Genomic DNA, 72,089 nt, shown 5'->3' with positions numbered 1-72,089 from the left:
GCTCTCCCTGTCCTTTTGTACATCAGCTTCATCAGGCGGAGGTACAGTGGGACCGGAGCACGAGGGAGCTGCATCCCACATGGCCATGGAGGGCCACACCACGGACTCTGAATGCACCAGTGGGACGGAGGGCGAGGGGAGCTTCACGTCGGCCACCGGATCACCAAGCAGCGACACGGACTCGTTCGCCGTTGGGGGCTCCCTTGCCGTGGCGGCACCATCTGTGCGCCCCACTTCTACAGGTACAGCCACCACCTCCCCTACCAGCACCGCCCTCCCAGCAGCCCCTCAGCGTGCTCCCCGTTCACGCTCACCCAGGAGGGTGGGCATCACCTTCGCCCCAGGCACCTCAGGCCCTGCCCCAGTCACCCCTTCTGCCCTCAGTGAGGAGGCCATTGACCTCCTCAGGTCACTCACTGTTGGGCAGTCTACCATTGTGAATGCCATCCAGGGTGTAGAACGAGAGTTGCAACACGGTAATGCATTCCTGGAGGGCATTCATTCTGGTCAGGCTGTCCTTCAGCAAACCCTGCAATCTCTGGCCTCAGCACTGATGGCAGCCATTGTCCCTGTGTCTAGCCCCCCCCCCTTCAACCTCCTCCACCCAGACCCAAGCTCCTGTACCCCAGCCCATCCCAAGCACACCTACAGACCAGCATGCACACAAGTCAGCACACACAGGTAGCTCAAGCAAACATAGGCACCATACAACCCACAGGCACTCACGCAAGCCTCACCCACGTACAGACACAGCAACATCCACTGCCTCCACTGTGTCCCCCTCCTCCTCTTCTCCCTCCTCCCTCCCAGTCTCGTCTACACACACACCTGCATGCACCACATCTACAGGCACCATGAATCGCACAAGGAGACCCAGCACCACAAGCCGCTCACCTGCACTCACCACCTCCACTCCCATTTACATGTCCCCTGTGTCCTCTCCCAGTGTGTCTGTGACGCCCCCTCCCAAAGTACACAAACGCCGGCAATCACTCACCCAACATCCATCCACCTCACGACAGCCTCCAGTACCTGCACCTGCACCCAAAACACCTAAAGTGACTCCTCCGACAACCACCTCCTCTTCCTCCACTCCCAGGCCCCCTCCAACTACCCATCCCAGTGTTCGTCAGAAACTGTCCCTCTGTAAGGTTGACCTTTTTGCCCCACCCCCCCTCCAATTCATCAGTCCCGTCGTAGCGCCTCAGCCAAAAAGCCTCCAATACCAGTGGTGCCTGTTCAAGGTTTGTGGAGTGCACCGGCCACCAGGGCAGGCAGTGTGACCCGGAGCCAAGACACTGGCAGCCCACCCCCTGTAAAGGCTCTAAAATTGGAGAGTGGACGACGGGACCGTGTGAGGCCTCCTGGTGGGAAAACAACTCACATGGGTTCCCAGGGGATTGGAGAGTCAGCTCTGACTCCACCAAAGGTGGGGAAGGGCCAGAGGAAGTCTGCCCAGCCTGTTGTGAGTGTCACAGCGGAGAAGTGCGCCATCATTTCCGGCGGTCGAGACACAGCCGCCAGCACCGTCATCACTGGTCCGGAGACCACCGCCAGAGTCACAGCCCAGGAGGGCCCAAGTATCGTCACTGGTACGGAGACCACCGCCAGAATCATTGCCCAGGAGGGCCCAAGTATCGTCACTGGTCAGGAGACCACCGCCGGAGTCACAGCCCAGGAGGGCACAAGTATCGTCACTGGTCCAGAGACCACCGCCAGAGTCATTGCCCAGGAGGGCACAAGTATCGTCACTGGTCAGGAGACCACCGCCGGAGTCACAGCCCAGGAGGGCCCAAGTATCGTCACTGGTCCAGAGACCACCGCCAGAGTCATTGCCAGGAGGGCCCAAGTATCATCACTGGTCAGGAGACCACCGCCGGAGTCACAGCCCAGGAGGGCCCAAGTATCGTCACTGGTCCAGAGACCACCGCCAGAGTCATTGCCCAAGAGGGCCCAAGTATCGTCACTGATCCGGAGACCACCGCCGGAGTCACAGCCCAGGAGGGCCCAAGTATCGTCACTGGTCCAGAGACCACCGCCAGAGTCATTGCCCAGGAGGGCACAAGTATCGTCACTGGTCAGGAGACCACCGCCGGAGTCACAGCCCAGGAGGGCCCAAGTATCGTCACTGGTCCAGAGACCACCGCCAGAGTCATTTCCCAGGAGGGCCCAAGTATCGTAACTGGTCAGGAGACCACCGCCGGAGTCAGTGCCCAGGAGGGCCCCGGCTGCCACAGCCCAGGTGGGCTATGATGGAACGTCATGCCACACACCAATGCCCAGTGTAGGGAACGTCATGCCACACACCAATGCCCAGTGTAGGGAACGTCATGCCACACACCAATGTCCGTACCAGAACCGCCATGTCAAAGCACCGCTGAACAGGGCAAAGATCGCCATGTCAAAGCACCACTGAACAGGGCAAAGCCCGCCATTGCAAAGCACCGCTAAACAGTCCTGAACCGCCATGGCAAAGCACTGCTGAACAGGGCAAAGACAGCCATGGCAGAGCATTACTGAACAGTCCTGAACCGCCATGGCAAAGCACCGCTGAACAGGGCAAAGACCGCCATGGCAAAACACAGCTGAACAGTCCTGAACCGCCATGTCAAAGCACAGCTGAACAGGGCAAAGACCGCCATGTCAAAGCACCGCTGAACAGGGCAAAGACTGCCATGGCAAAGCACCGCTGAACAGGGCAAAGACCGCCATGGCAATACACCGCTGAACAGGGCAAGCACCGGGTAGGAATGAATAGACCGCCACATCAGGCATCCTTATCCCATGTGCAGCTGGGACAGTGACAGGACAGGAACTTTCACGGGGAGACTCATCCAGTCTGGGCAGCAGTCCCCCTCCAGAACCAGTGGAGATCTGCATCCACTCTGTCTGTCCTGCACAGGATGAAGCACTCTGGGCACCAGTCCCCCCCAGTACCAGTGGAGACCTGCATCTACTTGAGAGACTGTGGCTTTGCACTCCCCAGGATGACACGGTGGGCACCCCACCCACTGTAGAGACTTGAAAGACTGTGGCTTTGCACTCCCCAGGTTGGCATGGTGGGCACCCCACACACTGTTGAGACTTGAAAGACTGTGGCTTTGCACTCCCCAGGATACATCAATGGGCATGGAGCCCCATCGTGGATCTGGCTTTGCAGTCATCTGGCTGAGGTGCCCCCCCTTCCCTCCCCCCTCAGGTGCCTGTAGTATTTCTATCTGATGCACCGGCAGTGTTCTCTCCGATTGTGGTCAGGTATCCTTTGTGGGCCTCGCCCATGCATTTTTGGACTGTTGGTGCACGGACATTGTTATGTACATATCTGCACTACTTCTCGTAATGTATATAATTATGACTGATTTTCATATATATCTGTATATTTTTGTATGACGTATATTGCCACATTACAATGTTTGACCGAATTTCGCTTTGTCTTTTCATTCTTCCGGGGGGATTGTGGGTTGTTACTGTGATTTTGTGAATGCATTGGTGTGTATGTAGTATTATGCGAGGTTGGGGGTGGGGGTGTTTGGTGGGTGTCCCCCTAACTTTTGCCTCCCCCATGTCGTAGGTGCAGTACTCACCGTTGTCTTTGGCGCCTACGTTGATGTTGGTCGTAGAGGAGCAGAAACACAAGGGCAGGGAGTATTTGGAGTTCCGGGTCCATGGAGTCCTCGTTCCTCTTGGGATGTGTTCAGGTGAGCGTTTTCCCATTGCAAAAGCTGTTTCTGCCGTGTTTTATCCACGGTGAATCCGCCCCGGAAAAGGTGGTGGATTGGCGGGTTGTGATACTATGGGCGGTACATTGTCTCCCGCCTGTCTGTTGGCGGTGACCGCCGCGCTGCTTGTCTGTACCGCCGTGGCGGGCGGTGTGTTAAAGTGGCTGTCTTTGTTGGCGGTTTCCGCCAGGGTCATAATTCCCTTTTTTTGTCCGCAGGCCTGTTTGCTGTATTACCGCAGCTTTAACACCGTCCGCCAGGGTTGTAATGACCCCCATAGTGATACCTCGGTGTTGGATGACCCTCTGCTCGCTGTTCTCCTCCATAGGGCACGTCTGCTGGGGCAGGGGATGAGATGGCGGCATCCTCCGGTGTACAGAGACCTGGTGGACCTGTCGACAATGGAAGAGAGACACATCATAATCACATACAGACTTGATCATGTAACAATCATGGAACTGTGTGCCCAGTTGGAGCCAGACCTGATTTCAGCTATCCGCCATCCCACAGGAATCCCCCCTCTAGTGCAGGTTCTGTCTGTACTCCATTTCCTGGCCAGAGGGTCTTTTCAAACAACAGTGGCCATGGCATCTGGGATGTCCTAGCCAATGTTCTCTAACGTGTTGTCCAGAGTGTTGTCTGCCCTGCTGAAACACATGTGCAGCTACATCGTTTTCCCTAAGGTGGAGGTTTTGCCCACAGTGAAAGGTGACATCTATGCCCTGGGACATATCCCCAACATCACTGGTGCCATTGATGGTACATATGTGGCATTTGTCCCCCCCGCAGGAATGAACAGGTGTACAGAAACCGGAAAAGCTACCATTCGATGAATGTGCAGATGGTGTGTTTGGCAGACCAGTACATCCCCCATGTGAATGCCAAGTATCCTGGCTCTGTGCATGACGCATACATTATGAGGAATAGCAGCATCCCTTATGTGATGGGGCAACTCCAGAGGCACCGTGTGTGGCTAATAGGTGAGGCCAAGGTCCCAACACAGTTGACATAGGTGTCTGGGTGTGGGGTTATCCCTAAGGGTTAGTGTGTGTCTAACAGTTGTCCCTCGACATTTGCAGGTGACTCTGGTTACCCCAACCTGTCATGGCTACTGACACCAGTGAGGATTCCCAGGACAAGGGCAGAGGAACGCTACAATGAGGCACATAGGTGAACTAGGAGGATTATAGAAAGCACCTTCGGCCTCCTGCAGGTCAGATTCCGGTGCCTTCATCTGACAGGTGGCTCCCTAAACTACTCATCGAAGAAGGTGTGCCAGATAATCGTGGCCTGCTGTATGCTGCACAACCTGGCTTTGCGACGCCAGGTGCCTTTTCTGCAGGAGGATGGGCCAGATGGTGGTCTTGTGGCAGCTGTGGAGCCTGTGGACAGTGAAGAAGAGGAGGCAGAAGAAGAAGATGTCGACAACTGAAACAACATCATCATGCAATACTTCCAGTGAGACACAGGTAAGAAGATGTAACTGTTTCCCACATCTCATACTATTGTTGGAGCTAGCATAAGTCTGTCATTTTCACTCAGTGTTTGGATCCTGACTTGTTACTTTGCCTTTCCATTTCACAGATCTGGGTCCCACTTTGTGCCCTCTGCTATGTTTACTGCTGGCCTACAGCTGTGTTACATTTGTATGTGAACAAGTACATTGGCATTGCTATCTTCCAGATATTTTGCAATTACACATTTGTGAAAGCACAGACTGACTCCTGATTGTTTTGTGATTCAAGTGTGTTTATTTCTGTGCAAATAAGTGGAGGGGGTTGTAAAATGGGCTCGGGTGATGGTGAAGGAATGTCCATGGCAGAGTCCAGTCTATTTGTTTCTCAGGTGCATTGTCCAATGGGGCATAGAAAGTGGAGCAATGGCAGTTTAAGCTGAACAGAGTGTCAAATTGGGACAGAAGGGTGACATTCAGGGGGGTCTTATTTCCTGGCGGGGGTCTTGGCAATGTTCTCTGTCTTGTTCCTGGATCTCAGGGACCGTTTGCGGGGTGGTTCTCCATCTGCAGGGTGTGGGGTTCTGGCGGCCTGCTGTTCCTGTGGCGGTGCCTCCTGTCCACTAGTGTCGGCAGAGGTGGAGGGCTGTTCATCATCCAGGCTGGTGTCAGGGGCCCGTTGGTGTGCCACTGTGTCCCGCCTGGTGTTGAGAAGGTCTGCCAGCACCCCTGCAATGGTGACCAGGGTGGTGTTGATGGACTTCAAGTCCTCCCTGATCCCCAGGTAGTGTTCCTCCTGCAGCCGCTGGGTCTCCTGAAACTTGGCCAGTACCATGCCCATGGTCTCCTGGGAATGGTGGTAAGCTCCCATGATTTTGGAGAGTGCCTCGTGGAGTGTCGGTTCCATGGGCCTATCCTCCCCCTGTCGCACAGCAGTCCTCCCAGCTTCCCTGTTATATTGTGCCTCTGTCCCCTGAACCGTGTGCCCACTTCCACTGTCCCCAGGTCCCTGATTGTCCTGTGTTAGTGGGGTTGCCTGGGTTCCCTGTAGTGGTGGACACACTGCTCATTGACATGTCCTGGGGACAGAGGGATTGGCCCGCTGGGTGGGTGCTGTGCTGTGGCGGTGTTTCCTGAGGGGGAGGTTCAGTGGTGGTTTGTGACTGTGTCAGGGGAACCGACTGTCCTGAGGTCCCTGATGGGCCAGGCTGGTCATCTTGATCCAGGCGTGCAGAGCTGCTGTCGTCACTGTGGGCCCCTTCTGTGGGGGGACTGGATATGTCTGACACCTCCGGTCCGGTGACGTTGGGTAGGGGTCCTGTTGGGGTGTAAATGCATAGTTATCTGTGTGTGCCATCTTGTGCAATGGGTGAGTTACCCTCTACTCCTGTGCTTGCATTATTGGCTTGGCCCTTGTGTGACTGGTGATTTTGGGGCATGATTGAGTCTCTCTACTGGACATGCTTTGGTGATGGGTGTCCATGCATTGGTGTTACATGCAGGGCTTGGTTTTGGGATGTGTGGGTTGTGTTTGTGGGGTATCTGTGGGTTGTTGGGGTGATGGGTGTGAGGGTGAGGGTGGGAGTATGTGATGGCATGCAGGTGGGGTGGGGGGATAAAGTAGTAAAGATTTGCCTTACCAGAGTCTATTCCTCCTGCTACTCCTGCGCGTCCCTCAGGATGCATGATCGCCAAGACCTTCTCCTCCCATGTTGTTAGTTGTGGGGGAGAAAGTGGGGGTCCACCGCCAGTCCTCTGTACAGCAATCTGGTGTCTGGATATAACAGAACGTACCTTCCCCTGTAGACCGTTCCACCTCTTCCTGATGGCTTCCCGTGTTCTTGGATGCTGTCCCACTGCGTTGACCCTGTCGACAATTCTGCCCCATAGCTCCATCTTCCTTGCAATGGATGTCTGCTGCACCTGTGATCCGAATAGCTGTGGCTCTACCCGGACGATTTCCTCCACCATGACCCTGAGATTCTCCTCAGAGAACCTGGGGTGTCTTTGAGGTGCCATGATGTGGTGTGGGTGATGTGTGAGGTGCTGTCTGTTGTGATGTGTGAGGGGATGTGTTGGTGTGTGTTGTTTGAGGTGCGTGGATGTTGTATGAGTGATGGTGTTTTGTGTGTGTGGATGCTGGTGTTGTGTTAGGTAGTCTCTCGCTCTGGCCTTCTTTCAAATTTTTGGTTGTAACGGTTTGTGGGTGATGTGGGTGTGTGCTTTATGTTGGATTGGGTGTGTGGGTGTGGTGTGTTTATGTGTATCAGGTGTGTGTATTTTGATTTGTCCAATGTGGTTGTGTTTTGTTAGTGTGTGTGTATTTTGAGCGCAGCGGTGTGTACCTCCAATGGATTACCACAGTTGAAAGATCGCCGCGTTGATTCGTGGCTTGTGATACTGTGGGCGTATTTCTGTTGGTGTGACGGTGTAGGTTTTGCTATCGCCAGTTTATCACTGACCTTTGGTGTGGCGGACTTGTGTGGGTGTCTGTATTGTGGCGGATTCCGAGCTGTGGGTCGTAATACCTGTAGCGGAATTTCGCTGCTGCAACGGTATGCTGGCGGTCTTCTGCACGGCGGAAAGCGGGATTTACCGCCAGGGTTGTAATGAGGGCCATAGTGACCATTCACATCACCAGCAACATATAGACCATGTTGGGCTACTTCTAAAGTTGCGGCAAGCATGCATTCCTCTTCTTTAGGGCACCGTAACTGAAACAAAATCTGAAAAAAACATCTTCACTCAAATCAGTCAAGGGAAACTGAGTTGCCAAATGATTTTAATCTTCATTTGTGACTTGGTTTACGTTCTGTCAGGAAACATTTGACTGTTGTTGGGGCATGAGGCTTGTGGAATTTGCATCTGTTGTCTTTGAGACACATTTGAATTTTGAATTTGGCCTTTGGGGTCTCTGCACTCGCTGCTTTTGTACTTGATTGCTTTCCTGCATTTGTACAAGCCCATATTCAGTTCATATTCTGCAACTGATTATTATTCACATTAAAAGGACACTCCTTCTTCCAATTGCACAATTTGCTGCATATGTGACATGGGTTAGTTCCTGTAAAAGTCATCACATCCACAATTGCATTTGTATCTGAAGGAGCACCTGGTTGCTGAAATCCATTTCCTCCTTGCAAAACCTGAGCTCCCTGTTGATATACTCCCTGCGTTCTGCCAGCATTCCCTCCAAAACTGTGTATTCTTATTTCTCTGGTGTGCAGCCTTCAATTGCATCATTAACTTTTCCTTCAACTTTTTCTGCTTCAAATACAATTAATCGTTGCAATACTTTGTGAATCGCAGGATCTCATTAATAATTTTGTTCTGCCAATAAATCAAATGATGGAGAATCATTGTATTACCTTCTGGCTCAAATCTGAACACACATTGACAAATATCTTTTGCCTCTATGGTCTCTGTACATTGAAATGCTTGAAAGCCTGCAACGATCTCTCATAATAGTAATGTATCAACTCCTTAGACTCTCAAGTCGTTCTGTCAATTTGCAGGCAATCAATATCCTTATGGGGCACCTTTTCCTTCAGAAATGCAATCACCTTCTGATACTTTTTCATTACCTCTTCAGATGGTGCATTTGTCACTGGATCTCTTGGAGGTTATCTGTCTGGCCAATCAACAGCAATTTTACATTCAGTCTACAGGTCACTCTGGACCACAATATCAAACAATGTATTCAGATCTTCCCACAGACATTCTGAGAGCTTCACTAATCTTTCGGTCTGCCTATACTGTTCTGCTGGCTTTTCCCTCAATTTTGAGAAGTAATTTGTGAATGACAGAATATCATGTCTACTCCAAGGTATATGAACATATCCTCCGCCAGGAGCGTTCTTTCATGAGAAACATCTCTACTTTTCCTTCACTCTGACCTGCTCCAGCCAGAGGCAGGTCTGTTCTCACTTTCTTCTGATCTCCTTTGTTTGCCTATGATCTTTCCTAATGATCTAATGCACCCCATTTTTTTATGTAACCAATTAATTCTCAAATCTGTGATTTCATTCTGCTAGATCTCATGTTCATGATAGCCTTGTCACTGAATCCTAATTGATAATGCTTCTGTAAGACTTTTGATTTTTCTAAATCAGCATCATATCCCTGGTTAATTCAGTTAGTCGGTCATAAACTTGTCCTGCATGTTTTACAATGTCTTTGCATCCGGACTGCCGTTCTTCCTCTCTGTAAGTGTCTAACTGAGCTGTACAGTTGCTGATATCATCTCTTTTAACTCTGTTCTCTTTCTTTCTTGGGTTTGTACTGATCTTCCACTGCAGTTTGTATTTCCTGTTGCATTTGTAGCCCTCAAACTATTTACCCAATCATTTAATGCCTGATCATTGAAACCTCTCAAACTTATTGGAGATTCCAACAATGCTTCTTCTCTTGGAGGGCACAATTTAGCCTGGTCTGGGGTATTTGCAATAGACATGTTTTCTTCTGAAGTGTTTAAGGACAATCTCCTATTTGGGGTACTACAACCAATGTTCACTGCAGGTTCTGAACAGAGCACAAAGAATGGTGAAGATCTCTGAAGAAACCTAGCATCGGGAATAAATCCTGCTTGACTTGTAGGGGGATCTGAAATGGGTGTAGGGGTCAATAGTCTTGGAAGTGAAAGAACTTGGACTAACAAAGCTCTGTATCTTTGTCAATAAAGGAACAGTTGAGCAACTGGGGTATTTCGAACATTTGGGACATTCGAAACATTTGGAACATTTAATGCATGTACACTATTTCCTGTCATACCTGGACAATACAGAAGAACAACTGGACCCATTGTTCCCGAAACCGTTAGTGCATCTGGATTAGTGTAATTTGTTGAAATAGGTGGAATTGTCATCCCTAGACTCTGTCCCATTAAATACTTATAAAAAACTCATTCCGTCTGGATCGAAAGAAAACTGTGTACCATATGATTAAAATTTGGACTCTGTACTGAGTGACTAGGGATTTATTCAACGGGTGCAGTAGGTATATCAATAATCACATTTCTCTGTGGTGTGGCTTGACTGAACATAGTATGGCACACAGCTTTCATTGCTCCCCAACCACCCGGAGCCCCAATTCCTAATAAATATTTAATTGAGGAATCCAACCCAGATAGGTAGGGGATTCGCTCCCCAGGAAGTGCGCTGAAATGCACGAGATCTAGCGGGGCCAGGAAGCAACGAGAAAAGATGTTAGAGAGAAAATGAAGACTGTTGCTGGGTATGAAACCAAGATTGCATCAGCAGTCCTGCACGTAGGACCTATGATAGCACACAATGGGCTCCTTTTGATGCCCAGCTGCTGAAGGATGCACGGCGCTGTGGATGACGCCCCCAAGAAAACGTTGGTGGCATATTTGTGGAAAAGATTTGTCTCTCGCCTCCCCCACCCCAAAATACAAACTCTCCATGCGTGCTCACTCCTTGAGTGCACTGAGTTGGAGACAGAGTACCAGGGGAGATGGGGTCAGAATCACCTTAATGTACCTTTCTATTTCTTGGACGTTGGTGAGAGGTGCAGTGAGCTGTTTAAAGACTTACCACGAGAAAACTTCTGCAGATTTGGACACTGGACCAGCACTACCCCCAAGAGCAACTCTGTGCACGAGGAGACACACAGGTGATAAACACATCAGCTAACAGGATGGTACGGCCCCATACTGGAAGACGTACCCCCCTGGGTGGAGAGACGGGGGTACAGAGACAGATGGAACGGGAAAATGTGAAGATGCTAAATCTCTAGTGATGCATTCAATGACTATCCCACAAGCAATTAAGGACGCAAAGATGTCCTTAGAGACCCAAGTAGTGGCAGTGGTGAGCAAAGTGGGACTACTGAGAGACGATCACCGTAACTTAACAGACCGAGTAAAAGAGTTGGAGGATAAACTGGTTGCAACATAGCTTCAGGTCACAGAACTCACAAGGAAATGTGCTGAGCTAGAAAAAAGAATGCAGCAGTTGGCAGGCAGACTGGAAAGTGCGAAAGGATGGTTGAAACGCTACAATGTTAGATTAGTGAGAGTGCCCGAAAAATCGGAAGGACACAATGTCGAACTATTTGAGAGAAGTCTGGCTGCAATCACCGTTCTGAAGGGCCAGCCATCCAAATTCCTCACTGTGAAACATGCACACAGAATTCCATCTTATGCCTCACAACTGGGAGCCTATCCAAGGCAGATAATAATGAGGCTACTGAACTGTACAGAGAGAGGAGTTGTTCTCCAGACATCTAGAGAGCATATCCCGGGGTTCATTGGCAGTAATAAAGTGGATCTATATCTAGACTATACAAACTTAATACAATGTCAAGGGGGAGAGTTTGTGCCTGCAAAGAAAGTGTTAAGGCAACTCGATCTCAAATACTCACTTATCTAGCTGGCATTACTGTGGGTGGAACTGGAAGGAAAGGCACACTTCTTGCTCAACGTGCAGGATGCCTGGACGTGGTTGGAAAACAGAGGTCTGTGGTCGGGGCCTACACTGAAGGGGACACAGGAAGACTGATGGAAACCTGTACCCTTGAGCCAACGGAACAAAAAGTAGAAGAAAAGTGCTTCTTCCCCCACAAAGGCACAAATAAAATGGTGCAGGAACAGACCATTAAAGAGCTGAAACAGTACACGGACATCCTCACGGACAACAGGCGGCGGTCCCTGACCTCAGAAGGCGACAGGAGTGGCACGGAACGTGTGAATACGGAGTACGAAACAGAAGATGATCAGTTGCCAGTGGTAACACCAGCAACGTCTGAACATTTGGGGTAAGGAGAGGGTGAGACATGGACGTTGGACAGGAGTGAAATTAGCCTTGGGACTGCCCTGAAAAGAAGCTGTTTGTATGTAGAGACATGACCATGCTAGACTAAGCATGACGGGCATGTGACACCGGCAGCAACATCCAAATGACAATTGCATTAGATGTTTGTTACTATTTTGGTTTGGGATTTACACATACCATAAGTTTGGGGGGGGGGGGCAGTTAAGAAATCAACATAGGGTAAGCTAGGGAAAGGGCAAGTTTAGGGGGTTTTCAGTTCACCAAGACACATCGACAATTGGGATATATACCCAGAATGCTAAACAGGGGGTCATACAGCCGGATAGATACACATTGTGTATATCCACCATGACACACTCACAATCTCTAACAATGTTATCATAGAATGTCAAAGGCCTGGGTAAAAAGATGAAGTGAAGCCTAATTCAGAGTCCTCAATAGACTAAAACCAGATATAGGGGGTCATTCTGACCCTGGCGGTAAAAGGCTCTTACCGCCGGTCAGAAGACCGCCATCATACCGCCGCGGCCGCGGTAAACCGCCACGGTCATTCTGACCCACAACTGCCAAACCGCCAAAAACCCGACATCCACTGAAGCCCGCCTCATCAGCGGTCACCGATAAACTGGAGATGACCAAACCTCCACCGTCACGCCAACACAAACACGCCCATGCCATTACGACCCACGAATCCACGCGGAGGTCTTTCAACCGCGGTATTCCATTGGCGGTACACACCGCCGTGCTCAAAATACACCTTTACAAAACACAGCCACATTGGACAATTCGAAATACACACACCTGATACACATACAAACAACACACCCACACACCCATCACCATATAAAACACACACCCACATCACCCACAAACCCCCACAAATCGAAATTCAGAGACAAGGCGCAATACACAGAGAGAGAGCACAGGGAACGCAAAGCACAACACACACAGGAACCCAACATCATCACCCACACCACATCTACGCACAAAACACCATACACCACCACACTCATCACCACAAACACCACCCCACACCTCATCCACACCACCCCATGGCACCCCAAAGACACCCCAGGTTCTCGGACCAAGAACTCAGGGTCATGGTGGAGGAAATAATGAGGGTAGAGCCCCAGCTCTTCGGCACACAAGTGCAGCACACCACAATAGCCAGGAAGGCAGAGCTATGGCAAAGGATCGTCGACAGGGTCAACGCTGTGGGACAGCATCCCAGAAATCGAGAAGACATCCGAAAGCGCTGGAACGACCTACGGGGAAGGTGCGGTCGATGGTGTCAAGACACAACATCGCTGTGCAGAAGACTGGCGGCGGACCCCCACCCACTCCACCAGAATTCACATCATGGGAGCAAGAGGTCTTGAACATCCTGCATCCTGAGGGCCTCGCTGGAGTAGGCGGAGGAATGGACTCTGGTAAGTCTAATCTCAACTACTTCACCCCCCCAACCACCAGCATGCCAACCCACACCCCCACCCTCACCCCTAACCCCCCAGCACACATACTCCCTGTTAATGTCTCACCAGCACAACCCACCCAACCCCAACCCCTGAATGCCAACACAAACCATGGACACCCATCACCTAAGCATGACCACTGCACATACCCATCCCCCCCCACAAACCACCCTCACAACTCCTCCCACATGGGACTGCCAGCACTGGGGGACAAGGGCACCCACAAATCGCACGCCATGGCACACACAAAATCAATAACCATACTATTTTACCCCTGCAGGGCCCGAACACCAACACACCGGCCAGGAGGGTCCAGATTTGTCCATCCCACCCCCAGAACAGGCCCCCAGTGATGACAGCAGCTCTGTCGACCTAGAACCTGATGACCAGCCCGGACCATCGGGGACCTCTGGACAGTCGGTTACCCTCAGTCAGCCACAGGCCACAGCAGACCTACCCCCAACTGGAAACACCAGCACAGCACCCACTCAGCGGGCCCATGCTTCTGTCTCCAGGACAGGTCAAGCAGCGGTGTGTCTACCAGTACAGGGCACCCAGGGTAACCCACAACCCCAACAACAACAGGGACCTGGGGGCACTGGTAGTGGGCACACCGTCCAGGGGACAGAGGCCCAGGAACAAAGAGGAACTGGGAGGGCTGCTGTGCGACAGAGGGAGGACAGGCCTAGGGAACCCACTGTCCAAGAGGCCCTCACCACCATCATGGGAGCGTACCACCACTCCCAAGAGACGATGGAGACGGTCCTGGCCAGGTTGCAGGAGATCCTGCTTCTGCATGAGCAACAGAATATGGGGTTCCGGGAAGAACTGCGCAGCATCAGTTCCGCAATGGGTAGAATGGTGGTTGCATTCAACCAGATTGTCACCACTTTGCGGGACCATGTGGCCCCCCAAAAGGCCCCTACCACTAGCATGGAGGAAGAACAGCCCACCACCTCTGCCGGCGCTAGTGGTCAGGAGGCCCGACACAACAGCAACGGCCCTCCCGGACCCCACCCCCTGCAGAACAAGAACCACCCCGCAAGAAAGGCCTGAGATCTAGGAAGAAGACAGAGTAGGATGTCAAGACCCCCGCCATGCACGGAAACCACCGGATGTCATTCCACTGTCCCACTTGTTCACCCTGTCCAACCTTGAACTGCCCCTGCTCCACCTTCCACAGGCATATGGACAATGGACCTGTAGGAACGACAGTCTGGACACTGCCATGGACAGGCCTCCACCATCACCCACCACCCTTTTTGAACTATACACCTATTTGAAAACTTCAATAAACACAATTATTGCACAAAAACCAACTGGATTCTGCTATCTATTTATTTAAACCAAATGTATTCGATATAACCAACAAAACATTTCTATTTACATTGTGATGACAACATACCAGTGTCACACAGCGGTAGTCCATGGGGAAAAAAACCAGAGGGCACTCCGTGGGGATCAGATCACTGAAATAGGAAGTGATATACACAACTAAGTTACCATACATTGGGGTGAAAGGTCAGACAGTAGAGAGCCACTACAGTTACAGATATAATACAATGCAGGAGTAGATTATTACCTGTGTGTCACTGGAAATACTGCAGTATCACTCTGTCCCTGTTGTCTGTGTCGTCCTCTTCGTCTTCCTCCTCTTCACTCTCCGCAGGCTCCACAGCGGCCACAACACCACCATCTGGACCATCCTCCTGCAGGAAAGGCACCTGGCGTCGCAAAGCCAGGTTGTGAAGCATGCAGCAGGCCACGATGATATGACACACCTTCCTTGGTGAGTACATTAGGGATCCACCAGTCATATGCAGGCACCTAAACCTGGCCTTCAGGAGGCCGAAGGTCCGCTCAATCACCCTCCTGGTACGCCCATGGGCCTCATTGTACCGTTCCTCTGCCCTGGTCCTGGGATTCCTCACTGGGGTCAATAGCCAAGGCAGGTTTGGGTAACCAGAATCACCAATTAGCCACACACGGTGTCTCTGTAGCAGTTCCATCACATAAGGGATGCTGCTATTTCGCATGATGTACGCGTCATGCACTGACCCTGGGAACTTGGCATTTAAATGGGAGATGTACTGGTCAGCCAAACAGACCACCTGGACATTCATCGAATGATAACTTTTTCGGTTCCTGTACACCTGCTCATCGTCTTTTGGGGGGAACCAAAGCCACATGGGTACCATCAATGGCACCAATGATATTGGGAATGTGTCCAAGGGCATAGAAATCACCCTTCACTGTAGGCAAGTCACCCACCTCAGGGAAAATGATGTAGCTCCGCATGTATTTCATCAGGGCAGACAACACTCTGGACAACACCTTTGAAAACATAGGCTGAGACATCCCAGATGAAATGGCCACGGTAGTTTGAAATGACCCACTGGCAAAAAAATGCAGTACTGACAGCACCTGCACTAGAGGCGGAATCCCTGTGGGTTGGCGGATGGGTGACATCAGGTCTGGCTCCAGCTGAGCACACTGTTCCTGTATAGTGGCACGGTTGAGTCTGTAGGTGAGTATGACGTGTCTTTCTTCCATTGTCGACAGGTCCACCAGCGGTCTGTACATGGGAAGATTCCTCCGTCTCCTCGCAAGTCCCAGCGGACGATGCCTAGGAAGGACAACATGGAGCACAGAGTCAAGCAACCCACAGGTAAGTGCCCACAGCATGCACAGTACACGAATCTCTCGGGATTGAATGGCTAGTATGATTGTCGGTGCAAGGCCTAGCCATGTGTGACGCAGTAGGAATTAAGCCATGTGGGCCCTTGAAATGGCGGATGCCTGACCTGTGAAGTGTGACAATGTGAAGTGAGGTCATTGCGCAAGCGTGGCACACCGTGGCGGTAGGCGGTCGCAGTCCGCGGCGCAAAGCCGCATTGGACAACATTGAACCCTATGGGTTTCAGGAGCCAATGGCGGTGAGCGCCGGCCGTCGCGGTACGCACCGCCGCGGCCGTAACCGCCATTTTCTCTCTGCTTGATCACACGAGACCTGAGCATCCACAGGAGAGGACCTATACTGCAAGTGCTGCTGTGACCTCGGTCTGGAAGTGACAATGGCTGCTGCGACTGGGGAAAGGGCCCCCGCCTTCAGTTCCGAGGAGTTGGAGAAGCTCGTGGACGGGGTCCTCCCCCAGTATGCGCTACTCTACGGGCCTCCAGACCAACAGGTGAGTACACGGGAGGCAATGCATAGTGCCCAATGCCTGGGTTGAGTGGGGAGGATGTACGATGGAGGGGAGGGCAGCGAATGACGAATGCATGGCACGACAGATGAGAGCATGTGCCACATGGCAAGGTTGGGGAGGGGGGCCACTCACATCGAGCATGCAGAAAAGTGATGATGTTTCTCTTCCCCCCCTGTACATGTCACATAGGTCAGCGCCCATCAGAAGATTGACATTTGGCGTGCCATCGCCAAGGACATCCGGGCCCTGGGGGTCCACAACAGAAGGGGCACCCACTGCCGCAAGAGGTGGGAGGACATCCGCCGCAGGAGCAGGAAGACCGCGGAGGCTCTGCTGGGGATGGCCTCCCAACCTAGAAGGGGTGCCAGTCGTACCTTGACCCCCCTGATGTCCCGGATCCTGGCGGTGGCCTACCCCGATTTAGATGGGCGCTTGAGGACATCACAGCAGACACAAGGGGGTGAGTACCAGCACATTCAGCTATTTTGCGCGCAGTGGAGGTGCCTGGGTGGGGGAGGAGGGCTGTGGGTATCCCTAGGCCAAGGCGATTTCTGTAGGATAGGCCCGTCCGTGAGGTATGGTCCTGTGCCCCCGCCCCCCACCTCTGTAGGGTGCCTAGTAACGCGATTCATGGACCAGTGTATACTGTGTGGGCAGTTGTCGCCCATAGGCTTGTAGGGCATGTCCCAGTGAATGAGTAGTGTACCCCAAGTGCGCAGCGTAGTGCAGGGGGCTTCTGTGTCTGTCCTCTCCGCCAACGGTGTCCCCAATGCATGCACTCAACTTGTCTTTATGTTTTCCACCCCCCCCTATTTTCTTTGTTTTACTGTGAATGTGTGCATTAGCATCATCAGGCGGAGGAGAAGTGGTATCGGCGCAAGAGGGAGCTGCATCTCACATGGCCCCGGAGGGCCATGCAACGGACTCCGACATGACCAGTGAGACGGTGGGCGAGGGGGGCTCCACCACGGGGACCCGTGGAGACCTCAGCGACACCGACACGTCCTCGGAAGGGAGCTCCCTTGCGGTGGCAGCAACATCCGTGCCCACCGATCCTACAGGTACAGCCGCCACCCACCGCACCAGCTCCGCCCTCCCAGTAGCCCCTCAGCCTTCGGCCCGTGCCCGCAAGGCCAGGAAGCCGGCCATCTCCTTCGCCCCAGGCACCTCAGGCCCTGCCCCAGTCACCCCTGCTGCCCTCAGTGAGGAGGTCATTGACCCCCTGAGGACCATCATTGTTGGGCAGTCTACCCTTTGGAATGCCATCCAGGGTGTGGAGAGGGAGGTGCATCAAAGCAATTCATACCTGGAGGGCCTTCATTCGGGTCAGGCTGCCCATCAACGATCGTTCAACGCTCTGGCCTCAGCACTGACGGCAGCGATTGTCCCTGTCTCCAGCCTCCCTCTTCTGACTCCCTCCACCCAGTCCCACTCCCCTGTTCCTCTGCCTATCCCATCCACACCTACAGACCAGCCTGCACACACCTCAACACCCAAGGGCAGCTAATCCAGACATAAGCACCACAGGACACACAAGCATTCACCCAAGCAACATCCAGATGCAGACATGCCAACAGTCACTACCTCCTCTGTGTCCCCCACCTCCTCGTCTCCCTCCTCCCTCCCTGTGACGTCTCCACACACACCTGCAAGCACACCACCATCAGCCATTGCACCCATCACCAGCACACCCTCCAGACCAGTCCGCACACGTGCAGTCACCACCCCCACTGCCATGTACACGTCCCCTGTGTCCTCTCCCAGTGTGTCTGTCACCCCCGCTTCCCAACCACACAAACGCAGGCAGGCACCCAAACAACAGCCATCCACCTCACGTCAGCCTCCTGCCCAAGCACCTGCACCCAAAGACAGCACACTTGACTCTCCTACAACTACATCCTCTTCCTCCACTCCCATACCCACTCCAGCTACCCTTCCCATGGCTCCAAAGAAAATTTTCCTCTCTAAAGTGGACCTCTTTTCCTCACCTGACCCACCCCCTCCATCCCGTAAGAGTTCCACAAACACCTCAGCCACCACCAGTCCAGCAACTCCCAAGAACGTCGTGCCTGGTTTTTGGAGTCCGCCCTTTCCTTGGGCTGGGACATCATCCAGCAGCAAAGGCACAGCCAGCCCCCCCCCCCCCTTGGGAATAGGAGCAAAAAACTGAAGGGCAGGCGCGACAGGCCTGATACGCCTGCCCCCAAGGAGGGTAGCCTTGCACCGTCACTGCCACATCGGGTAAGGGAGCCAAGGGCCACGGACAGTCTGCCAAGGAGGGCAAGGGCAGCAAGGAGTAAAAGGCAGGGAGCAGCCGACCTGGCCATGAGGGCCCCACCAGCCCCATTCTGGGGGTATCGGAGGAGACCTAGGGCCCCAGGACTCCATCACAGGAGGGCCCCGCAACGGAAAGGTCCGATGCAGACTGAGCGGCAAGTATTGGCCAGGTGTGGTTCACTGGAAACACAAGACAGGCACCGCTGAACAGGGCTCCGCCGTCTCAAGCACCGCTGAACAGGGCCCCGCCGTGAGAAGCACCGCTGAACAGGGCCCTTCCTGTCAAGCACCGCTCCGCTGGGCCCTTCCTGTCAAGCACCGCTCCGCTGGGCCCTTCATCTCAAGCACCGCTCCGCTGGGCCCTTCCTGTCAAGCCCCGCTCCGCTGGGCCTTCCTGTCAAGCACCGCTCCGCTGGGCCTTCCTGTCAAGCACCGCTCCGCTGGGCACCGCCGTCTCAAGCACCGCTCCGCTGGGCCCTTCCTGTCAAGCACCGCTGAACAGGGCCCTTCCTGTCAAGCACTGCTCCGCTGGGCCCTTCCTGTCAAGCACCGCTCCTCTGGGCACCGCCGTCTCAAGCACCGCTCCGCTGGGCCCTTCCTGTCAAGCACCGCTCCGCTGGGCCCTTCCTATCAAGCACCGCTCCGCTGGGCCCTTCATCTCAAGCACCGCTCCGCTGGGCCCTTCATCTCAAGCACCGCTCCGCTGGGCACCGCCGTCTCAAGCACCGCTCCGCTGGGCCCTCACTGTCAAGCACCGCTCCGCTGGGCCCTTCCTGTCAAGCACCGCTCCGCTGGGCCCTTCATCTCAAGCACCGCTCCGCTGGGCCCTTCCTGTCAAGCACCGCTCCGCTGGGCCCTTCCTGTCAAGCACCGCTCCGCTGGGCACCGCCGTCTCAAGCACCGCTCCGCTGGGCCCTTCCTGTCAAGCACTGCTGAACAGGGCCCTTCCTGTCAAGCACCGTTCCGCTGGGCCCTTCCTGTCAAGCACCGCTCCGCTGGGCACCGCCGTCTCAAGCACCGCTCCGCTGGGCCCTTCCTGTCAAGCACCGCTCCGCTGCGCCCTTCCTGTCAAGCACCGCTGGCCCATTGGCAGTCCCGGTTCTGTGTCGGGCAGGCCTTCACGACGCACTCTGCCCACCATGCCTCCTCCATGACCAGTGGTCTCTGTAATCCACCTGATGGACTGTGACTTTGCACTCCCCAGGATGGCACAGTGGGCAATCCACCCACTGTAGAGACTTGAGAGACTGTGGCTTTGCACTCCCCAGGATGGCACAGTGGGCATGGAGGGCCTTCGTGGATCTGGCGTCGTGGACTCATGTGGCTGAGGTGCCCCCCCTTCCCTTCCCCCTGAGGTGCCTGTTTTTTATTTTAGTGATGCCCCAGCAGTGTTCTCTCCAATGGACTCGATCTCGTGTGTGGGCTGCACATTGGCCCACGGACATTTGGACTTTGAAAGACTGGGACGGACTTTTCCTACTTGTATGGATATAGTTCTAGATGTGTATTAATTCTTCATATATTGCTAAGGTCTCTATACTTTATTGTTGCAATAATATAGTTCTACTTTTACATTCATTGCCTTTTGTCTTTGTTTTTTTGGGAGGGGGGGTTGGGGGTGTCACTCTGACTTTTTTATCTGCATAGGTGTGTAGGTATTTCGGTGGGGGTGAGGGTGGGGGTGGGTGTGTGGCGTATGTGTGTGCCCGTAACCTTTCCTCCTCCCCCCTCCCCTGTGTCGTAGGTGCAGTACTCACCGTTGTCGTCTGCGGCGAGGTTCGTGATCCTGGAAGAAGAGCAGGAAGGCAATGGCTGGGAGGATGTGGAGTTCGGGTTCCATGCTGTTCCGATTCCGCATGGAGTGTGTCGAGGTAAGCGTTTTCTACTGGAGATGTCTGTTTCCGCCGTGTTTTTATCGGCGGGGCTTCCGCCCCGGAAAAGGTGGCGGATTGGTGAGTCGTGATAGGGTGGGCGGTACATTGTCTGCCACCTGCCTGTTGGCGGTGACCGCTGCGCTGTTTGTTTGTACCGCCGTGGCGGTCGGAGTGTTAATGCGGCGGCCTGTGTTGGCGGTTCCCGCCAGGGTCAGAATTCAATTTTTTGGGCCGCCAGCCTGTTGGCGGGTTGGCCGCCGCTTTAACACTGACCGCCAGGGTCAGAATGACCCCCATAGTGTATTTGCAAGAGACTCACCTGACCAGCAACACCGCAGCATGGGAAGAAGAAGATATAGATTAGGAGCCTGGGCGCAATTCACCTCAGTCTCATGTGGGGTAGCGATGTTGATCAGGAAATTTCGCCCTTTTCGTGATACACGCACCTGGACGGATATACAAGGATGGTACACAGCGATTTATTGGAGAACTAGAGGCGACAGGATGTACTGTTGGTCAAAGGGTATGCCCCCCCACAGCCACAGATGGGTGTGCTAAGGAAGATGAGCAAGATACTTGCAGAGGCCTCAGCTACGGTTGTGCTGGGAAGAGACTTTAACCTGGTATTAGATACAAGAGGCAGGATTAGCAACCGAGCAGAAGGAGATGCAACAAGGGGAAAGTTGGAAGGCTTCAAACTGGATTTATGCGATATATGGAGGAACCTCCATACTGACGATAGAAGCTTCTCATTTTACTCTGGGGCACACTCCATGCATTCTAGATTGGATGCATTTTTCATCACAGGTGACTCACTTCTGAGATTCACAGAGGCAACATATTTCTCTAGAGTACTCCGTGACCAATCTCCACTTTTACTAACGTTAATTCTTATAAGCCCCAAGACCTAGACAATCGTGGAGAATATAGACGTTGTGTCTTATCAACAAGCAAGAAATCAAGAGTTTAACTAAGACCTCTAAATACTTCTTTGCGGAAAATAGAAACACTGTACAGAGTCCTGTGACATTGTGAGAGGCAAACAAAGCAACATAACTTTCTTTTAAGACCAATGCTCCTGAACCATGGGAAAAGGACATGTGCTAAGGCAGTCTCATTGCTTTGGCTTGCACAGAGCCTTCAAAGCTGGCCAGGTTTGGAAGGTACACGAGAGTGGCTTGGACGAACCTGAATAAAGCCACCCAGCATCTGGACCCATAAATAATGTACAGAACCTGAAGAAGTCAATGGTGCTAATACATCAGTTAAAGAACAAGGACATATACCAGTAGTATGGAGCAAGTACTGGGGATCCTACCTTCACATGAGAAGCATTGCACTTTAAAAACTGCAAGAGCACCTTAATTGCCAGCCCCATATGATGAATGGTGGTAGACCTGTGGGATATAACTGCCCTACTATTTGCATACGCACTTTGTGTAAGAGCAATCAAAGAGAAGGAGTGGTCTACAGGGGCAAAATTGCTGTTTTTTGGCCCTGGCATGTATACTTCAGGAGGAAGAGCAACCTGAAATTGTGGTAAATAATTGATTCATATTTTTTAAAAGCATTTTAAGCAAGTGCACTAGTAAATATGTCTTAGGGGGAAAGGGTTGGATGCTATAATTTGGAATAGTACAAGCGCTTTATATGAATGGGTTAACTTGTGGGATATAATGAACCCAAACCTTACATAAGCACCTCTTAAGGCACAAGTCACAGCTGAGTAAAGACTGTAATGATCTTAATTATTATGAGGAAGGATGGATGGGTGCAATTGGAAACCGCACAAGCATCCTTATAAATGGTGTGAGGTTATGTTACATTATGACCTTTAGTTGTAAACAAGATATTTTGAGGTAGAGAATTTATTCATTCAGTCACAAAGCAACAATAAGGGTTGTTATCATTTCAGGGGAGATAAGCGATAAGAGACAAAGGGCCTCATTCTGACCCTGGCGGACGGCGGAGGCCGTCCGCCAGGGTACCGCCGCTGAATGACCGCACCGCGGTCAAAAGACCGCGGCGGCCATTCAGACATTTCCTCTGGGCCGGCGGGCGCTCTCCAAAAGAGCGCCCGCCGGCCCAGAGGAAATGCCCCTGCAACGAGGACGCCGGCTCAGAATTGAGCCGGCGTAGTTGCAGGGGTGCGACGGGTGCAGTTGGGGGATTCTAAGGGCAGCGGTAAACCGGCGGGAGATCGCCGGTTTGCCTCTTCTGACCGCAGCCGAACCGCCGCGGTCAGAATGCCCTGCGGGGTCAGAATGACCCCCAAAGATGCTTGACGCTGACCACATTAGAAGATGACTTGATACACCTGGAAGGGGAATATGCCACGAGTAGGACTCAGTCAGTAAAAGGGCAATAGATCTGAAGAGGGCTAAATGTCAGGAGCTAGCAAAACATGAGGCCATGACATCTTATTTGGTTAACCAGAAAAGAATATCTGAAGGGGGAAATAAAACGGGTAAACTACTGGCATGGTTGGGAAGTAAGGAGAGAGATAAAATGACAGTCAGCGAGATAAGGAGAGATTCCAGGAGTACGGTCTGGGCTTATGGTGAAAGAGCAGATGTATTTGCTAACCACCTAGAAATACTAGCCTTTATTAAAGACTGTCCTATAAGAAGACTTAAGGGGGGACCAAAGAACAGCGCTAGAAGCAGATGTTACGGAGGATGAGGTCTCAACTGCACTGGGACAGATGCAGACTGGGAAAGTATCCCGATCTAACTATTTAAAAGGCTGGGGAAGCAAACAGTGATCCCACTTTATCAGCATTTACCAAAACATACCAAGAGGAGGCGCTGTTAGATGACATGTGAACCGCAACAGTGGTGTTGATTCTGAAGGCAGGTAAGCCTCCAGATAGCTGCGATTCCTATAGGCCCATCTCACTGATTAATGTGGACATTAAAATACTTGCAAAGCTATTGACGAATAGACTGAAGAATGTAGTGACAGTACACCAGAATCAGAATGGATTCATGCCAGACCACTCGACCAGGCTGAACCTACGGCGCCTGCATAATAATTTAGTGTTAGCCCAGGAGTCACCAGATGGAAAAGTAATTGCCTCTCTGGATGCCAATAAAGCTTTTGATTCAGTGGAGTGGGTCTGCCTCTTTGGAATTTTGGAAGGGATCTGATTCAGACCCAAATATATTAGGAATGTCAGACTACTATGTGATTGTCCCAGAGTGAGGTTGAATGGCCATACCTCAAAGAAGTGTTTTATCAGGAGCTGTACAATGCAGAGCTGCCCACTCTCACCAATGCTGTTCATCCCAGGAGATCGAAGCACTGGTAGCATGGATCAGACTTGTGGCACAAGTATGGTGGTGGCCGGGAGGTGTGGGGGAAGAGAAATACCCTTAAAAGGCTCAGGATATTTGGTGAACATCCCGAATTTGCCATAAATTGGAATAAGTCGCTGTTGTTCCCAGTGGGAGACTGTTTTTTGGAAAAACAACCCACGCTGCCACTTCTGATTGAAAAGGTTAAATTCACATACTTAGGGATCTGGATAATCCACACTCCAGATGCATATAATGAGGCTAACCTGGAACCCCTTTTACACCGCTTGGAACTGGATGTGAGTCACTGGCAATCACTGCCACTCTTTTTGCTAGGGGAGGTGGCCATGTTCAAGATGGTGGCACTTCCCAGATTCCTCTACATACTCCAGAATACCCCATATAAAGTGCTGGAAAGTTTTTTCACTAAAGTGGATAATTCGACATTAGCATACAACATTGAACATATATTCTTGAAGAAATTCATTATCCTTTCAGAGAAACCTATTCCCTAGCAGCATAAGAAACAAATCAAACAAAATTATTTTTTTGTCCTCCTTTGCCTTATACACCTCCAAGCTGTATTCAAAGTTCTTCTACTAACGTTACCCAATGACCCGAGGAGATAGAGGGTTTCACAGCTGGGGAAAAAATGGGGCAGGCTTCCAGGGACCTTTTGCCCATCACCTTGTCAGGCCCCCAAGCGGCTGTAGATATTGGACCTTGTTTGATTTGTCCCATCTTCCTCTGCTAACCATCTTGTCATAGGAGCCCATAATTTCTCCACTTTTTTAGTATGGGATCAGCTTAAATCCTTCTTGCGCATGTAAATCACTGAGTTCAGCCTGTGGAATCGCATTTTACAGTTCTTAGGTATGCTATGCCTAGTGGCCCCTGTGATACACAATGACAATCTCTGCACAGGCCTATCATTAAGTAAAGAGGTCTACAAATGTAACTCGCTACTGCTAGGAACGCATTATGTTGCAAGGCTTGCTCTCTGAACAGCCATCATGAAATATCATCGTCATTGCATGCTAGCTGAAGCAATCTCCCTTCTGGAAAGTACCAGTCTGAGTACGTGATGTTCTCAAGTTCTGTCACAAGATGGACCATGTGATATTAGGCACGTAGGCCACCTGGTGTAAAATCCTTTTCTATGCTTTTTGTTACTATATATGGTATGATAGGAAAAACTACCTCAGCCATAATGGAGAAGTAGTCATACGTCAATCATACGTCAAAGCCAAAGAACCAATAAGACGTTGAATTATGTTTGTGGTTTAATACTATAAAAGATCGTGTATTACTTCCTTGTATTAGGCTGTTCGTGTACACTAGTACAGAGCATCCTCCATGTACATGTCTTTCTATTCTATCCCTAATAAATTCATTATGTTTATCTAGAAGAGCTGGCTAATGGTAGTTTGTATCCTGAATGGGTGCTGAATAATTAGGCTTCTACATTTGGTGGCAGAATTGCGGTCTCGTTCTGTGGATAGCTCCCTTCAGCCCAGCTCCTGTTTCGGTTGGGGCGACAGCTGACCCATTGGACAGGGCCCCTCCTGCGACGGAGGCTGGAGCTGTCGTGAGTATCTATTGCTGATTCGTGGTCCTGCTCTCGCTGTTTGCTCTACTGTATTTTCAGTGTAAATATTGCAAAACAGGGAGGTAACTGGGGTGTTTCGTTAATATGTTTCCTGCATAGAGTGGTTATGCATTTATGGTTAATATTTCTATTAGCCGTACCTCTTAGCCTGCTCCTTATAATTACATTTTTTTCTCTGTCTCCGGTGGCATGGCAAGGGCATTTCTTCCTCTGTTGTCCTCTGTTGCGGGCTCCGATAATGCACCTTGTGAAAACATTCAGATAGTTAACTATAGCGGTCCGCCGGCTGCTAGCATTCTGTGTTAATTTGGTCCTTCCATTGTATTACACCATTTCCTTCCTCCCTGCGCTGCAGCTGTATACTTAGAATAGCTTCCTGTATTTCATGTAGCTTGTTACTGTTAAAAAAAGAAGTCAGAGGAATAGAGGCAACTAGTGGTGTTGCTTCAGAACACAGCGCAAGTCGCTGTTTGCAGTCCCCAGCCGGAGGGGCAGGGGCGGATAACTCTGGCCAGAGAGGGTGTTGTAGGCGCCAAGCCAACCCCAGGTTAAAAGGCCGTTGCCCAGATGTGGAATGGAATGGTAGTGGTCCATTCCAGGGTCTATGTGTCCATTTAAGAGGAACTGGCAGGTGTTGTCAGCGTCCTTGTGTGTATAGGAGTGATAGTGGTTCATTCCAGTAACTGGATGATAGTTGTTCATTCCAGTGGAGCAGGCAGGCTCTGTTTTTCGTGTTAAACAATTATGTTATCTGTTTCCTGTGATATTGCAGCTCTTTGAACAATGCTTATGGCATATTGAACTATCGACTACTCATGTGAAATGGTGTAAACTATAGATGCTGGTTTGATTATGTGTGTGTGTGAAAGTGGTTTTTGAGCTATAGATACGTGTGTGTGTGAAAGTGGTTTTTGAGCTATAAATACGTTTGTGTGCGAAAGTGGTTTTTGATTCATGAAGGAAGGGTTCACCACAAGGTGGTGTACTGTGATTTATTTTGACTGCATGCATTTACGCTTTAGGATAAGAAATTTTAGAAAATTTAAGACTAGGTGGGTGGACTCCTGGGCGACATAATACAGATTTTTATGACAATTGACTGATTTAATCTGCAAACATCACACAGTACAAACACTGCCCTGCACTCACTACATATTTGATACAAGGGGTGGGAGTAGGATCACCCCACAGGGCTAGTTGTACTGTGACCCTTGTCTATGGTTCTGCCGTCACATGTAGTTGCCTGACTTGTTCACCGCTATTGCATTATCTGTGTGTCACTGGCCAAGGATCTGGTCCAGTTTCCAATATCATACAGCCGCACCCTGCCCCAGGGCAGGAAAGGATTTTCTTTTTTATCTTTCCCTCCTAACTATTCTGTCATCTCTTGATTCGCCCCAAAGGACGCCAGTGTGGACGCCGTCACTAGCACCTTGGGTACTGTCTGATTTCAAACTTTGTGTGAGCTAAGGTGGACATGGCTGGCTGAAATTGTGGCATGAATGCAGACCGGCTTGCTTCCTGCTTTTACTAATAAATATTTGCGGCTGGCAGAGAGAGGCTGCGTGCGTGAATGTACCCATTGTTATCTCTTCTGTGTCATGTGGTATGAGCGGTGTAAAAGAAATACACCGACATCCTACTGTTTTCTGGAACGATTGTATTTGTCTTCGTTTTATGTAACAAAAGGCTAGGGTAAGACAGTCACGAGGAACACTCTTAGTAAAGGCAAACTAGAGACAAATCAACATAGCCCCAAGGACAGTCCAGCATACCAAATAGCGGCAAAAGAAGGCCTATATGCACTACTGTACTTAGACTTTGACTTTGCAAGGAAACTGACAGTAGTGTTTCTGTGGCTTTGCGGACATGTGTGGTGCTTTACAATGCCGCCTACATACTAGTAGAATATGGGATGTCCCTTTAATGTAGGGCTGTCCTATATGTGGAGGATAAAAAAAAAAAAAAAAAAACTGAACTGAAGAATGGTTTCCTCCACATGGTGGGGGGGGCTGACAAGGGCAGGGGAGATTGGAGGACAAAAAAAAAAATAGAGATAATAGGGGCTTGTCCTCTCCTCCTGTGGCGAGTGCACAGTCACAGGAATAAAACATCGATTTTGTTTGAAGACATTTGGGAAATACACTACAGCCTGAGGGCACCACAACAGGGACCAAACACTCTGAGCTGCCTCTACAACAGCAGGCAGAGATGGAACGTGAAAGCCGCACCCTGGCATGGCGTTTGATGGATGAGGAAGTGAAAAATAAAAGCAAAACGTAAGAGACCTTGTGAAAGAATTAGACAGTTATTCCATAGCCAGGGTAAAGAGGAAGTGGCTAACGCAATTAGAAAACATGAACAGAAGTACGAACAGATATCAAATGAAATGGAAAGGTGTATTGGCAAGGGGCGAGAGGGATCACACAATTTACTATGGGATATGTCTATGTATGCACATCACACAATCCATAACATCAAGATGTGGAAGGAGGTGCTCAGCAATACAAACACACAGCTGGAGATCACAAGACACAGTCTCTCGACGTACATAAAAATGTACAGAGTTAAACAGAATAATAGCCATGGGAAGGGCTGCTTTGGAAGGATCTGGATACATTGTTTAGCATTATTGTACCATGAGATTTGTGGGAGGATTGTAAGAAGGCAATACACTGGCCTGAAATATGTGACCACTATTCCAATTACTACACTATCATTTGGCACTAGACTGAGTATGGGAAAGGTTTGCAAGTAGACAAGGGATGGCTGTAACATGCTTACACACTGTAGAAAATTGAAGTTTAATTGTTAAGTTATCACACGTAATAAAACACAAAATTCAGACTTTATTACTTGTTAATGGCTTTAAAAGCACTGCAAAGAGCATTGTACAGTGAAAATAAAAGTGTCAAGATAACTCCATTGATTAATGCACCTGCTGGGGAGGAATGAGAGTTTTGGACAGTGGCATTTTTGACTGAAAGGTAGTGCAGATGGTTAATATGCAGGCTGCAAAGGATGTGTATCATGAAAAGAACAGTATTTTATGTGGATGGCACAGTGGGTTACTGCTTTTGTCACAGAGATTCTTTAGTTACTGTACAGTTCATAATAGTAATCTAGCACAGTGAGCTATGAACTGCAATTAAGGAGCTGCATGCCAACTGCATAGCACAAATTAGAAAGCTGTTTTTTCCCAGTCTTTCATTTTCCTTATGCTGCTCAAAAGAAAAAAAAAAAAAAAAGGGTTTGCCTGTGTAGAAATACATTCTTATTATTAAAGACAACGCTAACGACTGTGTAGTGTTCTGAATGCTGAGTTTGTGCTTCTCCAGACCAAGCACTCTTAGAAAAATGCCTACCAGTGTGGATGCCATGTGAATCCTACACCTTGTACTCCCCTGTAAAGTGCTCCAACACCTACAATGGTATGAGAGATGCTATAATAAAAATTAATTACATTTGAAAAAAAGGATAGGGAGAGAAGAGAGGCACTTATGGTTTACTTCCTTTCCCCACCACATATTTATGTATAAAAGCTGTAAATCTGCACTAATGCAGGAACAGATACCATGGATGCACTTTGTGATTTTCTTTAAGAATTCTGCCATAAACTGGTTATCGCAGACCTTTTGTTATTTGAATTCTGTCTCTCTGTTTATTGACTGGCTTCAGTGGTAGTGACACCATTCTGCTCTTCCATACGAAGCATATTGGCACAAAGTAGTTTTGGCACAAAGTAGTTTTGTTCATGCCAGGAACTACTGTGGCAATGTGTAACTTTGATGAAAAGGTTACATTGATGTTTCCGTTATGAATATAAATTTTGGAAATACCACCATGCATCCGCACATTTTACTAAACGATGCTTCAAAGAAATGACACCTAAAATATCATGGTAGTTTAGCAGAATGTTTATTTCCTAGTTACATTGTTTGTGAAGATATTTTGAAAGCAAGGAATAACAAATTTTGCTTTCAAGCTTCTGCAGATATTTGCATCTGATGAGAGAGCATTCTGGAGGAATTGTGCTGGGCATTTGTTTACGATAATTCCATACCCCTGGTTGTGTATTTCTTCATTGCTCTATAGAGTACATACTAATATTTTCGTCATGTTCAATGACAAAAGAGATATAGAAAATAACAGAAGAGTTACAATGTGCTGAATTGTAAATAATATAAGGAATTAATAGATATATAAAAATGTGGGTTCTTGTTGGGGTGTAGAGCGAGTTAGTTATGTGATAACAAACATCTACTAAGGTGTATTGATATTTAAAATAAACATATTAGTGCAGTAATAATAATTACACATGACGTGTTAGTGACTGATCGATTTCACTTAATAAGAGGCTAAAAGAAAATAACACAAGTGGATGTTTAAACATCTGCAGTACATGTAGTATGTTGAAGTCATGTGAGTGCAACCAGGGTGTCAAAAGGGCAATGAATGGGTAAAAATGCAGCACATTTGTCACAAATGTGTTTTATTTTTATTGTATTTTATTTTATGCACTTATCTGCGAGGTCCCTGTATTAAATTGTAGCAGTTAAGATTACCTTCCCCATTTCTGAAAACCACAGACTCTGGGCATGACTCCAAGGGCAAAGCCACGGATTGTTGCGATATGTTACCATGACGAACCAAGTAGAATTGTAAAATAAATGTACAGCTGAATGTTACAGTTAATTTTAAAGTTTATAGGATTTTTTTTTATATACACCCTGGACGCAGGATGTATGTATCTACGTATATATATGTGCATATAATTGGCGGCAGGAGGAGTATTTTTCTATCCATGTTTTTTCTTAGGTTTCAGAACATGGACGAGAAGATGTGGTTTCTGTATCCGTCTGTCTATGTTACGTTTTATGTTTTCATAATTAATGGGAGTCTTCCGTGGTACATCTTAATGTGCGCAGTGACATGGATTGCCTTCATGTGTTGGTAGATTGCAACTAAATATTCTCCAAACTGGTTTTGGGTATCGAAAATACCTATATTAGGATAGAGTTATTACTACCTTAGGATGTGCTATGTAGTACTGCAATACAGCTATGAGTAATATACTTCTGATGATGAGGGTGCCAAATATAAATAAATAAAATAAATATAATATCTTAAGGGAACATCAGCATTTCAGAACATCACACTTGTACGAGAAAGGGGAAGTGACTTCTGATGGCGGTGATGCCTGCAAAGTCCCAACCCTTCCAGCATTGATGCAGATATTCAGGGTGTTGAAATAGAATAATAGGATACAATGCTATGTTAAAAATATATATTGGCTGTATACCAGTGTATCATGTGTTTTTTCCTGACCTTTGGATCACCATTTGTTTGGTGAAATAGTTTGTGTGAATATTCCACTGTTACTGAGTGTAATTGTTATTTATTTTTTGAGTGTTGATTTCAGTTTAAGAGTGTGCTAGTTACCCCATAAACCAGTCAGATATGTCCCTTTATAAGATTTTGTGCATCTGCTGAGCGGTTCTAGATTGATGCACTACCGCTTGCTTCATCGGTCAAGAAAGGCACACTTGACAAAGTTGTCAAAGAGAGCACCGACTGAGATACTGTTTGACTGGCCTATGAACATGTCTGGTGCTGAGAAGTTATTATCTGATAAGACATTTTGACAGCAGTTTGCCTTACCTTCAGCATTAGGTGCTGCAGGCCCTTCCTGGCTGGACAACACTACCTGGACCTGATTTCCAAGAGGGAGATTGGGCTTGGGTCACTTGAAAAGTAGGAGGGACTGACCTCCTGGATCCACAGCTATTACACCAAGAAGGTACACCACCGGAACACGACTGCATCCTGGAGACTGGGTGTGGGTAAAGGCCACACCAGACGTCACTGCCTTCAACCACGGTGGAGGGGACCACACCAAGTCCTGTTGACAACAGCCACAGCAGTCAAGTGTGAGGGCATCACATCCTGGGTCCATACCTCACACACCAAGAAGGCCGCTGGACCAAAGGACGACCAGCCGCCAACAAAGTTGCCGATGAGAGTAATGCCACCTTCACCACAGCGGTACAACCTTCGTTCAACAAGCGCCACCAGCCAACACTGACGGAACTGCTCGCGCTACACTCCCACAGGAGTCGGAGAGTGTAAGCGGGTTCCCCAGTACACCAGAGCATTGTTCTTGGACTGCTCGTGCTGCAACCCCACAGGAGTCAAAGGGTGCAAGCGGGTCCTTCAAGACACCAGGATACTCTTTCAGAACTGCTCGTGCTACTCTCCACAGGAGTCAGAGAGTCAAGCAAGGCCACTTAAGTATTAAAGACATCAGGATATAAATGAACAGAATACTAAAAGTCCGCTAGAAAAATTTGCGCCAAGAGGTACAGATCCCAGTCCTACTGAAGCGGCTGGTCACTAGGATTAGTGCGGCTTGTAGCCCCATTGGGAGGTGCCTCTTCCAATTAGGAATACAGCAAAAATAGGACAAAAGGGCCATCCCTCGGGTCAGTGGACTATCGCACCCAACTCCCTTAGAACTGGACATTGGGATTCATCCCTTTATACTCTGCATAACTACAAGTGTCAAATAGCATTCAACGTTGCCCCGAAAATATACAGAAGGAATAGACTACTCGTGTGGCACTCCTAAAGGAATAAGAAGGTACCAAAGGTTACATACCAATAGAACTGGTTTCAAGTGCTAGCCACATCCGACCACACCCTATAAGGCGACATGGATTTCAGATTACAACGTAAGAAAAAGAAGCAGAAGAAGTGGCCCGTGGTGGTCACAGCATTACTCACCCCGGTAGCAGCTATAGTACTAACAACAATCCTGACAGTATATAAAGACGACATACATATTCCATGGCTCGACCAGGAACACTACATCCCCAAAAGTGGCCAAGGTGAAGTAGCAACCGGTGCTGAGAACAACAATATCTCAAAACAACATGAGAGGGTGGAGGATAAAACAAAATGGGTGAAATATACAAAATGGAAAGAAGATGGAGAAGACTATAAGGACAATACATTTGTGCAAATGGTATCAATGTACAAAGAACTAGCAAATATGTCTGATTGTTATATATGTACCCACCTACCGACCACTAGCCAGGAGAAAAGAAATTACACTCAAATGCCCCTCACAGAATTCGTGGCATGTAAAATATTAGATAATATGTTAGGGGGAAATTTAAAAGGAATGAGAACAGGGAAAAGAAAAAAGGAGAGAATAAGAGAAAATATAAACAAAGGAGAAATGAGGAGAAAAAGGGATGACTATGGTTTGGAAGATAAACCTTATGTAGGTGATATGCAAGGAAAATTGGTAGAAAGAGTGTAAAATAAATTGAAGGAAGAAGATAGAAAGAGAAGAAAGAAGTGTAGGAGATTAGATCCGAAGAAAGAAGAAGAGAATTTATTGAATGCATTTACAACAGAAAGAGGGAAGGGTTACACTGAAAGGGATCATGTCTCAGAACAACGAATACCATGCCTGGCCATAGATACAGAAATAAAGGCACCATGGTGTTTCAAATACTCAAGAGGTAACGCAGACACTAGCAAAAACGGAATTGATGTGGGACATAGTATTTGCAATACAACATTGAGCCTGGACTACAAAAGAAATGACACAACAGGCCTGTCCATAGGCCTGACACCTCCCAAAGGAATATTTATTATATGTGGGACATCAGCATTTTTTTAATTGCCAGCAGGATGGCAAGGTACCTGCTACCTAGCATTCGTGCTACCAAAAATGGCCCATAGAACAGAATTACAGAAGGGGGAAAAGTGAACACTTGGCGGGGTGCGCAGGAAGAGGACACTAATGTGGGTGGATGAGGTAATAGTAATAGAGGGGATCATAGTGATGCGATTAGGGATAGCACACTCACAATATGAAATTCACAGACTGGCCGAATTAGTGGAAGGGCTAGCCAGCAACACCGCAGCAGCCTTAGGGAACAACACTGAGGAACTCAGAGACATGAGGGCACTTGTAATCCAGAATAGGCTTGCGCTAGACACCATCCTGGCAAAAGAGGGAGGGGTCGGTGCCGTGATCCATCAGGAATGCTACATGTATACACCGGATAACAATGGGAATATAAGAAAGGAAATAGAGGATATAAAAAAGGTAGAAGAAGGAGCTGGGAAAGTGGCAGATGGGACAGACGTCGGAGGAATGCTGGATCGAATAGCAGCATGGTTCAGGGGTTGGGGTACCTGGTTGGTAGAGGTACTAGCGATAGGGATCGTGGCACTGATAACGATATGTGTGCTCATACCAGTTTGTCCATCCTTCCTACTCTTGAAAAAAAAAAAAAACTGTCACCAGAAACACACACATTATCAAAGAAAAAGATATAAGGATGACAACAGGGACGAGCAAGAGGTATAAATGAGAGCAATACACCATGACCCTTAGATTTGTCATTGAGTATCAGAGGGCGGAATGTGGAATCGCATTTTACAGTTCTTAGGTATGCTATGCCTAGTGGCCCCTGTGATACACAATGACAATCTCTGCACAGGCCTATCATTAAGTAAAGAGGCCTACAAATGTAATTCGCTACTGCTAGGAACGCATTATGTTGCAAGGCTTGCTCTCTGAACAGCCATCATGAAATATCATCATCATTGCATGCTAGCTGAAGCAATCTCCCTTCTGGAAAGTACCAGTCTGAGTACGTGATGTTCTCAAGTTCTGTCACACGATGGACCATGTGATATTAGGCACATAGGCCACCTTGTGTAAAATCAGTTTCTATGCTTTTTGTTACTATATATGGTATGATAGGAAAAACGACCTCAGCCATAATGGAGAAGTAGTCATACGTCAATCATACGTCAAAGCCAAAGAACCAATAAGACGTTGAATGATGTTTGTGGTTTAATACTAGAAAAGATCGTGTATTACTTCCTTGTAATAGGCTGTTCGTGTACACTAGTACAGAGCATCCTCCATGTACATGTCTTTCTATTCTATCCCTAATAAATTCATTATGTTTATCTAGAAGAGCTGGCTAACGGTTGTTTGTATCCTGAATGGGTGCTGAATAATTAGGCTTCTACAAGCCGAGCTGCCTTTGAGGGATTGACAAGGGATAACCATTGTTTGCATATTTCTGTTCTACCCAATAAAACCAGCTAAAACAGCAAGTTTTTATCGCTCTCATAACAAACTCCAGCCTTCGGAGACCTCCCAAAAATGATTAACTCTGGGCTTACCTCTATATGAATGTAGAAAACATCATTTATCACTTTCCCAACCTCTCCCCAAAACTCCTGTATGCTGGGGCAGAGCACGAACATATGAAGATGGTCTTCCTTCGGTAAGCCACATTTCTTGCAGTTTATGTCCTCTCCTCCCTAAATTTTTGCCAACTTCTTTGGTTACCAAAAAACCCTGTGAAGGGAAAAAGGTGATTCCTCCTAAGATATGCCAGTTTTACCACCTTGTACAAAGTCAGGAAAGATTCTTGCAATATTTGCTCTATCTTTGTGTTTGAGATGGTGTTTCCCCATAAACCCACAGACAGATCAAACTCTCCATCTGCAATATCCATAGGAGCCCATACCAGACTGGCACTTCATTCTTCCGGTGTGGCCCCCTGCTCGGTGACTCTTCCAGTTTGTTTGTTTCAGTTTCTTTATCCCCCAACAAGTGCACCCAGCTTTGTAACTGATAACATTTAAATTTAGATACCTCACCCCATGTTAGCCTTTGAAAATCTTCCCAAGAACACAGTTTTCCATTCTTGAGAATCTGGCCCCATTCCGTAATACCTACCGGAGAGGTACCACCAATTTATCATTAAGACATTCTGGCGTACTGGGAGAATTTCACACCAGGGGGTAACTGCTGTAATAATATAGGTGGTCATTACAACTCTGGCGGACGGTGTTAAAGCGGCGGTAAAACCGCCAACAGGCCGGTGGTAAAAAAATTGCAATTACGACCGTGGCGGAAACCGCCAACAAAGACAGCCACTTTCACACTCCGACCGCCACGGCGGTACAAACAGCGCGGCGGACACCGCCAACAGACAGGCGGGAGACAATGTACCGCCCACACTATTATGACAGGCCAATCCGCCACCTTTTCCGTGGCGGATTCACCGTGGATGAAAACACAGCGGAAACAGGAATTTCGAAGGGAAAACGCTTACCTCTACACACTCCACGAGGAACGAAGACACCATGGACCCGGAACTCCAAATTCTACCTGCGATAGTCTTCCTGCTCCTCTACCAGGAGCACGAACGCCGGCGGCGAAGACCACTGTGAGTACTGCACCTACGACACAGGGGGGGGGAAGGGAAAAAACAGGGACACACACACGCAACACCCCCACCCTCACCCACTACAACACACACAAATGCATATCAATACATCACAGTAACACCCCCCAAACCCCAGAAGAATGCAAAGACCATAGAAAATTAGTGTAACCATTGTAATATATTAAAAAGAAGAAGGCAGAAATATATATATATACACCATGTACAAAATACATACCAAGCATAGTAGTCCAGGTAGTGCACGAAGATAGTCCGTGGAACACTGGGACCACACAGTATGGGCGAGGCCCACACAAGATCCCCGACCATCACGGAGAGAACACTACAGGGGCATCAGATACCAAAAAAACAGGCACCTCAGGGGGAGGGAAAGGGGGGCACCTCAGCCGCTTAAGTGCACGACTCCAAATCCTCGAGGGGGCCACATGCCCACTGTTACATCCTGGGGAGTGCAAAGCCACAGTCTCTCAAGTCTCTACAGTGGGTGGTCTGCCCACTGTTCAATCCTGGGGAGTGCAAAGCCACAGTCTCTCAAGTCTCTACAGTGGGTGGTCTGCCCACTGTTCAATCCTGGGGAGTGCAAAGCCACAGCCCCTCAAGTCTCTACAGTGGGTGGACTGCCCACTGTACAATCCTGGGGAGTGCAAAGCCACAGCCTCTCAAGTCTCTACAGTGGGTGGTCTGCCCACTGTTCAATCCTGGGGAGTGCAAAGCCACAGTCTCTCAAGTCTCTACAGTGGGTTGTCTGCCTACTGTTCAATCCTGAGGAGTGCCAATCCACAGTCTCACAAGTGGATGTCAGTCTCCACTGGTTCTGGAGGGGGCATGGTGCCCAGAGTGCTTCATCCTGTTAAGGACAGAGGTAGTGGATGTCAGTCTCCACTGGTTCTGGGGCATGGTGCCCAGAGTGCTTCATCCTGTTAAGGATAGAGGTAGTGGATGTCAGTCTCCACTGGTTCTGGAGGGGGCATGGTGCCCAGAGTGCTTCATCCTGTTAAGGACAGAGGTAATGGATGTCAGATTCCACTGGTTCTGGAGGGGACATGGTGCCCAGAGTGCTTCATCCTGTTAAGGACAGAGGTAGTGGATGTAAGTCTCCACTGGTTCTGGAGGGGGCATGGTGCCCAGAGTGCATCATTCACCCTGTGACGGACTCAGTTGCGTCAGTGCCCCTGCCGCTCATGGGCTAGCGGTGCTTGAGATGGCGGTGCCCTGTTCAGCGGTGCTTGAGATCGCGGTGCCCTGTTCAGCGGTGCTTGAGATGGTGGTGCCCTATTCAGTGGTGCTTCAGATGGTGGTCTCCATTGCAGGGTCTCAGCTGCTGGCGGTCCTTCATGGCCCAGCGGGGCTGGCGGTCCTTCATGGCCCAACGGGCCTTTTGCTGGCGGTCCTTCATGGCCCAGCAGGCCTTTTGCTGGCGGTCCTTCATGGCCCAGCTGGGCTGGTGCTGGCGGTGGCCTCCTGGGCAGCAGGGCTGGTGCTGGCCTCCTGGGCAGCTGGGCTGGTGCTGGCGGTGGCCTCCTGGGCAGCTGGGCTGGTGCTGCGGTGGCCTTCTGGGCAGCAGGGCTGGTACTGGCGGTGGCCTCCTGAGCAGCTGGGCTGGTGCTGGCGGTGGCCTCCTGGGCAGCTGGGCGAGTGCTGGCGGTGGCCTCCTGGGCAGCTGGGCTGGTGCTGGCGGTGGCCTCCTGGGCAGCTGGGTTGGTGCTGGCGGTGGCCTCCTGGGCAGCAGGGCTGGTGCTGGCCTCCTGGGCAGCTGGGAGGATGGCGGTCTTCTCCGCTGTGCAGCTCTTCCCAGACTTGCCGGGTTTCTTGTGGCCCTTCCCCACCTTGGAAGGTGTCACAGCTGACTCCACACTCCCAACGGGACCCCTGGGAGCGGCTTTGGTGGCTGGAGTCTTCACCCTCTCCCGCCGGGCACTGGCCAACTTCTTATGCTTCACAGGTGGGGGACTGTCTGTGCTGTGGCTCCTTGCCACACTGGCTGCCCTGGTGGCCGGTGCACTCCACATTCCGGTGACTACAGGCACCACTGGTCCCGGAGATGTTGTGGCTGAGGTGCTAGTTCGGGACCTATGAGATGGACGGGGTGGGGGAGGTGTGGGAAAGAGGTCAAGGTTGGACAGGAAAAGTTTTTTAGACACACTGGGACGGGTAGCTGGAGGGGGTTTGGGAGTGGAGGAAGAGGTGGTGGTTGTAGGAGGTGTACGTTTGGTGACTTTGGGTGAAGGTGCATGCGCTGGAGGCTGTCGTGAGGTGGATGGCTGTTGGGTGGGTGTGTGCCTGCGTTTGTGTATCTTGGGAGGGGGCATCACAGACACACTGGGAGAGGACATAGGGGATGTGTGAATGGTAGTGGGGGTGGTGACTGCACGTGAGCGGGGTGTGGTGGTGGGTGTGCTGGAGAGGTACGTAGTGGCTGTAGTGGTACTGCATGCAGGTGTGAGTGTAGATGAGACTAGGAGGGAGGAGGGAGACGAGGAGGAGGGGGACACAGTGGAGGCAGTGGATGTTGGTGTGTCTGCATGTGTGTGATGCTTGCGTGAGTGCCTGTGGGATGTGTGGTGCTTATGTTTGCCTGAGCTTCCCTTGTGTGTTGAGGTGTGTGCATGTTGGTCTGTAGGTGTGCTTGGAATAGGCTGAGGTACAGGGGATTGGGTCGGGGTTGAGGAAGTTGGAGGGGGGAGGCTAGAGACGGGGACAATGGCTGCCATCAGTGCTGAGGCCAGAGTCTGAAAAGCTCAGTGAAGGGCCACCTGACCAGAATGAATGCCCTCCAGGAACGTATTGGTTTGTTGCAACTGCCTCTATACACCTGGATGGCATTTAAAATGGTAGACTGCCCAACAGTGAGGGACCTGAGGAGGTCAATGGCCTCCTCACTGAGGGCAGCAGGGGTTGAGGTGCCTGGGGCGAAGGTGATGCCCACCCTCCTGGGTGAGCGGGCACGGGGCAAAGGCTGAGGGGCTGCTGGGAGGGTGGTGCTGGTAGGGGGGGTGGCGGCTGTACCTGTAGATGCGGGGGGCACAGATGTTGCCACCACCACAAGGGAGCTCCCATCAGAGGACGAGTCTGTGTCGCTGGTGTCAGCTCCTGTCCCCGCCGTGGAGCTCCCCTCGCCCTCCGTCCCACTGGTGAATTCAGACTCTGTAGTGTCGCCCTCCAGGGCCATGTGGGATGCAGCTCCCTCCTGCTCCGTTGCCACTGCTCCTCCGCCTGATGATGCTCATGCACACAAGAACAGGGAGACCACAAAAAGGGGGGGGGGGCAACGACAGAAGAAAGACATGTTGAGTGCATGCATTACCGCTACCGTTGGAGGACACGACAGACACAGAAGCCCCCTGCACTACGCCGCGCTCTTGGGCTCCACTGTTCAATTTCTGGGAAATGGCCTACAAGGCTATGGACGACATCTGCACATATAGATGACACAGGGGCATCACTAGCTGTACTTGGCACTCTACAGAGGTGGGCTGGGGTGCCACATGGCCTGACATACGGAGGGGCCTTGCCTACGGAACTCGCCCTGGCCTAGGGAAACCCACAGCCCTCCTCCCCCATCCAGACACCTCCACTGCGCGCAAAGTCAGCTGAATGAGAGTGTACTCACCCCCTTGTGGCTGCTGTGATGCCCTCAAGAGCCCATCCAACTCCGGCTACGCCACCGCCAGGATCCGGAACATCAGAGGGGTCATGGTGCGATGGGCACCCCTCCCACGTTGGGAGGCCATCCCCAGCTGGGCCTCTGCCGTCTTCGTGCTCCAGCGGCAAATGTCCTCCCATCTTTTACGGCAGTGGGTGCTCCATCTGTGGTGGACCCCCAGGGTCCGGACTTCCTTGGCGATGGCACGCCAAATATCCTTCTTCTGGTGGGCGCTGACCTAGAGGAATAGTACAGGGGAAAAGGAGAAAATATAACCGTCCGAACCGTCACAGTCATTGGCCCAGGTTCCCACCCTTGCCCTGACGCACATACACTCACCGTCTTTTCATGAACGCCTCATTCCCCCCTATCTCCCATCCACACCACTCCAAACAGGCATTGCCCATACCACATGCTCACAGTGTACTCACCTGTTTGTCTGGAGGACCGTAGAGTAGCGTGTACTGGGAGAGGACCCCATACACTAGTTTGTCCAACTCCTCCGAATTGAAGGCAGGGGCCCGTTCCCCAGACATTGTAGCCATTGTCGTTTCCAGACTGAGGTCATAGCAGCACTTGCAGTGTAGGTCCTCTCCTGTCGAAGATCAGGTATCAAGTGAGTGAACAGACAGAAAATAGCGGTCACGTCCGCGGCGGTGCATAACGTCAACGCCGGCGTACATCGTCATTGGCTCCTGGGACCCATAGGGTCCAATGTTAACCAATGCAGGATTGCGCCGCAGTCTTCGACCGCCTACTGCGACGGTGTACAACGCCAGCGCAGTTACCTCATATCCCATTGTCCCACCTTAAAGGTCAGGCAGCTGCCATTTCAGGGGGCCACATGGCATTAATTTTAAATGCATCACACATATATAGGCCTTGCATACACACTAAGACAGGCACATATCGGATTGACAAATGTGTGGAATAAAGTTGTGTTTTCGTACCTCAATGTTGGCTGACCCTCTGCTCGCTGTTCTCATCCATAGAGCACGTCCACTGGGGCAGGTGAGGAGATGGCGGCATCCTCCGGTGTACAGACTGCTGGTGGACGTGTCGACAATGGAAGAGCAACATGTAATTGTCACCTACAGACTTGACCGTGCCACAATCCATGAACTGTGTGCCCAGTTGGAGCCAGACCTGATGTCAGCTATCCGCCATCCCACAGGTATCCCCTCTCTAATGCAGGTCCTGCAGTACTCCATTTCCTGGCAAGTGGGTCTTTTCAAACGACAGTGGCCATAGCATCAGGGATGTCCCAGCCTATGTTCTCCAACGTGTTGTCCAGAGTGTTGTCTGCCCTGCTGAAACACATGTGCAGCTACATCGTTTTCCCTCAGGTGGAGGATTTGCCTACAGTGAAAGGTGACTTCTATGCTTTGGGACATATCCCCAAAATCATAGGTGCCATTGATGGGACACATGTGGCCCTGGTCCCTCCCACAGGAGTGAACAGGTGTACAGAAACCGGAAGAGTTACCATTCTATGAATGTGCAGATGGTGTGTTTGGCCAACCAGTACATCTCCCATGTGAATGTCAAGTTTCCTGGCTCAGTGCATGATGCTTACATTCTGAGGAATAGCAGCATTCCTTATGTGATGGGGCAGCTCCAGAGGCACTGTGTGTGGCTATTAGGTGAGGACATGGACCCTATACAGTGTGAATATTTGTCTGGGTCTGGGGTTGTCCCTAGGGATTAGTGTGTGACTAACACTTGTGCCACGACATTTGCAGGTGACTCTGGCTACCCCAACCTGTCATGGCTACTGACCCCAGTGAGGAATCCCAGGACAAGGGCAGAGGAACGCTACAATGAGGCACATGGGCGCACTAGGAGGGTTATAGAGAGGACCTTTGCCTCCTGAAGGCCAGGTTCAGGTGCCTCCATATGACAGGTGGTGTCTTATTCTACTCACCAAAGAAGGTGTGCCAGATCATCGTGGCCTGCTGTATGCTGCACAACTTGGCTTTGCGACAACAGGTGCCTTTTCTGCAGGAGGATGGTCCTGAAGGAGGTGTTGTGGCAGCTGTGGAGCCTGTGGACAGTGAAGAAGAGGAGGCAGAAGAAGAGGACATAGACAACAGAAACACCGTGATTCATCAATACTTCCAGTGAGACACAGGTAAGAAGACATCACTGCCTCCTACATCTGATACACTTGTTCTACCTCTCATTTGTCGGTCACTTTCACCCAGTGTATGGACCCTGATTCGTCACTTTCCCTTTCGATTTCACAGATGTGGGTCCCACTGTGTGACCTCTGCTATGTTTCCTCATGGACTAGAGCTGTGTGACATAGGTATGTTGAAAATACAATGTACATTGCTATTTCCCTCAGTTATTGCAAATACACATTTGTGAAAGCACAGACTGACTCCAGATTGTTTTGTGATTTAAGGGTGTTTATTTAGTGCTAAATAGTGGGGGGGGGGTTGTAAAATGGTCAAGGGTGATGGTGTTGGAATGTCCGTGGCAGAGTCCAGTCTATTAGTCTCACAGGTGCATTGTCCAAAGTGGCATAGGAAGTGGAGCTGGGCCAGTTTAAAGATGGACAGGGTGACAAAGTGGGACAGAAGGATGACAATCAGGGTGGTCTCATTTCTTGGCAGGGGTCTTGGAATTGTTCTCTGTCTTTGTCCTGGATCTCAGGAACCGCTTGCGGGTGGTTCTCCATCTGCAGGGGGTGGGGTGCTGGTGTTGTGGTCCTGTGGCGGTGCCTCCTGTCCGCTAGCACCGGCGGAGGTGGTGGGCAGTTCATCATCCAGGCAAGTGTCAGGGGCCCCTTGTTGTGCCACAGTGTCCCTCCTGGTGTTCACAAGTTCCTTCAGCACCCCTACAATGGTGCCCAGAGTGGTATTGATGGATTTAGGTTCCTCCCTGAAACCCAAATACTGTTTCTCCTGCAGCCGCTGGGACTCCTGAAACTTGGCCAGTACCGTTGCCATCGTCTCCTGGGAATAATGGTAGGCTCCCATGGTGTTGGAGAGGGCCTTGTGGAGAGTGGGTTCCCTGGGCCTGTCCTCCCCCTGTCGCACAGCAGCTCTCCCAGTTCCCCTGTGTTCCTGGGTCTCTGTCCCCTGAACCGTGTGCCCACTACCACTTCCCCCAGGTCCCTGCTGTTCTTGGGTTTGTGGGTTAGCCTGGGTTCCCTGTAGTGGTGGACACACTGCTGCTTGACGTCTCCTGGGGACAGACGTATGTGCCCGCTGGGTGGGTGCTGTGCTGGTATTTCCTGAGGGGGGAGGCTCTGTGGTGGCTGGTGCCAGTGTGAGGGGAACCGACTGTCCTGAGGTCCCAGATGGGCCGGGCTGGTCATCTAGATCCAGTTGGACAGAGCTGCTGTCATCACTGTGGGCCTCTTCTGTGAGTGGAGTGGACATGTCTGGAACCTCCTGTCCGGTGACGTTGGGTAGGGGTCCTGCAGGGGTGTAAAGGCATCATTATTGCATCTGTGTGTGCCATGGTGTGCAATGGGTGGGTGACCCTGTACCCCAGTGCTTGCATTCCTTGTGTGCTAATTGTTTAGGGGTCTGTGTGGATATGTGTAGTGGACATGCATTGGTGATGGGTGTCCATGCTTTGTTGTTGCCTGCAGGGCTTGGTGTTGGTATGTGTGGTTTGTGATAGTGGGACATATGTGAGGAGTTGGAGTGATGGGGGTGAGGGTGAGGGTGAGGGTATGTGATAGCATGCAGGTAGGGTGGGGGATGTAATACTTAAGATTTGACTTACCAGAGTCAATTCCTCCTGCTACTCCTGCGAGGCCCTCAGGATGCAGTATAGCCAAGACCTGCTCCTCCCATGTTGTTAGTTGTGGGGGAGGAGGTGGGGGTCCGCTGCCAGTCCTCTGAACCGCAATGTGGTGTCTTGAGACCACGGAACGCACCTTCCCCCGTAGGTCGTTCCACCTCTTCCTGATGTCATCCTGTGTTCTTGGGTGCTGTCCCACTGCGTTGACCCTGTCCACGATTCTGCGCAATAGCTCCATCTTCCTAGCTATGGTGGTGTGCTGCACCTGTGATCCGAATAGCTGTGGCTCTACCTGGATGATTTCCTCCACAATGACCCTGAGCTCCTCCTCAGAAAACCTGGGGTGTCTTTGCAGTGCCATGGGGAGGTGTGGGTGATGTGTGAGGTGGTGTGTGTTGTGATGTGTGGGGTGATGTTTAGGGGTGTGTGGTGTTTTGTGCGTAAATGTGTATGTGTGATGGTGTTGTGTGGCTCTGTATGCTGGTGTTGTCTTTGCTGTGCTGTCTCGCTGGCCTTTGTCAAGATTTTTGGTAGTAAGGGTTTGCAGGTGATGTGGGCGGGTGTTTTATATTGTATTGGGTGTGTGGGAGTGGTGTGTGTATGCGTGTGTGTATCAGGTCTGTGTATTTAGAATTGTCCAATGTGGTAGTATTTTGTAAATGTGTGTGTGTATTTTGAGCGCAGCGGTGTGTACCGTCAATGGTTTACCGTGGTTGAAAGACCACCGGGTGGATTCGTGGGTTGTGATGGTGTGGGCGTATTCCTGTTGGCGAGACGGTGGAGGTTTTGTTATCGGCAGTTTATCACTGACCTTTGGTGTGGCAGACTTGTGTGGGTGTCTAGATTTTGGCGTATTCCGAGCTGTGGGTCATAATAGCTGTAGCGGAACTCCGAAGCCGCAGCAGTGTGTTGGCGGTCTTCTGCACGACGTTAAGCGGGATTTACCGCCAATGTTGTAATGAGGGCCTATATTTCTTATTGGGGAACATATAACACCCCAACCCCACCTCTCCCCCCATATATCAACCAGCCTCAACTGTCTCATTAAGGATCTAATATATATACCTGAGATTTAGGGCAGGGGCGTGATCTATTGCACTATCTATCTAATAGATTATTTAATACTCCATTAAAATTGCCTGACATTATTATTGGATGGGGTGCATTTAACAGCTCAAGGCATAGTTTCTACAAGGGATCAATATAATCTATGTTAGGGCCATTTATTTTATTTTTTATTTTATTTAGGGAGTTTTCTATAGCGCTGGCAAGACCCGAGGGTATCAGAGCGCTTTACAACAGTACAGGCAATCAAAAGAACAAGTTCAAAGAGAAAGTTATACATGTAGATTTTATATGGACATAGAAGATGAAGTGCAGGCAGTGGGAGGGGAGGGAATTAGAGTGAACAGTGACTCTTTTCTGAGATGATGGTTGGTTGAGGAGGAATTATTTTAGGTGCTTCTTGAAGATCTGGAGAGAGGGGTTAGATCTAATGTGGACTGGTATGGAGTTCCAGATTTTGGGGGCGTTGCTCAAAAAGGAGCATGTCCGGGTTTTTTCTTTCTGGGTTTTGGGCGGGATGAGGAGAAAGGTGTTTGAGCTTCTTAGTGTTCTTCTCTGACGTGCTTTCATGAGTTTAGTGGCGAGGTATTCTGGTTTCCCAGTGTGAAGGGCTTTGTGAGTTAGGCAGGCAGTTCTGAAGTTGCAGAGGGCTTCAATTGGGAGCCATTTTAGTCTTTTAAAGGCAGGGGAGATGTGGTCATATTTTTTAATTCCAGTCACCATTCTGGCAACTGAATGTAGGGTGGATCTCATGGGGGCAAGCTGGGATTTAGCCATGCCGGCAAGGGTGGAGATCCCGTAGTCTAGTCTGGAGAGCACAAGTGCTTGTGTGGCCTGTTTTAGGTCGTCTGGAGGTATGAATGATATGATTTTGTTCAGCAGTTTTAGGCTGTGGAAAGCATTATTAGCATTATTCCTGGTATGGTCCTGCATGGTCAAGTTGGTGTCCAGAGTGATTCCAAGCGACTTGAACGTGTTTGTAGGGGTAAGACTGCTTTTTAGAGCATCAATGGATTTTAGCCATTCTTGCATCTGGGGGAGCTGATTTGTTTTTGATATGAGAAGTATTTCCGTCTTATCCTGGTTGAGTTTCAGGTGGTTTTGGGATAGCCAAAATTGAGCTTCTTTAAGGGTAGCATTCAGTCGGTGTACGTCCTCTATAGAGGATATTTCCATGTAAAGTTGAGTGTTGTCAGCGTATAGGTGGAAGGGGATGTTGGCTCGGTTGAGAATGGTGGTGAGCGGGTCCATGTAGATGTTGAAGAGTGTGGGTGAGAGGACAGATCCTGGGGGAACTCTTCCGGTGATTATCGAAGTGGCCGAGGTCCTGTTATTTATTTTTACTTGATGCGTTCGGTTCTGTAGGAAGGAAGAAAACCAGCGTAGGACTGTAACTTCCATGCCAATTCTCTTATGGAGGGAATTCAGTAGCAGCTTGTGGTCAACAGGCCATAGTGGCCTACTAAAGTGTAGAAACTATTAAAGATTTTAGCCTTTGCAACAACCCATCTTCCCTTTCTGTCAGGCTTGTAGTATAGTATCGAAGCTTCAACTTTCCTTGTAATGAGGATGACCACTCCTTTTGTAGGACCTGCCTGGTCCATGCAGACAAATTGCTGTACTCATCTCTGTGCCTCAAAGATATCTAAACATTCCTTTCTTGTGAGATGTGACTCCTGTAAGATAATTATTTGGGCTGGTGTGTCTCTTAACTATTGAAAAATATTTTCTCTCCTAGAACTCACTCAGAGGCCATTAACATTCCATGATAAAATGTGTACCTCCTTAGTATCCATCCCAATACTAAATCTACATCTTGTTCTCATACAGCCTTTTACACCCACTTGGAGCTCTCTGTACCCGGAGGACTTTTTTTTTTTTTCCCTCAATGCTCCCCTCCTTGTTTTATCCCCACCACACCCTCCCACACTCCATGCCTGAGAACCCTCATCATCTTCTGGCTGGGTATTTCAGCAATTTGGTGCCTGCCAGGCCTACCAGTGGGCTATTGAAAAGGAAGGAAAAGAGATATATCAAAAAATAAGAATAGTGCTATCCTAAGAGATAGAGTGTGCCTTAATCAGGCACACACAGGGAGAAAAAGCAAGAAAGCAAGGAGAATATATAACAGATGTGGGGTTTCCACGCTCAATCTCCATCTTTCCTAGCTCTTAATGTTTCCATAAAATCATCTGCTTCTTCATAGTCCTTCAAATTATACATCTTGTTGTTATACATTATTTTCAGGTTTGCTGGGAATTTCAGTTGGGATGACCCCCCAAATTTCCTGAATTTCTCCATCCCTTTTCCCAGCTCCCACTGCCTATTTGAAGTGGCCTGAGATATATTCGATTTAATTTCCAGGGAGAATTAAATTTCACAGAACCTGCTTTTAGATCCTTACTTGGGATTTCCTCCTTGATGGCGTATGTGAGAAAATTCACCAGAATCTTACGAGGCTTGTTTTTATTTGTTATTTTCTGAAAAGGATCTCAGAGTACCCTCTGAATGTCCTTGGTGAGGGCCTCCCTTGCCCCCTCCAAACACCACAACTAATAGTTCTACTACAAATGCTTTAATATCCTTTACCTCACTTCCTTCCGGTGCCTTCAAAATCCTTATGTTGTTTCTCCTTGCATTATTCCAGTGTCACTAGCTTATCCTGGTTCTCCTTTAGTTTTTGTCTTCAATTTGACAACCTCTTGCCTATCCTGATCTGTCCCTTCCTTTCATTCTGCAACAGAATCCTCCAAGGTTCGTGTTCTCTGGGACAGTGCATTAAGTTTTTGTTCTAGGCCCTCACATACTCCCTGTAGCTCTTTCTGATTTGCCTGGGAGATAGAAAACCCACTTCTAACCTCTTTTGCAAGTGAATTTAAAATCTGACTCAGTAAACTTCCCTGCTGCACCCCATTCTCAGCTTCAGCTGTCGTTTCTTTGGCTTCCTTGTTTCTATCTAAACCAACAACATTGACCTGGTCGACCGTGGTGGGTGCCCCAGGAGCTTGCAGCTCTGACTCCTTGTTCCTACTTTTTATCCTTATGACCCGTCACTCATGTGCTTCAGGAGTCTCCACCAGAGGCCGGTACCGATTTGGGTCCGCTGGTATTTAGACCTCTCCCACCTATAATCCTTCCATAGTCCTTATATAGAATTGTGGTCTTAAAACTGAACCGGCGCCCTCCCCAGGGTATGATGAAGCTGAGGAAGATTCAGAGAGTATGGGGGTCACAATGAGCTCTGATGTCCTCTCCTGTACCTTAAAAAAGGACCCAAGTGAGGGGGTGATCTTTAATTGACCTTCACGTAAGGCAGATGTTATTTATTAGCGATTTTAGGGGGAGGCTTTCTCCAGAGGGCCTTTATGTGAATACAAAGACTCCCTTCATCTGATGTTAATGCATTTACCTCCCTTCGGGGCTCTCTTTGAGGTTCCCGTGAAGTCTGCCCATACGTTAATTTCGACCGAGGGGTCTTGATCCTGGGTTGTGGCAAACTCCTGGGTAGTAGCAGGCTCCCCCACTGTTTTAGCTCAGCTTCTCAAGGAGTATCTGCTCACTCTCCCTGATTTTACCCTTATTAACCAATTCCTACTTTCCTGACCACAGGATTCACCGCTTTTCACAGTCACTTTCCTGGAGAGATCCCACCTTTCCAAAAACAAGTGGAAATCTGTCGCCATCTCCAAGTGCTTCTCCGAAGTTGTTGCTGTTCCCGCCAGGGACTCAAAGTCAAAGCTCCCTATGCTGCCTCTGCCACAGCTGCTCCTCCCCCTCAGAGTGACCCGGGAAGTGATTCTCAGTGTCCGCCTCACTTCCTGAGCCGCTTGAGTCCACAACACCATCTCAGCGGCTCCCATTGGTTCTCCTCCTTCCTCCGCTGTTCTTGCTGCTCTCGGTATGGCATGCCACGCCACTGCTTCTCAGCTCTCCCTTCTCCTCCGCTGCTCCAGGTAATTTCAGTATATTATTTAGTCCGCTTCTGCCTCTGTCCCCCACACCGTGCCTTCTCTCTCTGCCGCTGCACTCCCACTCCACATAGTGCTGCACCTAGCCTGGCGCGGCCTGGCATTAACTAACCGCCATGTTCTTCCCCCTAGTCTTGTTCTAATGATTATACTTTTGTTAAAATCGCTATACTACATACATAAAGTGTTAGACTACAGTCTATGCACTTTAATGTAGACTTTCAGTGCACCACTTTACAGTTAACTTGGTAGAAAGTCACAGTATTATTAAGCTTCCAGTTTTCTGTTTTTACTGATTTTTACAGATAAATACAGACAAAAAACAATCTATTTCCTGCCTGTATTTATTTTTAAAAGCAGAAAAATACCGAAAATTGTGCTTCTTGCACCTTGTTGTCCTTCATTATTTCGAGACCAGCTGCTAAGCAGATAGACAGTATGGGGATTTAAAAACAGGATGAGATTCCCTTAAATACAGGTATATGTTGACATATATTTGTATATAATGGTAATATTTACCTGTTAGTATAGTATTTTGTTATATATGGCTGCTTAATTTGCTAAAACGCGAAAGGCATCAAAGTATGAGTGCATGTTTATCAGTTAAATACATGTGGAACTTACGACTCATTATTCTCAAAACACATAATAAATATGGATAAATACTAATAAAATGGCCCAAAAAAAAATATGGTAAACACAGATGGAAATGTTAAAAAAATAAATACTGTAAAACCGGGAGCCCTAAATATAATACAAACATGGTCACGAATAGATCATCATTGTTGTGGTGAAAGGTAAAAGCCAAATCTCAGCTGCACCATTCTTCACACTTATGTTCATATTGGTGGGAGTGGGACACTGATTATAAGAGTTAGGCAGTTGAACCCATTGCTATGTATTCGCCATTGTTTACAATTCACAGTTTATCTCGGTAACACTAAAAATATATGCAATAGTGGCAGAAGGACCTATGCCTTATCTAAGAAACCCATTCCTTCTCCTTGATGCAGCTTTAAAGCAGTAAGTATTACGCCAATTAAAAAAGGAAAATACAATTACTTCATCAAAGACTTTGCACGTAATAGTATCTACATCCTTCTCCACTGCCAGGCGTAATTGTTAGGCAGCGAGAGAATGTCATCAGTGTCGCCAGATTTTGAGACCCGTCCCAACAAAGCTGCCGAAGTCTTAGCCCAAAACCAGCCCAAAATTGGAACTCTCGAATTATGCGAAAATAGACTGAAGGGACCATTTTAAACATAATTGTAATTTCTGTGCAATAAGCATCTAGAGGGTGGAAGCTCATTATCCACTTCTGCAATCCTGTCCAAATTCTATAACTACTGGTGTTGAAAATCCAGTCCTACACTGACCTTTTAACTGGCAGTTCTGTCACCAAAAATCCAAACCAAAACCTTGTGTTTGTGAATAAACATTGCAAATTCAGATTATAATCCACCCTAATTAAGTCTGAGAGTGGGAATGTCAAATCCCTTTCACTGGTGCACCTCCAAAAACAGTATATGAAACAGATCTTTCACGATTAACACCAGACAATGATATACATATAAAACAGAAACCACCCCGTGTTAAAGTAGTCAGCGCAATTCTTTGGCAAGGCTTGCATTTGATCTATCTGACTTTAAATCCGTGAACCAAAAAGAATATTTTACAAGGCATTGGCATTAATATAAAACAGCTTAAAAATAAGCATTGTGGTTGACAATTCAAAAATTAATACTCCTGGAAAACAAGTGTGCTAACATGTGAAGCAACAGTGTGAAAACGTAAGACTGGAAAGAGAAGAACACTGTCTAACGGATAAAGGTTGCTGCAGTACGTTGAGAGGACCCACAACCAATCAGTTAAAATGTAGTCTAAAGGCCAGAAAAAAGACAGTTACTTACTTTGACCAATCTGCTGCCCTCCAGTCCGTCACCATGACCACCTACTCTGGAATTAAAGTTAAACAGGACCAATTTTGTTGGTTTCGTATTGCAGCCAGGACTAGACTACAGCTCCCAGTCTTGGCAATAAGCAGATGGGTTTGTTTGGGGTCCAAATTAATGCAAATATATCGGAGCAGAAAGAAAAAAAGACCCCTTGTCCTACCCCAACATCTCAGCATTATAACACTCACTCCATTTTGCTGTCACTGCCATCACAAATATTGTACCATCCCTCTCCCTTCCCCTTCTTCATTAGCTCTTCCCCTCTCAAAGCACTCCTCAACTGTGCAATCACATCAGGCCATTCCTCAACCACAATCACCCAGTGAGGGATTTAAGTGGGGAAGGTCCTAAAACTGACTTAAAAATGGTTCCCGATTGGGCCCTATATTCAATAATGAAAGATTTAGAAAAAACTAGTTCTAAATGTATGTGTTGCAGTTTCATGCAGCTCCTTCATGGTGGTTCATCACTCACTGTGCTACATTAAAAGGATTTTAATTTTTTGAATTTAAGGCCCCTATTTACGAAAAACTCACACTACTAAAGTTGGTGCACTGCGTTGTGTGAAAGGGAGAGATCATAATAGCGCCATATCTAAGGTATGGCACTTTGTTCCTCTCTGCCTTAGCTGACGCCCTTTAAGCTGCCACACGCTAATGCTCAAACCATTGACCCCTAGTGCAAGGGTGTGTGTTCTCTAAGGAATAGCTTTTGTACTACAAGGACACCCTTCCAGTACAAAACTCTCCTTTGGTACTTTTTCTGTTTCTTATGTGTGCTGTACAATGCAGCTTGCATGCAAAATAGGAAAAACAATGGAAATAAAAAAATTTCTCTTTTTTACGCCCGCCTTGAGGAGGGGTGAGATGTTGGAGTAAATCCTTGCCTACAAATATTTGTAAATGCAGATTTGCATCAAAACCCATCGGTGGATGTGCCTGCCTCGATGCAAAGTAACACAAAGCAGTGCGTAGTGCAACTTTGCACTACTTTGGGGAACTACCCAACACAAATCCTAGGTGTAAGGCTTGTATTACAAAAGAAATGCAAACCCAGTTCAATCCGCTAGTAAATCTGGGTCAAGGTAACAAGAGAAACTCTGTGACAGCATGTACCTACTGACCTATCCACATAAAACTTAAAGGTGGGCAAGCCATTAAAACCTCAAGCCAGGCTTGCGCCAGAGGCCTGGCTCGGGCTCAGCTCAAGGTCATCTTGGAACCTTGAGTCCAAAACATGTCAAGCTTTCACTGGAGGTAATATGGCCTAGTAGCTACAGCTGCTAGGTACATGAAGAACGTGTAGAACTAAGTTCAAATCCTTGCCTCAGCTCAGTATTCTCTGAATCTCAGTAAATCTCCCTGTACTGAAAATATTGATGTAACATAGCCAGTGTTTGTTGTGAAGCTCTTTTTTCTCCAAGGGCAAGGTTTGCGTTATGTAAAACTGCTAACAATAAAATGTGGATTTGCCAATGTTTGATTGCACAGTGTGAAACTAGAAATTCTGTGCTCAATCTTGGCTTATATTTTAGACCAAACAGTGATCCTAGGGAAATATTTTCTTTCATCTACCCTCCAGTTTGTTCACTATCATAGAGGAGAAAACCTCGAAATACGTAAGATAGGTTGTGCGCTGCACAAAAACCTCTGCTGTAATTAATATTCTATAATAATGCCCCGCATATAATAACCACAAACTCCACATATAGGTTTTTCTAGTATGCCATAAACAGGAACGGAAACTCCTTTGAAGTCTAAGTGCTGGTTTATTTGAAACATGAGCTGTACAGCTAGCTGTAGCGCAGCTTCCCTCAGCCAGTCTTCTTAACAACTGACTTCTTTGGAATGCAGCAACACTTAATGCAATACAAACATTCTACATTCTTATCACCTAAGTAACAATAAGCCGACAACACCCCCCTCCCTTTACCACAGAACAAATATACATAAAAAAGTTTGATCATGAAAGCAATTAATCTATGAACATAATCCCTTAAATATAAAGGTGGATTACGAATTCTCCTACATATCATTACATTGAACGTTGGTTGAGAGATGGTGGACTATACGTGATCATTACCTCCATGACCTCTCGCATTACGATTCATTCTAACGCTATCGGATGCTTGAGTTTAGTGACACATTTCTTCATCTGACATTAACATGAACGGGTTATTATTGTCAAAGCTTTCCTCACTGAATTTACACTCATCACCCTTCTGATATAAAGCTACCCTCCTGTTGTTCCATACTTCTCCATTATCCAATACCACATGAAATCGATTTACTCGTGCAAATCTATACGGACCTTTGAATTTCATTAAGCCTGTTCCCTTCGGTCCACAATTTAATTTAACCCAATCTCCAACTTGTAAGCTCTTGAACCCTACTCTTATCTGTTTTTAATTAACCCTTTCCTCTTTTTGCCCTTTAGATTGCTCAACGACTTCTTTCATCCATGCAGGAACTAACTTTGTGCCAGGAGGCCTCCCCCTCATTAGTTCAATAGAAGTTGTATTGGTAATCTCATGTGCAGTTGTACGATAAGCCCAGACCATTTCTTCCAATATCATTCTGACATCCTGATGACTAGCTAAAGCCATTTAAATGGCACCCTTAACCAGTCTATTGGCTCTCTTCACTACACCATTACTTTGTGGATTAACAAGAGCAGTACGATTATGTTTGATTCCTCTTGTCCTCAAAAATAAATTCATCTCATGAGATGTTAATTGTGTCCCATTGTCCGTTATATTCACCATTGGAACACCCGCTCCATTCATAATACTCTTCAATACTGAAATGGTAGCTTTAGTAGACTTTTTTTTCATGAATTTTACAACAAGCCATTTTGTATGCACATCTACCACTACCATGGCATACCTCAAGTTCCCTCCTAAGTCATTCATAGGTACTATGAAATCCATACACAATTCATGCCAGGCTTTGCCTGAATCACGGATATGACCCATATCTGCTTGATTCCCAACTCTCAAACGTTTTTCACTCTCCTTACACACACCCCATTTTATTACCCAATCATCTACTTGGCTATCCATCCCTGGCCACCGCCAGTTTTCTCTCAATCTTTTCTTTGTTTTAGATTGCCACAGGTGTCCTTCATGTGCTATTTCTATTAACTTGGACCATAATCCCTGTGGAGGAACAAATCTGTCTCTCTTCATAATCACATTATCACCACACATTGATAAATCCTCCAAAACTTTCACATATGGCCTGACAGAAACTGCTACGGAGCTTTCTCTTCTACCACCCAATAAAATCAATCTTTTTACTTTCTTAAGTGTAGCATCCAATTCTATCTCTTTAGTCAATTCCTGTACTGTGATAGATTGAGCACTCTCCTCATTTACTATATCTTGAACTGAAGCTACAGCTCCCTCCTTTTCCATTTTCTGTACAGTTTGCTCACCCACAGCAGGTCAATCCAAAGATAAACATGAGAAACAATCGGCTTGGCAATTCTTCCACCCCTGAATATACTGTAGCGTATAACAATTCTATTGCAGACGAGCCGCTAATCTGGCTAATCTTGCCGAACCTTTCCCAGCTCCTCCTGGCAATAGTACTTTAACCAAAGGTTTGTGATCTGTTCGTATTAAAAATGTTGTTCCCCATAAGTACGTTCTAAAGTATTCTGCCACCCATGCAGCTGCCAGAGCCTCACGTTCAATGACAGAATAATTGCGCTCAGAAGCAGTGAGCGCCCAGGAAGCAAAGTCCACAGTTTTTTCTTGTTTCCTATGAATTTGTGAAAGTATTGCTCCTATTCCTGTGGCACTAGCATCAACTGTCAGTGATGAGTTTACTTTGTTTTAAATGGTGTCAGTATCATAGCATTACAGCTCTCTTCCTTTATCTGGTTAAATAATTTTTGTTGCTCTCATCCCCATACAAAGCTACTACCTTTCTTCAATATAAATCTCAAACATTCAGTTTTTTCAGAAAAGTTGTGAACAAATTTCACATAGTACTTTATGAGACCCAGGAAGGATTTCAACTTATCCTTATCATCAGGAGCAGGGGATAGTCTTATAGCATCCAGCAGATTTTCCTGTGGCTTTACCCCATTCGCAGCAATTGAGTATCCCAAATATTCAACTTGGTCAACCAGAAATTTTCATTTTTCTCGCCGCAGAGAAAAGCCTGCTTCTGAGATTCCATGTAATGCCTCTCTAAGTACCATATTGTGCTGTTGTATTGAGTCACCAAAAAACAAAATGTCATCTTGAAAATACAAAATATTGGACATTCCTTTGAAAATGTCATTCATCATTCTTTGAAATATACTTGCCGCTCAACACAATCCAAATGGCTTGTGAACTGGAATGTGCCTTCCATAGTGATGAACACTGTGAGAGGTTTACAATCCTCATGAAGTTTAATTTGATGGTACGCATTCTTCAAGTCCAACTTTGAAAAATATTTACCTCCCCCCCACAGCCAAAATGAGCTCATTAATGTTTAGTAGCGGATAAGTATCTACTACCACATTCTGATTTAAGGATCTCAAGTCCACACACAACCTATACTTCCCATCGGACTTCTCTGTGATAACCACGGGAGATATCCACCTTGACGTTTCTACAGGTTCAATTACTCCAGAAGAGAGGATATCATTTATAATTTCCTTTACTGCTGCCCTCGCCACTAAAGTAATGCAACGCATCTTATGTTGTACAGGAATAGCATCAGGTTTCAACACAATCTTGTGCACATATCCCTTTAAGTGGCCTAATTTGTTTTAAAAAAACATACTGGCCTCATTTAATATTTCATCTAAAGAAGCCTCACTAACCACCTTCACTTGATTAGGAGCCCTCGGGTTCGCAACAATACCAAGATCATATTGATGCGCCCAACCCAAAAATGGTGGTCCCTCTACTGCTATATATACCTTCCCTTGAACTTGTCTCTCTCCAAATTTTATTATAGTATCCATATATCCTATTAAATCTATTATCGCCTTGATATCCTCCTGGATTAATGTCTTTAGGGTTTAATTTCACACTTGGCCACTTTTCTATAAACATTGCTTCAGGAACAATAGTGTACATAGATCCTGAATCTATCATCAAATCAACTTTCTCTCCATTAATCACAAATTCAGCTTTTGGCCTTTCTCTTCTACCTTTTTCTTTTCCATTAGTGCTCACAATCAGTATTCTGTCTTTATGAATATCAAGTGTTAACTCTTCCTCCACTGTAGCTACTCTTTGTTTGGTAGTCTGTTTACATACAACAGCAAAATGACTCTTCTTGCCACACTTCCTACACTCTTTGTTGATTTCTATGCACTTATTATAACTTGCCGTATGAAAACTACTACCACATCTATAACACTGCTTTGTAACTTGTTTCAATCTTAGATTTTTTTTGTCCCAAATTCACTACTGCACCTACATCTGGTTCAGAGTTAGTAGAGACTACACTGCAATCAACTTCTTTTTTTCCCATCTCTCTCTTACAAAAATCTGACTGTTCCACCACCTTTGCTATATCTACTGTATCTTTAAGTGAGGGATTTTTAGCTGCCCAAAGTCTTTCTTGAATTTTCCTGTTCTTGCTATGAAAAATCAATTGATCCTGAACAAACTCATCAGACATAGGGGGTCATTATGACTCCGGCGGTAGGTGGTAATGTGGCGGTAGTACCGCCAACAGGCTGGCGGTACATACCGCCACATTATGACATTGGCGGGTTGGCTGCAGCCAACCAGCCAATTTACCATTCCTACCGCCATGGCGGTAGCAGCTGCCGGGCTGGAGATAACAATCTCCAGCCCAGCGGCCGCTATAGTACCGCCGGCCACGTTTTGAGCCTGCCTACTGCTATGTTTTTCGTGGTGTTAGCAAAGCCATGAAAACGATGGTGGTAGGCCCTAACAGTGACAGGAAATTCCTTCCCTGTCACTGGTAGGAGGTTCACCCACCCCCCCAAACACTCCCCAGATGCCCCCACACTCCCCTCCATCCACGCTCCCCCCCTTCCTGTCCCATACACGCACACACTCGCAGACACGCACCACGCTACACCCACTCACATTGGCAAACACGCATTTATTCACGCATACATCCATTCATTCTCACACACATCCGTAAGCGCATTCACACACATGCATACACCCATACAAACAACACTACACACACTGGCGCATTCACGCACACACTCACACAGTCATGCACACAACCCCACACACACACAACACACCCCACCCCCCTCCCATGTCAGAAGCCCAACTTACCTGCATCCAGGTGATCTTCCGGCAGGGAACGGGACGGGGCCCTGCTACCGCCAGCAGCGCCCGCCAGCCGAACACCACTAGGCCACATCATGTGTCATGATACAGCTGGCGGCGGACTAAAGGCGTGGCGGTGCTAGTGGTAGCGGCGCCACCTTACCACCATCCGCCAGTATGGCCATGGCCAGATTTCCGCCCTTCTTGTGGCGGACGTCCAGCTGTGGTCATAATCTGCTGAACGGATGGTAGCCACGGTGACCGTCTTTGGGTGACCGTCACCGTGGCGGTAGGCAGCTTATGCCATCAATGTCTTAATGTGGGCCGTAGTCCCAAATTTGCCCTTTATAGAAGATTCTCTCAATTTAGATTCAAATTTGTCTAGCGATTCTCCTTCCTTTTGAGAATACGTGCAGAATTTATATTGATTCATAAACAAATTTCTGTCTTTCGCAAATCTACCTTCCAGGTGTTTTTTTGGCTTCTGCAGATAAATCCTCTATCATATCGCCATTAGTTTCAGTAACCATCGGTAAATATTTTAAAATATGTTGCCCTTCTTTGCCCAATTAATTTAAGAGTAACACTTTTTTCTTTGCTGCAGTAAATCTTTGACCATCTAAAGCTTCAATATAGGTTTCAAACATATTAATCCAATCCTCCCATTCTATTGGTAGAGGACGTAATGTAAAAATAAGGGAGGTGTTATTATGGCACTTACAGATCGCATTGTAAATATTTAGAAAGTCAGCAAAAAGTTAATAAAGCAGTAAAGGTGTGTGTATCAAAGTTAATACTGTCGGTGCACACAGAGAAAATGGTGTGCATATCACTGTTACCTGGAACCACAATTATTCCAATACGAAATATCCAGTGCAGATTTTGTAAGACAGTGCAGATCACATCTGATGCGTAAAACATTTTTTTGTGGACGCAAAGTAATACGCAGAGAAAATGGTGTGCTTATCACCTTTAATCAGAATTATCCCAATTCAAAATGGCCACCACATTGCGTTACGTTACGTGCCAAGCATCACATGGGGATCCTATGACGTCAACAAGTTCTGCAACGGAGTGCGCCCAGAGGCGCTCGTGGGTCACTTGAAGGAAAACCAAACGTAAAAAGTTACCGGTTTCTGATTAATCGACTATATAAATAACCGATTCTCAATTCCTTTTTAGAGTTTAGAAAACGTCTGAACTTTCGGAACAACCACGCAGAAAGGCGCCCGTCGTTGCATCGGTACAAAGCTGGCAACTCGTTGCCAAATTCTTGTCTGCCATAAACAGGAACAGAAACTCCTTTGAAGTGTAAGTGCTGGTTTATTTAAAACAGGAGCTCTACAGCTGAAGCCCAGCTTCCATCAGCCAGTCTTCTCAACAACTGACTTCCTTGGAAAGCTGCAACACTTGATGCAATACAAACATTCTACATTCTTATCACCTAAGTAACCATAAGCCCACAACAGTTTCACATGACAATTAACTTACTCTTAGGTCACTGAGTGCACTGTCACCAGAGTGAGGGCAAGAATGTTTCTCAGTACGTTTAAAAACTACTGCTTCCTTGTATAAAAGAAATACATGTTGTTATTTTTTTAGGGTCGAGCCTGCGCTAGCATGCGCTTGCGCATGCGTATCACTTGTGAGACGCTGTAGTAGTTAGAAAAGGGCTCGGAGCCCCGCCCATGTACGTCAGTATCTTTCATTGGTTCGTGGGCTTGCCTTTTAAAATCTGCTTGCTTTCATTAGTGGAAGGCATGCATGCATCATGCCTTTTCTGGTTGTTAGCCCTCCTCGAGCGCAGGGACCAAGTACTGAAAACATACGAGGCAGCAGTTTTCTGTCCGGTTTGTGGACTACTTTTCCTCTTTTTTTGCAGCGCGATCTCGCTTGGCAGAAGTCGAGCGCTTTGCATGACATCGACCCTGTTACATAGTTAATTGCACTTTGCTGGTTACGTAGATAATTGCACTTTTGCCGATAGGTTTCACTACGAGTGAACTGTAGCAGCACGATGGCGCTCTTTTTTCAATTTTTTAGTTTAATTTTCTGTATCGATTCACCTTATGGCCCTGCACTTGGGCTTCAGAACATTTGTGTTCCGTGGAAAACATTTTTCAGCAGCTGATCTTCCTTCTCGGCTCTTCAAGGGTAGCTGATCATTTCCTTACAGACCCAGATATTCATACTGAAATACAGCAAAACAAACCCGGGCATTCGGGTCTTTTTATGAGGTGTGGTGCTGCCGTGAGCGCGCTCCTTCACCGCACTCAATAGGGCCATTGTCTTACACTGAAAGATGAAAATACACTGTTCTGCAGACCTTAAATCACGCTGTACCACACACTGCCTTTGTTTCTACTCTGGAGGCCTTCTGCCTTCCACAGGTCACAGTTCTCACCCTAATAGTATTCTGTTTTTGTTCATTCTTTATTAGCAAATCAATCTCCAATATATTTGTTTTTTTTTAAGAAAAAGGACGGGGAATCTTTTCCCTGTGAGGTGCAACTCAGTAGATACCCTCACAATCAATAACATTTCTTATTTTGCTAATTCTGCTACCACTATTGAATTTTTTTTATCTTCTGTTTAGTCTTTGAAGCTGTAGTTGGTTGATCTTAATCTAAATAATAGTAGTTGCCAATGGGTTTTCTATAACTAACTAGAGAATGCCTGATAACTAAGAAAACAATGGATGGATGGCTGGGTATTTTAACTTTAAGTTCCTTTGTATCATGAACTTTAGTGGCCCTACAACTATTACAGCAGCATGGAGGGGAAGGATCATTGGACCAGTATGGAGAGGGGTCTTATCGGAGTGTGTGGGGTCACTGACTAGGCAGAGGTTTGTGATCTCTGTAAGTTGGAGCAGAGTCCTGGTAGGAGAAGGCATGAGTTCTAGCAGTCGCAGAAGCAAGGTTTGATGATTGATTAAATGATTAAGAGCCCAGGATATACCAGTGACTGTGTCAAAAGTGGTCACTTTACGTTTATTAGCGGTTTGGCAGAGGTGCTTTCTCAGTGAATCGAGACCAGTAGTGTAAGAATGCTCGTACACTGTTGTGTGAAGAATCTGTAATATGTTTGTGGTATGGACCGTTCCTGAATTTAATTGTTTTTTCCATCTTAGAAAACACAACAAATAACTCGACAGGTCAGTCCCGAGCAGTCATTGCAGCAGCGGTCAGGAGACGAGACAACAGTCATAATGAAAATGACTACGAGGAGGCAGAGCATGAGGTCAGAGTTCGAAAACGCAAGGCAAGGTACGTCTATATGCGGGGAAGTGGAGCAGAGCAGGATTGTCTCTTAGGGAAATGGACACCAGTTGCTGTGGCCTCGGAAACTGCCAGAGAGCTGCAGCAGCGTCACTCATGTCAGTCACCATCCTGACATTCAACTGTCCTTGCACCAGCCTGGTTAACCTTTCAGATTAAATTTTTTTTTGTATAGATGCAGTTGTATATATATTTTGCCATATCTTGCCTCCGCTTGGTGACATGTCCTAGGTGTGCCCTGATCTCTGAAAATAGAATTCACATCTTTGGAACTTGCTTTAAGCTATCCCTACTCTGGGATCACAAGTTTTAACATAGCAGATGTTCAATTGGTATGTCATTGACATTTTAGTTTAATTTCAAACCGTGGACCTTCAACAACACAAGACAATTTTTTTACATACTGGAAAGATTGCCTGCCTTGTCTGTGAATGGTGACAGCAGATGACCGAAGCATTTGTTGAATTGTTGTAATTACCCTGACTCAAAATAAATTTGCCCTGGGTGACATTATTGATTGGACATGCACTGTCAACAATACATAACCAAAGGTCCCTACTAATAGATGAATATATGTACATGTATTAACCTACTTGGTTGTATTAGATTTTGTTTGTGCTCTTTTTTACTTTCCATGTATATTTGTTGCTACTGTTCTTTCTGACCTTTACTTTTTTAAGGGGCGAGCGCAAAGTGCTCCGTTCCTCTTCTAATCTCTCTTTAGGAGGATTTTAACCCCCCCCCCCCCCCCCCCCCCTTTTACGTCAATCACTTTCATTGGTTCGTGGCCTTTTAAAATCCACTTGTTTTCATTTGTGAAAGGCATGCATACGTCATGCCTTTTCCTGTGTTTAGCCCTCCTCGAGAGCATTGGTAAACTACTGGAAACGTACAAGGCTCCATGTTTTCCGTATGGTTTCTGGACTACTTTTTCTCTTTGTTTCGCAGCGCTATCGCACTGTGTTTTACACAGCGCGATTGGACTCTATTTTATTTTTTTCATTTAATGTGGCAAGAAAAGTCCGGATAGGAGTTTACAACGCTAATAGCTCTAACACGACGTAATGCGAGACCCGTTGCATTGCAAATGCTTGTTACTTTGAAGCCACAATCTCATTTTCTAACATGTTTGCTACATGACACATGCCAAAAATCTTCAACGCTCGGCTTGAGCGCAGGCTCTAGCTCTGCTCTCCCTTGTAATTTGATGGATTGCCCAACTCTAATAAAAGTACAAATCTGTGATCTCGATGTTACACTTTGTACTCTGCAGCAATTACATTGATCCTTTATGCTATTTTCTAATGAGTAAAAACTGCTGATATATAACACAGTTCACTCCAGTAAGGTCGTTACCTGCCACTGTAATCTTACCTTGGTAGTAGCTACCAAAAACTGCTGGGCACACATGGTTCAGGCTCTAGGACTTTGGCCCTGGTTGAACTGCTAACAGCACTGGGGATGTTGTAAAGGTTTCATGCTGAATTTGATACCAGGCGCGACTTCTTGGCCTCAGGGATGGGGGAGGGGGCCAACGTTGAGAAGGGGCTGGCAGACAAAGAAACTGACGGACAAATTGCGATTCCTGTGCACACAATCAAAAAAGGGCGCCACCTCACCTCACAAAAGTACGCACACAACGTCCAAGCGAGCCCCAAAACTGGACTTCTGCCAGTCGAGTTTTTTCCCGCACAAATGGGTAAATATGTGGCCCATTTGTGCGGGAAACACATACTCCTATGCCGGTGCTGCAGAAGGCATGAACGCCAGTGATTTCGTCAGCACGCCAGCGTGCCTGGGGCCCTAACATGATGGGAGTTTTAGTTGAAAAGCACTGCTTTTCTGAATGGCTTCTTCGTATCTTGCTCCTCCTGATATCATCCAGGTGCAGAGGGATGAGAATTAGCTTGGAATTAAAATATTTATTGATGCTATTGTTGTAGATGCAGAGAAGGGTTCTTATTATGTCATTGTTTTATAGTGACAACTAAAAGAGTACCGCAGTCCAATTTCAAAACGTAGTAGTCATGACACAATGAAAGTCTTTCTCAGCGTGCTTTTTTCGAGAAAATGTTTTGTCATTTTGTGTAGTCTTTGTTGCCTCTTATATGCTCATTTATTCTGATAAATACTTTTTTTGTCACCATGCCTATGTAATTAAGTCAGCATGAGCAGATGATTTTCATCAATTCCGTTTGTTGAGTTTCAGTTCGTAAACTGCTTCAGTTGCCACAGGTTCTGTAGACCCAAGTCTAGCTCCATGATGTTCCATGTGTGAGGTAACAAATGGCACAATTGCAACATGGGTGATATCCTTTAACCGAGGCCAGATTCGAGTTAATATTTTGGTGCTCGTTACTTCTTTCTGTGGGCATGTATGCACAAAGAATGTTACGTAGACTTTGTCCTTTGTTATAAAAGAACATGGGTTTTTCGAGTGTCTGGCTACTTAAAGTTAAGATATGCTAATGCTTATTAACCAATGTCTTGACTGTTCAAACTGGGGCAGGAAAGCGTAACACAAATATGCCCCTCGTTTTTTTCTGAATTTATGTTGCAAGAAGTTGTTCTCCGTAGCTGTTACCTGCTTTTTATGGCTTTATAAATGATCCGGTCAGGATAGCTGTTTTTTCAGTTTGTATGTCAGTTTTCTGCCATGTTTGTTAGTCATTGTGATGTATGTGCAGTTATGTGTCCAACAGGAAAGTTTTCCACAAGCGTGCGGTGGTGGAAACTTTCAAACAGAAGTAAATTGTTCCTGTCTTTTGGTTTTTAATTAACTCTGGTTTTCAGGGGTGTATTCTTAGATCTAGGAAGGCTACTGCCTGATTGCTCATTATGGTTGTGAAGGTAAGGAACGGATCAAATGAATTCAACAACTGTTAATGTATTCGCCTCTTCCATAGCACCTTTCCAAATGAGGAGTATGTCATGTGTATACATCTTCTAGAGTGTGAGAAATTGGTTCGTTGGTTGACTGGACTGGGGGTTTGCCAACCCATAGCGGGCCCCCAAGACAGGTGTGGGCCGATCGGACTGGTTTCGGGGCGGCGGCCCAACAGTGGGCACCGCAATTCAAACTTTTGCAGGCATCTCGGACTGGGTGAGCCCATTGGCTGGCAGGTGCATTGGGGGCACCTGGGGTGGTTGGCGGGGGCAGCCAGGCAGGTTTAAAAAAGGGACTGCAAGTCCCCTACAGCTTCACCTGTTTTTTTTTTTTGCCTGGCTGCCCCTGACGACCGCAGACACGTATGCATCCTGGGCCCTGCCCTCGTGAGGATTATTAATTTTTTCCCACACTTTGCCTCACATTCCTGCCTTGCCCCAACTGCAGCCGTGGTTCCTGCTTTGAGCCACCCTTGGCATGGTGCCCTGACCTCTACCTGGCCTTGGATGGGAGTGGCTGGCGGTGAACATTGCTTAGGGACAGAAAGGCCTGCCTTGATCCTTCGGCACCTGCCCTGCTACCTGCCATTGTTCAGGATCTGGGACTGGGAGTGGCATCTTAAGACAAGGTAAGGTGGTGGGCTGTGTTTCTATGGTGGGGGCCATAGCTGCATGCCTAGGTGAGCAAGGATTGTAGGGTGGAGGGCAGCAGGCTCCACAGGGCAGCAGGGTGAAAAAGCATTTCGTACCGGTTTCTTTACGTGTGATGTTCTTTTTTTGGCAATTTTTCTGTATATTATTTGGCCAGTAGGCAGCACTGTTGGTTCACTATTGGCAGCAATAACCAGTGGATTGCCTCATTTGTGATCGTTCTCCCAATGTGCTGCATGTTTAGGGCTTGGTTGGGGGACCACTTTCTGAAGGTTGTTTTTTAAATATTGCCTGGTTGCAAAAGTTCTTAGCCTTCACTCAATCACTGGATCATTCATTTAGTGTTGCTAGGGAGGCTTTTTGCTGTGGGGGTTCTAATATTAGCCAGAACAGCTTGTGGTAGGCTCATAGTAAAGCATGTCACCTAAACAGGTTAAGCGTAAACTTGACGTGGAAGCAGTTATGGGACATCTGGATGCCATGGACCGGGTATTGGCCCTCACATAACTAGCATTGATCTCATTGGCACAGAAGGAGGCTGAGGGCAATCAGCAATGTGACCAGACTCCAGTAGTAGCGGAGGACCCCCGCCAGCAGACCGCAAGGAGCGCCCGAGGAGGGTAGGGGCCCCACCGAAATCAGCATTCCCTCCTGTTCCAAAAAGAGATAAAAAGACTGCCGCAAAGGGGACACCTGCAGCGGAGTCACCGGTTCACAACCTAGGGCAGGCAGACACACAACCAGAGGTCGCCATCATTGAGGTGGTACTGGGCCCTAGCCTGGAAGGGACCAGTTCAGTAAATAAGCAGGGTCCTGGGGGGACCTAGTTAGCAACTTAGACAAAGTGTTGGCGTGGCTGGCAAGGGTGGGCAAAGCCCCAAAGATGGACCTAGCAGGAGAGGGGTCAACATTGTCCATGTGGAGGGGCTGGGCAGAGGGCGCTAGTTCCAAACAACAAGGAGGCACAACAGAAACCCGGGAGGCTCCTAGGGCCCCAGCTGCAACATCAATTGAGACCCTCTCACTAGTGTATCACCAGCAGAGACCAAAGGTGAGTGTGCAACCCAATCCGGTGGTACACATGACTATGTGCTTTCTCCCAGGGATCAGTTGGGGCTCCACCTATCTGAGGAGATGATGATTCAAAAGGGGGCATATGTTGATATGTTTGAGCTAACCATTGTGAAGCCAGCAGAGGAGGAGAGTAAAGAGAGTAAGGACTGTCCCCATAAATGGAAGAAGCCTAAAGTTGAAGAAACTATTATTAATTGGATAAAAGGGTTTAATTTTTATCAGTCCATCCTGCATGAAAAATTCCGAGATTTGGGCCCATAGACTGCATATTACTTGAATAAGATAGTGAGTGCACATGAGGAATTTGAAGGGTCCAGTTGGAAAGAGTACGATAAGGCATTCAGGTTGAAGAAAGTCACAAATTCTTCCATGTGTTGGGATCAGACTGATGTGAATGCTTGGTTACGTTGTATGATGCTAAAGACACCTGAGGCTAATGGCCCGTTTCCTTTTCCGGGGTCTGCAGCAAAGGGGTAAGTTGGGCATTTAACAAAATTCCTTGTATTAGACTGCGGGGGTCCTGCAAATTCAAGCACAATTGCTCCTTTTGCTGTACAGCAGGACACGCTGAGTTCAAGTGTTTCAAGAAGTCAAAAGAAAGGGGTGGGGAGAAGTGAGGGTGACTCTTCCCTGGTCATCGGTGACCCATCGCCTGTGTCTCTCTTGGTCTTAAATGCTTGGCTCAATTTTAATCCACATCATGAAGTTTAACAACTGTTGTATGAGGGTTTCCACTACAGTTTGACGAATCCATCATCAGATGTGCAGGGCCCAGAGTATTGCAAAAACCAGCAGTCCTTCGATATTGCACAAGGTGTTGCTGAACAGAAGATATTGAAGGAACTGGGTTTGAACAGGGTTGCCGGCCATTTGACAGCCCCCGCATGATGGTTTTGTTCCCTCTTAGGGTTGGTTCCCAAAAAGGATCCCTCTCAGCCCTTTGTGGTGCATCTGTAAATGACACAATTGACTCAGTGCTCTGATCAGTCAAGTAGGCAGGAAGCACAGTGCACTTTTGACACGCTCAACGATTTCCAAGTGCCGGGTCGCAGCGGTGATTTCTTTACTCGGGAATACAGAAACGTGCTTTTCAAGTCCCATGGTTTATAAAAAGAAAGCGCTCTCCAGGCGCTTTAGCAAATAAAGAAAGGTGCTGTCCAGGAGCTTTAGGCCAGTTAAGTGGCGCGCTCACCAGGTGCAATGCAACAAAAATGAAGCGCTTCTCATGCGCTACATGAAGGCGATTGCAGAGAGCAGAGGCCACAGCACCCAACCCCTGGGGAGACAGAAGTGAAGCACAGGGCGGCAGGGCCCAGCAACAGGCCAGCACAAGGGGGATGCAGTCAGTGGCATTTCCTCCTAGTGACCCGGCAGGTCACAGGTCAGCACAGCAGCTGCAGTCCAAGGTGGTTCCTGGTGAGTTAAAGGTGTTCCTGGGTCTCTTTTATAGGGGGAAAACCCCCTGTACTTATACTCAGTTTTGCCCAATGTTAACAATGAGGTTCCAACCAGTTACAACTGGTTCTAGGAGTGTCCCCTCTCTCCCCCAGCACAGGCTCCATACATCAGTTGGGAGTAAACGAGCCCTTTGTGTGAGGCAAGGGCACAGCCTATACAAATACAGGTGTGCCCCGCCTCCCCTTCTCTCAGCTCAGGAAGACGATTCAAAATGCAGATGCACCTCTGTGTCACCTCCACCCTCCCTGTGTATGGCTATCTGAAAAGTATGCACAAAGCCCAGCTGTCACTCTGCCCCAGACGTGGATTGGAGTCAAGCTGCAAAACTCCAGTCATAAGCATTGAGAAATGCTCATTTTCTAGAAGTAGCATTTCTGTAACGGTAATAAAAAATACATATACACCAGTAAGCAGCATTTCTCACTACCATTACAACTATACCAAATATGCCTATGCTACCCTTCATAAATCAGACAATACCCCCTAGACATAAGGCAGGGCATTTCCAATGCAATCCTAAGAGAAAGTGGCATTCACAGCAGTGAGAAACCAAATAGGCTGCTTGTCACTACCAGGACAGGCAATGCAACCAGGCATATGTCCAGCCTTATACATACATAACACCCTGCCCATAGGGCTAGCTAGGGCCCACCTTAGGAGTGGCTTGCATGTAGTAAAAGGGGTGCTCTGGGCCTGCCAAGTAAATTTGGATAAGCTGCGCACGCAGGCCCTGTGCTAGTAGGTCTGAGACAGGTTTGAAAGGCTACTTAAGTGGGAGGCACAAGCAGCGCTGCAGGCCACTAGTAGCATTTATTTACAGGCCCTGAGTATAGGAAAACAACTGTACAAGGGACTTACAGGTAAATTAAAAGTGCCAATTAGGTATAAGCCAATCATACCAACTTTAGTAGGTAGAGCACCTGCACCTTAGCACTGATCAGCAGTGATGAAGTGCTCAGAGTCCTAGAGTCAACAGCAAGAGATCAGTAAAGATAGAAGGAAAGAGGCAAAAAGTTTGGAGATGACCCTGCAAATAGGGCCAGGTCCAACATAAATACATTGCTTTTCATTTACAAGAAGCTGTTGAAAAAGAACGTGAATCACTAGCTAATTGCTTACTTACATTATTAAGTGTTCCACTGGTCCAATACCATGGGTTTCTCCCATAGTGGTAGTGCCCAAAAAGGACAGTGTAGGAGCTAAATGCATCTGTGTTGACATGCATCAGGCAATCAAGGTGACTGAACGAGAACGACAACCAGGTCCACACATTGCTGGCATGATAATGCAAGTGAATAATGCAAAGATATTTTCCTGCCTTGATTTAAATAAAGGTTATCATCAGTTGGAACTTGAAGAAAGTTGCAGGTGCATCACAACCTTTTCTATACATGTTGGTTTGTTTCAATACAAAAGACTCACAGCCTGATTTAGAGTTTGGAGGACGGGTTACTCCATCACAAACATGATCAATAACGCATCCACCGCATTACAATTTCATAGGATAGAATGGAATTGTAATAAGGCAAACGGTATACCCATCACAGTTGCGACAAAGTAATCCATTCCGCCAAACTCTAAATCAGGCCCTTAGTGTTGGTGTGTCATCAGCTGCAGAACTTTTCCAAGACATCATTCAATGTATTATACAGCCTTTTGTTAATGCGCTCAATTATAGCGATGACATATTAGTTTTCAGAGCTGCATAGCAGACTCATGATGAAGCTCTCACACAAGTATGTTGTTTGCTCAGTGATGCAGGATTGACTTTGAATGCAGCAAGTGTGAGTTCAACAAGACAAAACTAAAATTCTTTGGCCATATTTTTTCTAACAGGGGTATGACACGTGATCCTGCAAAAGTACAAGCTCTCTCAAATGCTGATTCCCTACAAGATGTTTTATTGGTATGTTCCTTTCTTGGCATGGCCAGTTACTGTTCAAGATATATACAAGTCTTTGCCACTGTTAGTGTTCCATTATGAGAGTTAACAAAGAAAAATGTTTTTTTTCAATGGCCACAAGAACGTGAGAAAAGTTTCAAGAAGATCAAACACATTATAGAAAATACTACTGAAGTGGAATGCTTTAATCAAAAGCTTCATACAGAGGTTGTTGTTGATGCCAGCCCGATGGGGTTAGGCAATATACTTTCACAGCACGGTGACCCCCAAATGATTGACAGCATATTGTGTCTAGCTTAGTAGAAGTTTGTCCCAAACAGAACGTGCTTTTTTACTACCTGATAAAGAAAGTTTGGCCGTGGGATGGGCTAGTGAACATTTCCATGCATTCCTGTACGGAAAGTCTTTCATGCTGGTAACTGATCATCAAGCTCTACTGACTATCTTTGGCAATCCAAAAGCCAACATGCCTCCTTGCATTGGATGCTGGGTACTCCGATAATCGATTATACAATTGTACATCATCGGGGAAAGGATCAGAAACCTGCTGACTACTATTCAAGAGTGTATATAGAAGGTCACAGTACTCTATCCAAGGCAGCTGAAGCCTACATTAATTTAATTGTCAAATTAAGTACACCAGCTGCCATTAGCCCAGATTATCACTGCCATGAACCATGATAGTGACATGCTAAAGTTGAAGGACATAATTACAAATCAGTTGTGGAACCGAAACACTCGACCTCTCACCAATGACGGTGAATATCAAAAATACAAAAATGTAAACGATGAATTGTCCATAACACACAAAGGAGTCATACTATAAGGGTCGAAATCCTCATTCCGTAGAGTATATCACATAAAGTATTTGAAGTGGCTCATGAAGGACATTGTGATATCATTGCCACAAAAAGAGCTCTCAGAGATTGAGTTTGGTTTCCGTACTTATATGAAAGAGTTGAAAAATAGCTCAAGGCCTGCCATATATGCAACAGCCTTTCTACCAGTGTTACTCAACATACTCTGAATGTGTCTGAGCTGATTAAGCATTTATGGGATAAACTAGCCATTGATTTCTTTGGCCCACTGGACAATGGACATCACCTGATGGTGATTGTTGATGAATACTCACGGTTCCCTATAGTTTAAGATCTCTCATCTACAACTCATGAACGAGTCATTGAAAAACTTGATGGCATATTTGTGATTTGGGGCATTCCAACCATTGTCAAGTCTGCTAATGGCCCCCCCTTTAACAGTAAAGAATTCCCAAAATGTCTGAACATAAAGCATAAAAAGAGTACACCTTTGTGGGTGCAGATCAATGGACTTGTTGAGTGTTTATGAGTACGCTAAAAGAGAAAGTACAGCGTGCAACTCTTGAGAGGCTCAGTTTGAAATCAGTACTAAATTCTACTTTAAGAGCTTATCGTTCAACACCCCATTTGACCACAATCAAAAGTCATGTGACTTCGATGTTTCGGAGAGCAATGACAACTAAGTTACCTCAGTGGAACAAGCAGAAAATGAGAGGTTGTGCTGACAAGAGGCAACATGCAAAAGACATCACATTCAAAAAAGGTGACTGGGTGATCGCCTGACAGATCCGCAGAAGAAAATCTGAATCTTCATATGATGCTGAACCATTCCAAGTGGTATCTACAAAAGGAGGCATGGTGACTGCCCAGTGCCCTGGGAAGACTGTTACCAGAGACTCTTCTCACTTCAGATCTGTGATTCATGAATCTTCAACTCGAAATGGTAAAAGAAAGACTGACCCTGAAAACTCAGTGACTACTTTTATTTCTTCACCATCCTTAGCAATTTCTGACACTGAAGATAACATCTCACAGCTTCCAGTAACCAGATCCGGTCACATGATCAAAGCGCCAAGAAGATTGATAGAAGAGATATAGTTGTACATATTTACATGTGTATGTCTACTGATTTTATTAAAATTGTAATTTTTCATATAATAGAATGGTTAATGTAGTGTCTTGCATGTTTTACAACAGAACTGTTTTGGCTCCAAACAGACTTTGCATCAGTGTGATGCCATTGCTAGAGTAGAATGGAATGAAAGCTTGGTTTAGAACGCTGGAGTTCACATGTACACACAGATGAATAAAGACCTGTCCTTTACAGCTCTGTTTGTGGCATAGTCATTGGGGGATACTCAGGTTGAGGAGGAGACTACATTGCCCATGTTTAATAACAACCCAGGCCACCCAGAGAGGTTCACATGATAAATGACTTTCCTCTTAACATACTGCTGCCATTTTTGCCAAGGTGGGAAGAGGAATGAATGTTTCTGTGTTCATTTTTTAAAGCCATCTCTTTTAAAAAATACATCTTAAAGCACTGATGTAATTTGATGTATTTAGGTAAAACCCTTGCACATGTTAAAGAAATACACTTTTATGAATTTTGAAGAGGCATTATTATATTTTTACAAATGTTTGCAAATTAATGTGTTCCTAAAGTTAAATGCTACCGGACAGCCTATTGTATTCCTTTATTTTACTTCAGTTAGCATCTAAATAAATGTATGCCTATTTAATTAACATATGTTTGAATGTTAGTGCTTTCTCAAGTAAAAAACAGTCCAGTACTGCTGTTCTTCAGAACACACAGGGGAGAAGTAGAGGTGGGCCAATGCACATCCTCCACAAATTGGTGTGAAGGCAAAGTGGGACAGACCTACTGAGGTGTGTACTAGGATTGATGCCCAGTTTGGGTCCTGGGGAATTCCCTCATGAGATACCAATCTTATTGGAAGAGGAGGCCTCACCCACTATTTGTGGCATGCTTCCCCATTGGTGACCTCTCCCCACCATGGTAAGATGGTACCACCAAGGCACACTCAACCTTGAGGCAGAAGAAGTTCTTAGATAAAACTTTATAGAACAGAAAGAGATCCAGAGTACTAAAAGTACCTAGAGGTAAATCCTGGTTATCACCTTTATTAGCGGATAACTCTAGTACAACTAAAATCTATAATGGGACAAGGAGCACTGCTAGGTTTACAGCATAAACCACCTCATGATAAATGTGTGACTACAAAGGGTTTTGTCTCCTCTCAGACCATGAAGCTTGATATCAACTAGGTTAGGGAGAAATAACTCAGAGACAAAATAGGACTCACTTTGACACTACCATTTTGCGTTGCACCCACTGATGTTAAGGATCATCTCCCCCTGAAGAATGTCCAGGACCTGAATTGGCAAGAAGTAGGGCAGAAACATTTTTGCATTCCAGGGATGTTGAGGTCATCATGCTTACACTCCATCTGAATTATGTTTTTAGCTGTACCAGAGGTACCCACTAATAAAGGTGATATTCAGGGCTGCTGTTCACCAGGGGGCTGCATGTGAAGGTCAGAAGGGCTGCAAGCAGTCTCTGGCCGTGCCTTTGAATATCACTGGTCTACACTACAGCATAGCAGCTTAAATTTTCTTTCCAGCATGCCTGAAATTCCTGCAAAGGAAATAGATGAAATGTAAGAAGAGCACACCTTCATTTTAATAAAAAGATAATAGCAGAACAGATATGGGTGCTAGATTTTTTGAGTAAATGAGTTCTGGATCACCAATGCATGCTTTGTGATTCTGACAATGTATACACCTTTATTAAAAGACAGTGATGGAACTGTAGTAAGAACTAGCTGTCTGAACTAATGATATGACAAATGTTTGTCCTACAAGGTAAATCTGCAGATTCATCATCTTTGTAAAAAATATTCACACAGGGCAGTAGGAGGGAGTCCTCAGCTAATTTAGTAGTCATGCCAGATGACACGTTTCAACATTCTTTGAGGGGCAGCTCTAATTTTTAAAAATATATGAGCAACACTGACTTCACAGACACATTCTTGATTTTTAAGTCACTGTGCTGTGTGCAACACTTAACCCTGGCAGAACTGGCAATCCATAATTTAATGCTGGCTTAAGCAGAAATGGCATGTGAAATAGCTTCCGAAAATGGTACAGAAAGATTTTCACCAGGTCCTAGAAGGCTGAGATCAAGGCAGACTTCCTTGGGGGAGCTTAAGAATTGTTAAAGCCTCCTCTTTCTTCTACCAATACATCTAGATTTCCATAAAAAGTAACCCTTTCAAGCTTATTGTCTTTCAGAGCAATTTTCCAGGTTCTGGTGTTTTATGATTGAAGTCCATGTTCCTCATCTGAAGGACAAACAG

At 47.3% G+C, this 72,089-nt stretch overlaps 1 long non-coding RNA gene across 2 annotated transcripts; it reads left to right on the top strand.

Annotated features, from left to right (window-relative positions):
* The first annotated feature begins 57,701 nt into the window (after positions 1–57,701).
* Positions 57,702–70,035, top strand: LOC138284113 (uncharacterized). 2 transcript variants are annotated; one of them, XR_011201348.1, is made up of 4 exons: positions 57,702–57,949; positions 59,772–59,907; positions 67,825–67,894; positions 68,013–70,035. It is a non-coding gene; the product is annotated as an uncharacterized lncRNA (long non-coding RNA). The 2 variants fall into 2 exon arrangements; XR_011201347.1 differs by having other exon boundaries at positions 67,825–70,035.
* The last annotated feature ends 2,054 nt before the right edge of the window (positions 70,036–72,089 follow it).

This window comes from Pleurodeles waltl, chromosome 3_1 (assembly GCF_031143425.1).
Source record: "Pleurodeles waltl isolate 20211129_DDA chromosome 3_1, aPleWal1.hap1.20221129, whole genome shotgun sequence".
Classification (NCBI taxonomy): Eukaryota; Metazoa; Chordata; class Amphibia; order Caudata; family Salamandridae; genus Pleurodeles; species Pleurodeles waltl.
The sequence above is the reverse complement of the archived record's forward strand: the minus strand, read 5'-3'. Positions and strand labels throughout refer to the sequence as shown.